The sequence below is a fragment of the Eucyclogobius newberryi genome, unplaced genomic scaffold, assembly GCF_026437365.1.
Source record: "Eucyclogobius newberryi isolate DKJ021-1_F unplaced genomic scaffold, fEucNew1.0.hap1 SCAF_4, whole genome shotgun sequence".
Classification (NCBI taxonomy): Eukaryota; Metazoa; Chordata; class Actinopteri; order Gobiiformes; family Gobiidae; genus Eucyclogobius; species Eucyclogobius newberryi.
In genome coordinates, this window is record NW_027316056.1 from 19,605,185 (window position 1) to 19,677,273 (window position 72,089).

General features: G+C 41.1%; 3 protein-coding genes across 3 annotated transcripts in view; all 3 read left to right on the plus strand.

Annotated features, from left to right (window-relative positions):
• The first annotated feature begins 4,602 nt into the window (after positions 1-4,602).
• Positions 4,603-26,488, plus strand: LOC140377007 (complement C3-like). The gene is made up of 42 exons (XM_072462256.1): positions 4,603-4,733; positions 7,478-7,676; positions 7,764-7,926; positions 8,018-8,112; positions 11,422-11,510; positions 11,607-11,689; positions 11,793-11,880; positions 11,996-12,098; positions 12,223-12,343; positions 12,429-12,544; positions 12,625-12,771; positions 12,860-12,959; positions 13,250-13,341; positions 13,451-13,642; positions 14,044-14,199; positions 14,265-14,394; positions 14,463-14,531; positions 14,605-14,802; positions 14,882-14,993; positions 15,056-15,135; positions 15,209-15,348; positions 15,423-15,635; positions 15,694-15,841; positions 16,577-16,783; positions 16,930-17,005; positions 17,078-17,237; positions 17,470-17,565; positions 17,637-17,787; positions 17,882-17,967; positions 18,186-18,263; positions 24,399-24,554; positions 24,640-24,702; positions 24,780-24,861; positions 24,942-24,993; positions 25,061-25,148; positions 25,227-25,316; positions 25,384-25,486; positions 25,550-25,639; positions 25,753-25,845; positions 25,911-25,994; positions 26,072-26,216; positions 26,317-26,488. Exons 1-42 carry the CDS (start codon positions 4,657-4,659, stop codon positions 26,459-26,461), a joined length of 4,956 nt encoding a protein of 1,651 aa, XP_072318357.1. The 5' UTR covers positions 4,603-4,656; the 3' UTR covers positions 26,462-26,488.
• Positions 26,489-28,554: 2,066 nt separating this feature from the next.
• Positions 28,555-31,608, plus strand: LOC140377005 (histone chaperone asf1b-B-like). Its single transcript, XM_072462254.1, has 4 exons — positions 28,555-28,792; positions 29,122-29,237; positions 30,245-30,421; positions 30,919-31,608. Exons 1-4 carry the CDS (start codon positions 28,684-28,686, stop codon positions 31,114-31,116), a joined length of 600 nt encoding a protein of 199 aa, XP_072318355.1. The 5' UTR covers positions 28,555-28,683; the 3' UTR covers positions 31,117-31,608.
• Positions 31,609-66,941: 35,333 nt separating this feature from the next.
• The window catches only part of LOC140377008 (complement C3-like), a 20,177-nt gene continuing 15,029 nt past the window's right edge, over positions 66,942-72,089 (plus strand). The window contains exons 1-4 of the mRNA XM_072462257.1: positions 66,942-67,083; positions 68,674-68,872; positions 68,960-69,122; positions 69,214-69,308. Coding sequence (XP_072318358.1) covers positions 67,007-67,083; positions 68,674-68,872; positions 68,960-69,122; positions 69,214-69,308 — 534 coding nt within the window. The 5' untranslated portion in view covers positions 66,942-67,006. The remainder of the gene's footprint in view (positions 67,084-68,673; positions 68,873-68,959; positions 69,123-69,213; positions 69,309-72,089) is intronic.

The window sequence follows — 72,089 nt, forward strand, 5'->3', positions numbered from 1 at the left end:
TAAGAAATAGAATGAAATAAATAGCGTAAAAAAATGGGGTAGTATTAGAATAAAGCTAGAACACAAATACAAAATAGAGAAGAGAATAGATTCAAATACTACATACTGTTCAAAATAAATTACATTAATTAAAATCTGAGCCAATAAAGTTGGTCTTGAGCCTGCTTAAATAAGTGATTCTGGTCTGTAATTGTGGAAATCAAACTAAGTGAAGTTGGAATTTGATTAAACTAAGTTGGGAGTTGCCAAGCATCTCAGCATTAACGAACACAAAACTGTCCAGTGCTTCTTCACTTCCACTTTGACCAGTGTCATTTCCACTGCAAGATATAACCAATGACTTGTTTGAGGTGTAATTAAATTAACACATTTATTTATTACTTGGAAGACCAAATCCATTACAGCCCATTCCTCCTCAACCTTACAGAAATATAACATATCTCCTGTGCAAAGAATGTGCATTTTTTTTTCCATATTCTATAAAAAAATGTGTTTCACAGTCTGAATCCTTCATATTGGCACACAGTGAAATACACATATACATATATAAATAAAAAACACTATTGTGAACAGACATTGATACGACAAAACATCAACCAGGGTGTAATCCATTCCAGTGAAACGATGGGGATTGAGTGTGTAATTAGTTTGAAGAGTCAAAACAGGACACTAAAGATTAAATGAGTCTTTCCTCTTTAGGTAATGGTAGAGGTAGGCCAGGTTTTTCGGGACAGTTAACCCGCGTCTGTTTCCGCTCCTCTGCACTGGGCCGGTACGTCCCCTCCATTTTCCTCTTCTTCCTGATCAGACACATGAGCAGCAGTAACGCCAGTGAGAGCAGGGACAGGGCAGTGGACAACAGAGCAGACACAGACGCTGGGGTCAACTCCTGCACCACCATGCTGAGAGGAGACTGGAAGAGACAGCATTGACAGAAGGTTAAATCATGTGTGCACTACATTCATGTATGGAGGGTCAGCCTTTTTTCTGCCTGGAATGTTCCACAAAATGGCATAAAACAAATGCATTTGTGTTGTTGTTTTCTCAATAAAACTACCTTCTATTGAATACATGCAAGAACCTGGCGTTTACATCGTACTGTGGCGCCAACACATCAGTGAGCCATGCAGTTGTGGGGAACTTTCCACCAGAAAGTTTACATTAGGCAAATTTAACTTACCTTCCTGATGAATGAATCACATGTAGGCCCCAGGCTTCACCACAAAGGGGCAGCTGCTCCTGTCATCAATGTTTCATGCCAGAATACAGCCTCGAGTTAATGAATGGGTTTAATGCACACAGAAGTCAGGCGTGAGAAAATCTGCAGAACAGACAAGCAAATGAAGACCAGAATAAACATTTCAGTAGTTGACAGTAAATGCAAAAGCACATACTTACTTTTACACAACATGGTGAAACAACAGGCCTACTACCCCTCCAGTTCTGACCTCGACCTTAAGAACAGTTTCAAACGATTTTAGCTACGTGTTTTTCTTCCAGCAGGCTCCCACCACTCTTGTGCCGATGGGCGGCTGCGTGGAGGAATGCCACAGGTCTTGTTACACCTGTTGAGCAGGTAGCTTCCTTGTTCGGTATAACGTGACTTTTCAAACGCAAACGTCTTTAAACGCAGGAGAATTCTGTTAAATGCTAGCTGAGCCCACAGTAAATACGTGTGTCTTACCTTTGTGATTCCGGGCCCACGTGCTCCCCTTAATCCACTGTAACGTGACAAACCCTCAAACAAACAGAGACGTCACCTCTCGCTCCCACGATCACCTGCGGCCCGTGCGTAAATTAAGTCACATGTCAACAAAGCACCAATCAGAGGCGTGCAGTCCTCCTCCCTCCCTCCTGCACTAAAGGCCCATGCATTTGCAGCAGAAAGCATGACATGTCAGGCTTGTTTGAGCAGCTCGGGAGACCGCGCGTGGATCTATTACAGGTGAAGGCGGAAAGATGGAACTTTCTCTGTTTTTGAATCTGAAGGTAGTAGTCGATATAACGTTAAAAAGAAGTCCCTAAAACTAATGTTTTGTGAATTTACGTTCAGCTTAAAAATAGAATTGTCAAAACTCAACAAATGCTCATTTTAGTGTCAATCAGACGATCTCTCCTGAAACCAGCTTTACTCATTCATATATTTTAAGAAAATCGAGGCAGGATTTAAAGCCTGAATTCCTCTGTGCAGTTTGTTTACTTCTAATTAGAGCAAAACAGACATCAGAGTTCCAAACTACAGTATCAGCTTCACAATTCCAGCCAATTGTTTGTACTCCAGAGGGTTCAGGAACAGCTTCAGTTTTAAATGAGGGTCATTTTTTCAGGCGTGTTCCCTATGGCTCTATGGACCATCTGGACCAGAACCTCCCGCCATCTGAACAGTTTCTTTCCCTCTGCCGTTGGACTCATGAACACCTCTTAACACAGGGGTGTCCAAACTTTTTTTCACCAAGGGCCGCATTTTGAAACTTATACGGGACAGAGGGGCAAACACAAACAACTTGACAATGTCAATTTGTTGAATGACTAAGTGAATCATTCAAAATGTTGCATTTGACGTAATTGCGATGAGCCTTCACACCTTTAATTAGACCTAGAACATTAATATTAGGTTGGTAAAACAACAATATGTTTGAATTTTTCCAATTTCACAGTAAAAAGTATTACTTTTTGTTGTTTGGGCCAACATAGCAGGAAGCTGGAGAGCCAACAAAAATTGGTCTTAGGGCCGCATTTGGCCCCCGGGCCCTAGTTTGGACATGCCTGTCTTAACACCTGTTAACCCTCTTGACTAAACTGTGAACAATTTACCGTTTAGTCTGAGTGCAAAAACTAGCAGTGCAAATTATTTAGTTTAAGTTTATTTTTATCTTATTTAGTTAACCCAATTTTTTGTCTTATTATTTTATATTTTGGTATTATATTTGTTGTTTCATGTTGCACCTTTTTATATCTGAAGAAAGTTCCTAGTTTGTGAATCTTTTATATACTGACTGGCAATAAACACTTTTCTGATTCTGATATTGTCTCTATTGTTCTCTCTCTGGTCTTGTTTTGTTTCACTGTGTCTGTTTTTCTTGTTCTATCAAATACTAAATTAATAATAAAAAGAAAACATGCCACACAAACAGTTTCTGTGAGTCACATTTTACTTTGCGTTATCAGTCAGCAAAGTTTTCGTAGCTTTGCCATGTTTGCTTTGCTTTGCAGCAAACACAAATAATTGATCTCAAGGAAAAGTTCCAGCTTGGGCTTAATTATTACCAGAGGTGTGTTACTTTAAAATAATATTACTACTATTATTCAGAGAAACTACTTTGAACAAAGAGTGATAGTTTGGAAAATCAGATTTATGATTTAATTGTAATTCAACAAACTAAACTTTAAATAATGCACAGGCTCTGGAATTGTCATTACTCCAAAATGAAAACAAACATATCTGAAGAGCCTGTATGTTGAGACTCACAAGATATTTGGTTTAAAATTGTTAATTACAATGGCAATGGTCCAATTTCTCAATTCTGAAACCCATGGATAGACTACAGAGAACTGCAAGCTGGTTTCCCTTTCAAGAATAGCTTATTGTAAAAACATTTACAACCCACAAAGAAACAATATTTGCAATGTCAACTATATATAACCATCCGATAATTATTGGGTCTCTGGTACAGGGCACAGGGCACCACCTGCAATCCATGATCTTCTTAGTCATCATCTTTAGTCAGCCCTGTCATGTATATATCAGTGCATCAATAAATAGGGACTGAATGAGGCTATTGGACTGCAGAGTGTAGCTCTCTGGCAGTTTGTGTCATTGACTAAATCAATAGTCCTAAATGTGCCAACAGGCAAAGGGAACAGGTCACTGAAAGTATAAAGTCTATTCCCGCAAAAGCACTAAATGTTTAACCGTATTTTAACTATATTTACATATTTTTTATATATCTGGTAGCTATTCATTGTCCCATTGTTTCGTATTCATTGTTCATTGTTCAATGTTTGTTGTTTGTGTTGCATTGAATCACCAGGACAAGTTCCTATGTTTGTGAATTTTGTTGACAAATGGTGATAAACCTGATTCTGATTCTGAAATAGCACCATGGGCTACTTTTCAGCTTAATGTCTTCTTGTTTTGGTACTGTACTGTCCCCAGCTTAAATAAACGGGTCACTGCAAGTCCAAAACTGGGGTTGGGTAAATGACGTCCTTGTGTGAGCGCCTCCAATGTGCTCTCATCGCAGAACCGCACCAAATTCATTCATTCCAATTCATACATTTAGTGAAAGCCGGGCATTGAATGCAGTTTAATGAACAGGGTCTAGGGAAAGCATCATGTGCAGACCCACTTCTTCTGTAAGAGGCGATTTTCCAGTCTACCGTGACATTTGTTAAGTGCAAGAAAGTTTCAAGGGGTCACAGCATACTTTCTCTGGATTTTTACCTCATCCCATTTACTTTTGCATGGCTCAGTATAGTCTGTATAATTGCTTTCTGTATTTGTCTTTGTAAAGACTGTTTTTTCCAACATTTCTCAATCGCTGTCGGGAAATGGTTTAATCGATTCATGTTTACTCATGGGACAAGGACCTTTGGGACAGTGGATAAAAATGTCTCCTGAGTTAGCACCGCACTAGAGCTGGTCTGAGCTGAAGGATGAGGAGGACTCTGCTGTGGCTCCTGGCCTCTCTGGGCCTGGCCTATATCACTGCTGGTACTGATGCTGCTCCACTGTAAGTTTGCATTTTCAAACTAATCACTAGCTTTAGGACATGAAAGAGAAATCTATTTGTTGGTTGATACAAATTAGGAAATTACAGCCTTTTCAGGATGTCCAATAATCAAATAATCAAAAGGCTAAATATGGCATACAAAACATAATAAAAGAAACTCTACAGGACATTTAAGAATTACTGTTTGCAAACATTTTCAAATACAATTATGCTGATCTTGATTTTTATTTAATCTCACTTCACTGGCTTTGAACTCAATGGAACTGTTTTTTAGACTAATTTACTGATTGTAAATTCAGGCAGTCGCCCCCACGGCTCTGGAACGCCCTTCCAGAGACCCTGAGGGCCCCACAGAGTGTGGAGGCATTTAAAAAGGCCTAAAGACATTTTTATTTAAAAAAGCCTTTTAAAATTCTCATGTTTTATCTGTGTGTGTATGCTTTATTGTTTTAACTCTGTAACTTGCTTGTTGTTTTTAGCCTCTGTTAGCACTTTGAGATTCCATTGGAATTTAAAGTGCATTACAAATAAAATGTATTATTAGGCTCGAGCGTCACAAGCTGGCGAGAGGCCTATTAATCTCGTAAGGCCGTGTAATCTCGTAAGACGAAATCAAGCGTGAAGCGCTCGCCCACTTCCAAACACTCACTAACGCACTCCTTCACTCACGCACGCCCCGTGCATACTAATTAGTAGTAGGAAAATGGAACATTACCGTTGTAAACGGGCGAAGCCCGTGCAAAAGTGCGCACTAAACGAGCACTTTACATTGCGGTCGTCATCCCCATATAAAGCACTCATTTGCCCTAAGTAGCTCACGAATACGTTCCCCATCTCTTGCATGTTCCTTGCATATAAGCATGTAATGCAAAAATTGAACATTATTACTGTATAGAGGGCCAAAAACACAAAGTGGGCGGAGCCCACTCAAAATTAACGAAAGTACCCGTCAGTGACCAGGGACCCACACCATGAGGTAGGAAAGCGCGAGCGCTTTCCGAAAATGTATAGTTTATGATATTTGAAAAATGGGAAACATTGTTTTCGCATCGGAATATTCTTCTTTCTTCTTTCTTCTTTCTTCTTTCTTCTTTCTTCTTTCTTCTTTCTTCTTTCTTCTTTCTTCTTTCTTTCTTTCTTCCCGGGACCAACCCCCCTATTTTTCACCCAGTGAACATTGACAAAAAGTCACAAAAATTTACACACCTCTAAAAATCGTGCCTCTCTACATTCTGGCTATTTCCCTTTTCTAAAATAAAAAAAATTGGCGCGTCAGCGCCCCCAAATGTACCAAAAATGCATTGAGATAGGAAATGACCCAAAAAAAATCTGATCGTAGAATCATGAAATTTGGCGCAGAGGTAGATGGTGACAAGAGAAGTAAAAAATATTATTATGGCAACGCTGTCCACCCAACCAAATGTCGGCCATATTGGTTCAAAAATGGCTAAGCATGACTTGGGAGTTTTTCCAAACGTCGTACTTTTACGAACTCCTCCCAGGGCGTTGGCTCTAAAAAGCTGAAATTTGGTGAAAATGGTACTGAGGAGTGGGACATCAAAAGTTATTCAAATTACATTGATACCTGTCACGGTCTCTGAGCGGCAAAGCCGCAAACTTTAGCTAGAATTTCAGAAATCTCCCAAATTTAACATTTCTGCCGTTTGCGCAGATAAAGTCCGAATTGCGTCAAATTACAATCAGTTGTTAAACTCTTTGCCCTAAACCTACTTGAAGTGAAATTAATTAATTTGGCGCCACAGCGCCCCCTACAGATTTTATATGGAGGTTAAATCCTGGACTTGTCGCAGTTGGCCACTGTCCAGGATGTACCCTGCCTAAGGCCCGAAGTCACTGGGACAGGCTCCAGTCACCCGCAACCCCGAAAGGGAATAAGCGGTAGAAAATGGATGGATGGGTTAAATGTTTAGTTTTGCGAAATTTTATGAAATTTGACACACAACTAAATTTTGGCATCCCCATCAAAAAAGTCAATGAGACCCATGTCATAATTGTTATGGTGTTGCCGTAACGATGACCAAAACCTCCCATGTTATTCCAATGGGGAAATCGCCAGAACATGTTTACACTTTAGACTTTCACAAACTCCTCCCAGGGCGTTAGCCCTATTAACCTGAAATTTGGTGAGACTCATCTTCAGGGGTGGACCATCAAAAGTTATTCACATTTTTATTCAAAGAGTCACGGTGTCTGTGCGGCAAAGCCGCACATTTTGCCAAGAATTCAAAATAAAATTGCTTTTTGATGGTAAAACAAAGGGGAGAAGATGTGACAGCGTCACAGATTCAGCAGTAGGTGTAATAAAAGGACAATTGGGGCGCGTTAGCGCCCCCTCCTCTTGTGGCGTGGCGGCGGTGTGGCGGCGGCGTAGCGAGGGCCGATCATTGCCCCTTGCGGCTATATTTATTATTATTATTGTGTCACACTCAAAACTAATGTGGATTTTGGCCACAAATATCAGAGTTCAGTGTTCTGGTGAAATGTTCATTGATCCCACCGGGGGTTAGTTTGTTAATTAATATTTCTGGCATAAATTCTTTCAGTGAAGGGTCAGCAGAGGGGTGCCATAGCTATAACGTATTATTGTTGCTACAAAACAATAATGTTCTGTTTAATAGAAAAAGTAAAGAAAAGCATTAAAGTAATTACAACATTGAAACTAAATATATTTCAGCAGACTTACTCCTTTTGTTGCAAACCTCTATGTCTTATTTTTGGAACAGAAAAGTGTTGTCTGCCCCCAACCTGCTGCGAGTGGGAACAGCAGAAAACATATTTGTGGAGTGTCAGGACTGCGTTGGACAGGGGCCCATGAATGTTGTAATCTCTGCCTGGAATTATCCAACAAAAAACCTTAAACTCAAGGATACAACTGTGACTCTCAATAATGACAACAAATACCAAGCCCTTGCAGAACTTGTGGTAAACAATTATTCAGTTTTCACCATCATTTCATAACTTTTATAAACCGTATGCCAGATACACATTTTTTGATTCATTGCCTGTCAGATCCCTCCGGACAGTTTCGATAAAAACCCTTCAGAAAAACAGTACGTGCACCTGCAAGCAGAATTCCCGGGATACACTTTGGACAAGATTGTCTTAGTCTCATTTCAGTCGGGATACTTGTTCATCCAAACTGACAAGACCCTGTACACCCCCGACAATAAAGGTCATTGTGATGTTTCTTTAAATTGCTCTATAATATTTACTCAGTATAATTTGTAAACTCTACATGACACAAACGTTTTCTTTTGTCACAGTTGATTTCAGAATCTTTGCTCTGACGCCGGGCATGAAGCCAATTAGAAACGATGAATCGAGTGGAAATCCTGCCACCGTTACAGTGGAGATTGTGGTGAGTGCTTAAATGTGCAGGGGGGGGGTTTTCTGGTGGTGCGTCCACCACCTGCTTTTTCTCATGGAGATGTTAAAGTGCACTTCTCCCTCGGCAACTCACACAGCAGTGCAGCAGAGCCCCGTGGGGGAGGAGCGGCCACCGGCGGCGTTGTGGGACACGTACTTTTAGCAATAAAAACGGTTACGGATGTAACTACGGTTCTATGAATTGATTTTTAAAAAAAAACTAAAATAACATTTTTTTTAATATACATTTTAAATGTTCGGCAGGCCGGATTAAAACGTCTGGCGGGCCGGATTTGGCCCGCGGGCCTTGTATTTGACACATGTGCTGTAGAGCTATAGTTGTTTAGGTGATTGATTTGTCAATGGTGTATTAGTCCAGTGGTTTGTACATTTTAGTGAAATTGGGTCAGATGACATAATAAACAAATACATTTCAGTGAGGAAAATAAGTATTTGAAAACCCTGCGATTTCACAAATTCATCGTAGGTGCATTTCCACTGTGAGAGACAGAATTAAAAAATAATTATAATAATCCGGAAATCACAATGATTTATTTGTTGCTGCAAATAAGTATTTGAACACCTGCCAATCAGCAAGAATTCTGGCTTTCAAAAACATGTTAGTCAGACTCCAACTACAACAATGGGCAATCTTTAGATTCTGTCTCTCACAGTGGAAATGCACCTGCGATGAACATTTCAGACCCTCCATAATTCCTCAGTGGGAATTCAAACATTTGTATTATACAAATACAGAATTAAAAAGATGTACAACTTTAAATAATTACAGATGTCTACAGTGGGGGTCCTGTGTTGGTCGTATGGTTATTTAAGGGGTTCCGGCCTACAAAGTTTGGTGACCCACAAATGATTTATTAGTCAACTAATTGTTTCATTGGGATTATAAGGCTTTATATGGACCACAGCAAAAAAAGAAAGGATTACATTTGAGATTTGGGAGTCTGCCTTTTTACAAACAAAACACTGTTTTGTAGTTTTCTCTATAAGTATGTCCTAGTAAGTATCCCCTTAACATGGAAAGCTACTGTTGTTCTCCCTTTACAAAAAGGAGGAAAGAAAAATTATTGGAATACTTTCCTTCTAATCTCAAAACTATACTGCCTAGCAAAACTCTAACGCTAATAAGTAACCAAGTGCGTGTTTTCCTAACCAAATATTCCATTTTAAATAGTTATCAGTCAGGATATAGACCTTGCCTGACCAGCCAGTCCCTCCTACATTCTGTTCAAATGCAGAAGGGTCTGGAGTCAGATCAACATAAAAAAAACGTTCCGAGCATGAACCGGTTCATCCACCGCCGCTAATTTGTGTCACGTGTCTCTCAAATGTGGAAGACTTTGTGTCACGTGTCTCTCAAATGTGGAAGACTTTGTGTCACGTGTCTCTCAAATATTTTCAGAACAAAATATTAATCTACCTCAGATTTACAGAGTTGAGTCCGTCGCTTGTTGACTCAACAACAGCAACGTTTTCTCAGTCTGTGTTATTTTATCGTAAGCCTCGAACGGACAATGCGTTTGTCTGATTGGTTAATCCGCCTGTCAATCACTCCCTTTAAAATTGGAGCGGCTGGGTTGGATTCCAGACCCTTCTGCATTTGAACAGACTGTAGGAGGGACTGGCTGGTCAGGCAAATATAGACCAGGGCGTAGTATTGTCATGGCTGCTACAATATATATATATATTATACATTATATTGCTATTGCATTGGACAGTCATGAAGAATGTGATGCTGTTTTTGTAGATTTTCAAAGGCTGTTGATTCAGTAGATCATTTTATTCTCTTGTGCATTTTGTTTTAAAAAGTGAGGGAGATTTCCTTACAAATAGAGCTCAGCATCTGCTGATGGCTTTCAATCTGAATTTTCTTATCTTAATAAAGGTTTTTCTCAAGGCTCTGTCCTAGGACCACTGTTATTTACAAGTTGTTGTTTTAATAAAATTATAAACTCATTTGGGCATAATTTTAAACACAGTAGCATCCACTTGTATGCAGATGATGCAATTATGTATGCTAAGGCACCTTCTTGTGCACAAATGCTTCAAAATATTATTGATTTTCACTCAAAATTGTGTTTAAAATTCTTGATGAATTCAAATAAAACTAAATGTATACTTCTCTCCAAAATACGAAAAAAGTTATCTGTTCTTACGCTTGATGGTAACAAGTACCCTATTACAAATACTTGGACATTTGGATCGATGATAAACTCTCCTTCAAGAGCTAACGAATAATCTTAAAGCCAGATTTTCATTCTTCTTTAGAAATAAAACGTGTTTTCCTCTTAATTGAAGAAAACTGTTAATCCAGGCTGCATTTCTTTCAGTTCTAGATTATGGTTATATTATATATATGCATTCTACCGCAGCATTGTTAATAACTCGATTTATCATTCAGCATTAAGGTTCATTACAGGAGAAGGATACAGAACTCACCACCGTGAATTATACTCGAAAGTAGAATGGCAATGAGTGCAAGACGAGATCAGCACTTTTGTTTGTGTATAAGAGTGTTTACTTTGCCACTATTAATATTATTATTATTATTATTTGTCTTATGCTATCTTATTTTTTCTTTTTCTTTTTTCCCTCTATTCCTTATTAAGAATATGAGAGGTTCTGTCTATAGGAGTTTTGTTGAGTGTTTTTTTTTTAAAGCATTCTATAAATGATCTGTTCTCCTACTTCTGTATCTAGTTGCGTTGCAACACCAAAATTTCCCCAGCCTTACCCTCTCGACCACCGGGCAGCTGTATTGGTTCATTTGAATTTTTTTTGTTTTAATTTGGGTTTTATTTTGATATCATCTGTTTGTTTATTGTTTATTCTGTGTTTAAAAGGGCTAGGGTTATAATTAAAATAATGAAATGGTGTGAACTATTGTCATAGAGGAACTTCATAGCTTTTGCCAGCACAACTTATCAATGCACAGGTTATGTTTTTAGTCAACCAGAATTACTTCGGTCGGTTTCAGCCCTAATTTCATGGAATGTTCCACAGTGTGACATTTAACTTGTTACATGTGTTTTTATTGCTCAAACATACTTTGAAAAACATGTTTTCACACTTTTATTCTTACTCTCCACAGATCTGATCTGTAATTTGGCCTGGTGGCATCACCTGCTTGTCTCCATTAAATTGGTTTAATGTGATAATGTGGAACTTTCCAGGCAGAACATTAACATCCCCATGGAGACACGCAGGTGGTGGTTCTCCACCAGAAAGGTTACCTAGTTCCTCTTTAGATACTTAACCATGTTCACGTGTTGCTTTCGTTCAGACACCTGAGGGCATTGTCATCCCGCTGGATCCTGTCTCACTCAATGCCGGCATGTATTCTGGATCATACCAACTTGGTGAAATCGTCAGGTTAGTCATTATTATGGATTATTTTAATTTCATTTCTTTGGCTACTTGTTGGATTGTACTGTGTTTCTTTTTCTAACTCTCTCTGTCCATCGACAGTATTGGCCAATGGAAAGTTGTGTCCCGGCTTCAAAGCAACCCACAGCAGACTTACTCTGCTGAGTTTGAGGTAAAAAAATATGGTACGTTTCTCTAGAGCTCAAAAGGGCATTGGTGGAAATTGAAGAGTAAGAACAGATTTATTTATATTTTAGATAATATCTATATTGTATATTATATTTTCAGTGCTGCCCAGTTATGAAGTGAAGCTGACGTCTGAAAGTAATTTCTACTATTATGACAGAGAGTCGTTCAGCGTCGACGTCAAAGCCACGTCAGTAGTTTATCAAATTGTTTTGTTGAAATGCAACAACAATTATTTTGGTATTAAAATAATGCTTGTTATGAGGTAATCATAGATCATATGTCATGTGTCTTTATGGTTTCAGTTATTTGTTCGGAAAAGAAGTTGATGGTACAGCCTATGTAGTGTTTGGAGTCATGAAAGATGGAAATAGAAAAGTTTTCCCGTCCTCACTGCAAAGAATATCGGTCAGTATTACATTTTTAGATATAGATATCCATCTGCTTAATACTGATATTCTTCCTCCATGTGCCTAATAAATAATCTTCTTTTACATGAAAATAATGCTCTTTAACTTGTCTGACCCGTTAGATTTCTGGGGGAAACGGTCAGGCCACACTGCAGAAGGCTCAGGTCCTCAAAACTTTCCCAAACATTGAAGATCTGGTTGGAGGATCTTTATTTGTAACAGCCATGGTGTACACTGAAAGCGGTGAGCCCAAGTGGAAAAGTAGAACCAAAAACACATATGCATTATTATGTTCCTATTTACTGTATATTTCTTTTCTTTTTTATAGGAAGTGAAATGGTTGAGGCAGAGTTAAGAAATGTACAAATTGTTAAATCACCTTACTTCATCAACTTTGATAAAACACCAAGATATTTCAAAGCCGGAATGTCATTTGACGTCACGGTAATAACTTACAATATACATCTCAACCATTTTTTGTCATTATTAGCAATAATATTTGTTGTTGTTGTTGTTAATGTCAGGTTACTGTTACTAACCCTGATGGGACTCCAGCAGAGAACGTCGCGATTGTGGTGGAGCCTGGTCAGATCCAAGGCACAACTGGAGCCAATGGCAGGACCAGTCGGACAGTCAACACCAAGGCGTCGGATAAAAGCCTGACCATTACTGTATGGAAACAGAGAAATATGGAAATGCATTAGAGTCTTGAACGTTTTTGCCTTTTCATCTCCAATTAAAATCATTATGTCAATTTAGGCAAGGACCAATGATGGCCGACTTCCCCCTGAAAGACAGACAACAGCCTCGATGGTGGCTACGCGTCATGAGACAAACACCAATAATTACATTCACATAAGTGAGTATTTTAGCTGCTTTTCTGAATGCCACTTTGGTAATTCAGGGAAAGAATCTTTACCACAACAGAATTGGTATTTAAGCGTTTATTTAAGAGTTTCACTATGATCTACTTTTAACATCTTGTTAGTTGGATGAAAGAGTGTTGTCAGTCACAGTAGCTCCTTCTACAACAGATGAGCTTGTTCATGCATTAGCTTGAATGAAAGTGTTTTCATATGGGCTTTATTATTTGGCTTGTGGGCAAATTTGTTTGATTTTGATGTAATTGAATTGTCTTTTCTGTTGTAGATGTAATGTCATCAGATTTGAAGTTAGGGTCTGATCTTAAGGTCCATCTAAGCCTGAACAGCCAAGTTAAAACATTTGAAATTACATATCTGGTCAGTATGTTTATTTATTAACAGTTTTCAGAGACAAATAGATTTCAGAATTGGGGTAAGATGAGCTCTTTTATTTATAAATGTAATGAATTCATGTTTGATCATTTAGATCCAGAGCAGGGGTCAATTGGTCGGCTTTGGGAGACAATCTTCAGAAGGTCAAATAACTGTTGCTGTGATTATCCCAGTTACCAAACAAATGTTACCATCATTTCGCCTCATTGTTTACTACCACCCCAGTCCCACTGAAGTGGTGTCTGACTCTGTTTGGGTGGATGTTGATGACTCTTGTATGGGCACGGTAAGATACAATCTACAAGACAATAATCTTATACTTAAAGATCAATACACATATTTACATACAAATACATTTTACAAATCATTGTAAATCTTAAATACCTTCTTTATATAATGTTGAGCTTTCTAAGGACTTTAAAATTAGGTATTATACCTAAGGAGTATAAGATGCCTGTCACATTACATTGAAAGGAATTGAGTCATCAAATGTAAGTGTACACTTAACAGTGGACCTCTCTATTCCCCATCTATCCACACCATATAATACATGGTCACTTCTCACCCACCGTGCAACAATTTCAGAGGCTATTTGTTGTCGTTCAAAGTACAGTATATTGGAGCTGAGCTATCCTTAAGGATTTAGTCTGAAAAAAAAAAGTGAATCAATTGTGGTTTTGTTTTTAGCTGACGCTAGAACCAAAGACTCCTGTCCTGTCATATGAGCCGAGGAGGACATTTAATCTGAAGGTCACTGGAGACCCGGGTGCCACTGTGGGACTGGTGGCCGTGGACAAAGGTGTTTATGTCCTGAACAATAAGCACCTCCTCACCCAGAAAAAGGCAAGTTTTTCATGAAAATTGTGGAGGTCATCAATCTTGTTCAAATGCTTTTGGTGTCTGTTCAGGTGTGGGAGATCGTGGAGAAGGCCGACACCGGCTGCACCCCAGGCGGAGGCAGAAACAGCATGGGGGTGTTTTATGATGCAGGGCTTATGTTTCATACTGATACAGCGGCTGGGACTCCTTACAGACATGGTAACGCATTCATATTTGTATAGGTACACAATAACAGCTCTCTTAAATAACTTTTGTTTTCTTTTTAGAGGCGAAATGCCATGTTCCTGCTAGAAAAAAGCGATCTGGCACTTTGTTTGATGCCATTACCACTCTGGGTAAGTAATTGTAGATTACATTATGTAACAAATGTAATACATGATTTATTCATAATTTGTTATAACACCAAAGCAAGTGTATATAAGGACCCCCTGGAGCGTGAGTGTTGTTTGGACGGCATGAAGCCCACACCTCTAACGTACAACTGTGCCACGCGTAAACTGTACATCACTGATGGTAAGGCCTGTGAGGACGCCTTCCTGCGCTGCTGTGAAGAGCTGGAAAAGCAGCGCAGCGATCTCAAGCAGGACAGCCTTGTTCTGGCCCGAAGTAAGAAGCACACCAACCTTTCTGTACATATGTCAAAGGTTTCTTTTATTTTAATGTTTACCAAATTCAACATCTATAGGTGAGGAGGACACCAGTTACATGGACAGCAGTGAAATTACTTCTCGATCAAAATTTCCAGAAAGCTGGCAGTGGGTTAACTTAAAAATCCCTCAGTGTGGGAAACCAATTTGGTAAGATCGGCATCCATAATGTTACTGTGTTTTGGGATTGAGATAATTTTCTTTGTTTTCAGTGAAAAGGAAATGGCCATTCCCTTAAAAGACTCCATCACAACCTGGGTGTTCACTGGCATTAGTCTATCAGAAAATACTGGTAAGAGAGGTTTATATCTACATATATTTCAAAACATTTCTAAAACAAATTTTCTTTTGATTTTTTTCTTCAGGCATCTGTGTTGGGAAACCTTTGGATGTTGTTGTATTTAAACCATTTTTTGTAGAGCTTAAACTTCCGTATTCTGCGGTGGTTGGAGAACAGATTGAAATTAGAGCAATTATTCACAACTACATTGATGATCCCATCACTGTAAAGTTATACTTCATTTACCAATATAACAGTTGAACCTATAATTGACTCACCCATTTATATTTCTTCCATAGGTGCGTATTGAACTCACAGAAAACCTAGATGTTTGCAGTTCAGCATCGAAGCGTGGCAAGTTTTCTCAGCAGGTGGAAGTGGGACGCTCTACCACTCGTGCTGTGCCGTTTATTATTATACCCATGGAAGAAGGTCAAAAAAACATTGAAGTTAAAGCCGCTGTAAAAGACTCGTGGTACTCCGATGGAGTTTTGAAGCCACTACGCGTTGTGGTAAGAACTAAAGCTTAACTGTGTTTAGTTTTAATGATCATTGTATGGTCTTTTTCAGCCAAGAGGCGTTCTGACTACAGTAAATAAGGTTGTCGACATAAACCCGCACGATGCAGGTGGCACACAAGAAGAGACCATCAACAATACAATTTCAAAAACTGAAATGGTTCCAAATACCCCATCAAGAACAAAAGTATTTTTGTCAGGTACTATTATAAATCAACTGCAGTTCAACTCAATTTTGGTCACAATCCTGGCTCTGCACAACTGTATTTACTGTATGTACTTTTCCCTAAGGGACAACACAGCATGGACACACTACTTGATAAATATATAATTTTACCTTCTCAATTTAAACATTCTAGGTTCAATTATTTTCTTAAAACCCTCAATTATTTTTGGAAAAGATGAAATTATGTATTTATTTTAAGTCAACATTCAACATTTCATGCTATTCAACAGTATAATGTTCAAGTAAATAAATGTTTAATTTTAAAATCAAATGAAATTAACTTTTTACCTAGTATAAAATACACAAAGAGTCAGAAAATTAAAGTCTGTTTTTGCTTATCTTGCACGTTGAGCAAAAATCTAAATTAAATTAGTTATTTAAATAATTATATGTTTTACTTGAACATTAAAACAGAACATGTTTGGTATTTCATTTCTGATTTTGGAATTTTGCAATTAAATTCAAATGACTAATTATTGATTTTCAATACTGAATTTGGAAAATAAAATCTATGGTAATGACCCATAATTACACTGACTGTATGGCCCTTCTTCAGCGTGACAGACAAAAAAATATGCTTAAAAAGTAATGGCATTCTCATCACTCTTATAATAATTTTGGGCCTAATTTTGTATTCAATCTTTCTTTGCTTTATTATTATTTTAATTATTATTTGTTTTTAGTTAGTAAAGTATTTGTGTGTCTCCAGGCAGGGAGCAGGTGAGCCCCCTGGTGGACAGTGTCATTGGTGCTTCCTCCATGGGCAGCCTAATCTACCAGCCCTCTGGATGTGGAGAGCAGAATATGGAACACATGACTAAGACTGTCATTGCCACGACATATTTGGACAAAACCAATCAATGGCAAGCAATCGGCATGGAGAAGCGCAGCGAGGCCCTCAGCCATATTAAAACTGGTGTGTATCAATTGTAACACCAAATATAGATCATTACATGGAAATTGTATTCCCATCTAAGGTTTATTGTAACCTGCGTTGCACCAATGAAATTTCCCCATGTGGGACAATAAAGGAATATCTTATCTTATCTTATCTGTTATCAGGCTATCGGAATGAAATGGAATATGCTAAATCTGATGGATCTTTTGCTGTTTGGAAGGATGCAAAAAGCAGTACTTGGTAAAATACAATTCTTTCAGAACTGAGAATCTGAAATTGTTCTCCCGACATTAACTGTATTCTCCCTGTAAGGTTGACTGCCTATGTAGTCAAAGTATTTTCCATGGCCCACAATCTGGTTGCAATAGAAAACAGTCATATCTGTAATGCAGTGAAGTTTCTGATCCTTAACTCACAGCAGCCTGACGGTATGTTCAAAGAGATTGGAAAAGTCCACTACGTACGGACTGTTGTAAGTATCACAAAACAGCCCCACTTCTTCTGTTTAGGTGCATTATGGTGAAAACCTTTTCTGACCCTCTTTCCTCATTCGTTATCTTGATAACAAATGTACTTTTGTTAAACTCCCTTTTATACTGAATGTAACAAAGAGGTATTACAATTCAGAGTCATTCGAATTTGAATTGTTAAGGATGAAAAGCCCAGTTACAGTCGTCTCTAGCCTGCTGTGAATATACTTTTAGGGCGATGTTCAGGGAAGAGACTCAGATGCCTCCATGACAGCCATCTGTCTCATTGCGATGCAGGAGTCCAAACGAATATGTGACGCCACAATAAACGTAAGTTTGGTTGTATATTCTCTGTTTTCTGGCTCATCTTTTAATTACTTGTTATTGCACATCTTTTTCAGAGTTTACCTGATGCTATAGACAAATCCGTGGCATACCTGGAGAAGCGCCTTCCCTCTCTCACCAACCCATATGCAGTCGCTGTTACGTCATATGCTCTGGCCAATGAAAATAAGCTTAACAAAAATATTCTGTACAATTTTGTTTCTCCAGGTTTGTTTGCAGCTTTTCATGTGTTTATTTTCTGTTATGCATACAGGTTCATATTAAGGAATAGCCCATAATTCATTACTTGTGCTTTTTGTAGAGCGGACCCATTGGAAATCACCTCAGGGACACGTGTCCTCACGGGAGGCAACAGCTTATGCTCTTCTGGCTCTCGTCAAGGGCGAGGTGAGTCTTATTCTTTTGTTGTTGAAATGTTGTCTGACTATAAAGCACTTTGAGTTAGGCTTTGTGTGAAAGGTGCTCTACAAATACATGTATTTGATTGATTATACCAATAGTAGATTAAAGTAAAATACAAGTAAGTAACTCCTTGATTTGTTGTATAACATTATTCTTGCAAGTTTTAAAATTGTCATATTCAATAAATCTTTGACAAATGACAGTTTCTGGAGGACGCCCGACCCATTGTGCGATGGTTCACACAGCAGCAGAAGCAGTACGGCGGATATGGATCTACACAGGTAGATGCACATACATACATACATACATACATAAATACATACATACATACATACATACACACACACACACACGCACGCACGCACGCACGCACGCACGCACGCATACATACATATATACATACAGACATACATACATACAAACACACATACATACATACATACATACACTCATGCATACACACACACATGCATGCACACACACACACACACACACACACACATATACATACATACGTGCATACATACATACATATGCACATACATACACGCATGCATATACACACACACACACATACATACATATGCACATGCATATATACATATACATACACACACACACACACACACACACACACACACACACACACATACATACATACATACATACATACATGTATGTATGTGCATATGTATGTACGTATGTATGTGTATATGTATGTATGTGCATATGTATGTATGTATGTATGTGCGTATGTATGTATGTATGTGTGTGTGTGTGTGTGTGTGTGTGTTTGTGCATATGTATGTGGGTATGTATGTATGTATGTATGTATGTGTGTGTGTATGAGTGTGTATGTATGTATGTATGTATGTGCATGTATGTGCATGTATGTGCATATGTATGTATGTATGTATGTATGTTTGTATGTATGTATGTATGTATGTATGTCATACATACATACATACATACATACATACATACATTCATACATTCATACATACATATACACATAATGCAGATAACAGTTTTCACACTTCTCACCCTCTGCATTCTTTCTCCATTTGTATTTTGTACAAAATGTGTTCTTTTAAACTTCTATACTTCAACATTTATATTTTCAAAGATGTTTTTATTGACTCTGATACCACAATGTATGAAACATTACCATACACAATTAACCATGTAAATGCCAGTTATTGTCACATACAGCTTTTTTAAATTAGATGTGATAATTTTATAATCATGTATATATTACATGTATAATAATATAATTTATATATATTTTTTATGATCACTGAAAGAGATCATCCAAACCATTTTTGGTGATTTACATTAGGTTACATCAGGAGCGTGCAGTGACTTTTCTGTGCAAGCAAACTCCAGGTGTTTAGTGGAAAACACAAAAGAAAATAATCTAATATGCAAAGCCTCTTACATGAAGGGCAAAGGCCTATCCTACTGAGCTAATGCTATAAGCAAAGCCCTATCCTACTGAGCTAATGCTATAGGCAAAGCCCTATCCTACTGAGCTAATGCTATAGGCAAAGCCCTATACTACTGAGCTAATAAGATAAGATAAGATAAGATATTCCTTTATTGTCCCACATGGGGAAATTTCATTGGTGCAACGCAGGTAGATCCAGAGGTAGATACAGAAGAACAGAACAGATCACTTATAGGAAGTCTGAAAACACTTTCAGTAGAAGATCTCCTATAAATAAATAAAAACTCCCATAGACAAATAAATAAATAAATAAATACATAAATACCATTGCATGTGATCACGACAGTAATTGCACATGAATATGTGTCACGACAGCACATAGATTGCACATGAATTCCAACAGCAATTGCACATATGACAGAATTGCACATCAGTATTAGGTTAGGTCAGTATTGCGGGTGTTCAGTACTAACAGTTTTTGTTATAAAGTCTGACAGCAGCAGGAAGGAAAGACCTACGGAACCTTTCCTTCACACATCGAGGGTGGATCAGTCTCTCACTGAAGCTGCTCTCCAGAGCGGAGAGAGTGTCCTGCAGGGGGTGACACTCATGGTCCAGCATAGATGTGAATCTAGCCAGGACCCTCCTGTCCCCCACCTCCTGCACCGAGTCCAGAGCACAGCCCAGGACGGAGCTGGACTTCTTGATGACTCTGTCCAGCCTCTTCCTCTCCCTCTCTGTGATGCTGCTGCTCCAGCAGGCCACACCGTACAGGAGGGCTGATGCCACCACAGAGTCGTAGAAGGTCTTCAGGAGTGGCCCTGTCACTCCAAAAGACCTGAGTCTCCTCAGGAGGTAGAGCCGACTCTGGCTCTTCCTGTACAGTGCGTCTGTGTTATGAGTCCAGTCCAGTTTGTGGTTCAGATGAACACCCAGGTACTTGTACGAGTCCACTCTCTCAATGTCCCGTCCCTGGATGTTCACTGGTGAGGGGGCAGTGGGGTGGCGTCTGCGGAAATCCACCACCATCTCCTTGGTCTTCCCCGCGTTGATGAGGAGGTGGTTCCGCTGAGACCAGTCCACAAAGTCCTGCGCCAGTCCTCTGTACTCCGCGTCATCGTCGTCCGTGATGAGTCCGATGATGGCAGAGTCGTCAGAGAACTTCTGCAGGACACAGCTGCCCGTGTCATGTCTGAAGTCTGCAGTGTAAAGGGTGAAGAGAAAGGGCGCGAGGACAGTGCCCTGGGGCGCCCCCACACTGCAGGTCCGAGTGTCAGACACACAGTTCCGGGCTCTCACAAACTGGGGTCGGTCTGTGAGGTAGTCCAGGATCCACTCTGCCAGGTCATACTCCACACCAGCCGTCTCCAGCTTGTCCCTCAGGAGCAGCGGCTGGATGGTGTTGAAGGCGCTGGAGAGATCGAAGAACAGGATCCTCACAGAGCTGCCAGGCTTTTCCAGGTGAGAGAGAGAGCGGTGCAGCAGGGAGATGACGGCGTCCTCCACTCCGATGCCAGACCGATATGCAAACTGCAGCGGGTCCATGGCTGAGCTCACGGTGGAGCGGAGGTGGTCCAGGACCAGCCGCTCCAGTGTCTTCATCAGGTGGGACGTGAGAGCCACTGGCCTGACGCTGTTGAGGTCTTTGGGGCGCGGTGTCTTAGGCACAGGTACCAGACAGGAGGTCTTCCAGACCTGTGGTACCACCCTCAGCTTCAGGCTCATGTTGAAGACATGCTCCATCACTCCACACAGTTCATCTGCACAGGACTTAAGGAGCCTGGGGCTGATGCCATCAGGTCCTGCTGCCTTTCTCACTTTAATCCTCTTCAGCTCACTCCTCACCTGTGCTGCTGTGACAGTCAGTGGTTGGCAGGGGGACCGTGTGCTGGGGGGATGGGTGAGTCCAGGCGAAGTGGGGAGCTGATGGTCCGGGGCAGATAAGCGAAGAGGAACAGATGCAGGGCATTGTCCAGCTGTGGAAGAGGGAGCATGCAGCTGTGCAGGGGGAGGGGCGGGTGACCGATCAAACCTCAAGAAGTGAGCATTTAAATCATTCACCCACTGTAGATCCCCCTCTGTCTGGGCAGGGGGGATTTTGAAGCCCGAGATGGTTTTCAGGCTCCTCCACACTCCCTGAATGTTCTTTTGCTGCAGCTGCTCCTCCATCCTCCTCCTGTAGCCGGCCTCAGCCTGCCTGATCTTCCTCCTCAGCTCCTTCTGCACAGTCCTCAGCTCCTCCTTGTTCCCTGACCTGAAGGCTCTCTTCTTCTCCTTCAGCAGAGCCTTCAGTTCACGGTTAATCCATGGCTTGTTGTTTGGAAAACACCGCACCGTCCGGGAGGGAACAATGTTCTCAAAACAGAAGTTGATGTAGAATAATGCTATAGGCAAAGCCCTATACTACTGAGCTAATGCTATAGGCAAAGTCCTATACTACTGAGCTAATACTATAGGCAAAGCCCTATACTACTGAGCTAATGCTATAGGCAAAGGCCTATCCTACTGAGCTAATGCTATAGGCAAAGCCCTATACTACTGAGCTAATGCTATAGGCAAAGCCCTATACTACTAAGCTAATGCTATAAGCAAAGCCCTATACTACTGAGCTATTGATATAGGCAAAGGCCTATCCTACTGAGCTAATGCTATGGGCAAAGGCCTATACTACTGAGCTAATGCTATAGGCAAAGGCCTATCCTACTGAGCTAATGCTATAGGCAAAGCCCTATCCTACTGAGCTATTGCTATAGGCAAAGGCCTATACTACTGAGCTAATGCTATAGGCAAAGCCCTATCCTACTGAGCTAATGCTATAGGCAAAGGCCTATACTACTGAGCTAATGCTATAGGCAAAGGCCTATCCTACTGAGCTAATGCTATAGGCAAAGGCCTATCCCACTGAGCTAACGCTATAGGCAAAGCCCTATCCTACTGAGCTAACGCTATAGGCAAAGCCCTATCCTACTGAGCTAATGCTATAGGCAAAGGCCTATCCTACTAAGCTAACGCTATAGGCAAAGCCCTATCCTACTGAGCTAATGCTATAGGCAAAGGCCTATCCTACTGAGCTAATGCTAAAGGAAAAGGTCTACCCTACTGAGCTAATGCTATAGGCAAAGCCCTATACTACTGAGCTAATGCTATAAGAAAAGGTCTTTACTACTGAGCTAATGCTATAGGCAAGGCCCTATACTACTGAGCTATACTACTGAGCTAATACTATAGGAAAAGGTCTATACTACTGAGCTAATGTCATTAGACAAATAGCATTTTATGTTGTTAAATGACTGCCTGTATTTCTAACTATCGTCTAATAATTCGAAACGTGAACAGAGCCTTAGCTACAAACAAAAGACTTGTCACTAAAAGATAGATTGTAAGTCAGTTTTTGGAGCTGTTGCTTTTCCTTAGTTAGGGCAAAACCTGCAAACATCCAAGATTCTCACACAAGCTTTTTCAGCGTGGCTTGAGGCTGTTTGGTCCTCAAAATGCATGTGCTAAAACAAACTGCTGTCTGCTCTTGTTCTAAAAGCTCAAAGAGTAGCGACCCGTGGTGACCTTTAGCAGCCTGTAGCCGCCTGTAGTTCCTTTAGCCGCCTGTAGCGGCCTGTAGCCACCTGTAGCCGCCTGTAATTCCTTTAGCGGCCTGTAGCCGCCTGTAGCGGCCTGTAGTGACCTTTAGTGGCCTGTAGTTCCTTTAGTGGCCTATAGCGGCATGTAGTGACCTTTAGCGGCCTATAGCGGCCTGTAGCGGCCTGTAGTGACCTTTAGCGGCCTATAGCGGCCTATAGCGGCCTATAGCGGCCTGTAGCGGTTTGTAGTGGCCTGTAGTGACCTTTAGCGGCCTATAACTGCCTGTAGCGGCCTGTAGTAGCCATTAGCAGCCTGTAGTGACCTTTAGCGGCCTATAGCGGCCTGTAGCGGCCTGTAGTGACCTTTAGCGGCCTATAGCGGCCTATAGCGGCCTGTAGCGGTTTGTAGTGGCCTGTAGTGACCTTTAGCGGCCTATAACTGCCTGTAGCGGCCTGTAGTAGCCATTAGCAGCCTGTAGTGACCTTTAGCGGCCTATAGCGGCCTATAGCGGCCTGTAGCAGGCTATAGCGGCCTATAGCGGCCTGTAGTGGCCTATAGCGGCCAAATTTCGGCAGAAGAAGTGAGGGGAAAATGGGCCTATTTGGATATATTTTAGAACAAATCATATGTAGTTGTGACACACAGTAATTTTAGATTTTATTGGTCAATCACTGATTGTTTTGATTGTCGTGAGCGCTCGCCATTGGGTCACATAGAGGTCAAAGGGGAATGGCTAAAAAGGGGCACACTTTTGAAAACAAACATTATTTTTGCACTCCCCTTGAATTGCCACTTTACCCTGGTGGGGGAGTTTGTGCCCAAATGACCCTGGAAGTGTCCTGGTGCTATGTTGTCTGGGTTAGGCCCCTGGTGGTGTCTCCCATGGCAAACAGGTCATAGGGGACGGGTCAGACAAAGTACCTCTATGATGATCTTTTATGCAGTATTGTAATTACAATCATTTCATGGTGTCTTCTGAGGTGTGGTAACCCAGCTCACGTTCCCCACTAATAGGGAATCTGATCTGGGTTTAGACCGTTGTGAGACAGGTTAGTTTTACCCTACTGATGATGTTTTGTTGTAATAGTAATCATTTTATGCAGCTAAAATCTGGAACAGTCTTCCTGAAGATGTGAGATAGGCTTCTACTCTGACAATGTTCAAATCTAAACTAAAACAGTTTTGTTTAGCTGTGCATAAGACTGAAAGTATTTTTCTTTGCACTCTTCTCTTTTATTTCTTCAACTGTTTTGTGATTTCTGTCATTTCATTGTGATGTTAATGCATTTTTCCTGTTGTGTGAAGCACTTTGAATTGCATTGTGTATGAAATGTGCTCAACAAATAAATTTGCCATGATCTATAAAATGTTAAAACATGTCGTTTTATTTTAGGCCACAATAATGGTGTACCAAGCAGTGTCTGAGTACTGGACTGTGGCTAAAGAGCCAGACTATGACTTGGACGTGGAGTTGACGGTCCCAGGCCGCACTTCTCCTTACAATTTCAAATTCAACCAAGGAAACCACCACACCACAAGGACGTCTAAGGTCGGATTATCAGTGCAGACAGACCAAGCAGTCGCATCGTCATGATTGTGTCTGACCTTTGTTCTTTGTTTTGACCTCAAAACAGAACTTTGAAGTAGATGAAAGTGTGAAAATGATCGCGAAAGGCACAGGAGAGGCAACTCTGACTGTAAAACACTTTAACTTCTTAAAATCACCTCCTTTTGTCTCAATGTTTGTCTAATAGTAAACTTGTATTATTTACAGCTGGTCACAGAGTATTATGCTGTGCCGAAAGAAACTGTGAGCGACTGTACAAACTTCAATCTTTCACTGGATTTCAATCTTGGTAAATTCTTCTTTCTTCAGTACATTTTTCTGTACATTTTCCACGGATTATTAATAATCACATGTGTTTTGTTTCATCAGAAAAGGTTGATAAGAACGATGGAGACATTTACAAGCTGCGAATTGAGTTTTTGTAAGTAAAAGTTTAAAACCAATAGTTCAAGCATATGGTGTTTTAAAGAATGTTTTTGGTTTTATAGTTTCAAGAACACGGAACCTGCCTCTATGTCGATATTGGATATTTCCTTACCCACTGGCTTCATGCCTATAAATGAAGACTTGGATGCAGTAAGATTTCAGTTGTGTCCACTCTTTCTTTTAACTGCATTAATGTGGTTTGGAATCTTGTCTCTTGTCTAATTGTAGTTAGCTGAAAACCGCGCCCGCGTCATCTCCCACTGGGAGTTCAACAAGGCTCTGTCAGAGAAAGGCTCCCTCATTCTCTATATGGACAAGGTCTGGTAATATTGTTGGAATTCAAGCCTTTAACCTTTAACCCTGACGGGACATTTGGTCTTTACAGGTCGCTCACGATCGAACTGAGGTGCTGCCTATTAGATTGAGACAGACTAACAAAGTGGGCATTTTACAGCCAGCCTCTGTGTCCATATATGAATACTATGAAAGTAATTATGCACAATTAAAGAAAGTATGAGACGTTTTTTTTTGACATTATTAATGTTTTACAGAAACAAAATGTGTAAAATATTATCACCCACAAAAGAAAGATGGTCAGATATTGAGACGCTGCCAAAATGATGAATGCCTGTGTGCTGAAGGTAATACAATTCAGAGTTTTAAAACACCATTGGTCATATCAATAATGCAATATGAACATTGAGTGGTTAAAATAGTATTAATCTATCTATGCATTTATTTGATACACTTGAAGAAAACTGTAGCATGCAAAAGAAAGGCCAAATCAAAGACAAGGATCGCATTGCCAAAGCCTGTGAATCTACACTGACCAGCAGGATTGATTATGGTAAACGAACATTCTGCTATTCCACTGTGAGGAGAAAAGTACAGAAACATTATCTTTTTGTATAGTATACAATGTCGTTCTGGAAGAAGTAGCTTATGACGTGTCTTTTGACATCTACACCATGCGAATCGAGCTGATCATCAAGGAAGGTTGGTCTTTTGAAAGTTGATACTTTATTATTCATATTTATTTGCTTAACAATCTGTAAATAATTTGTAACTTGCAGGAACATATGATAAAAACGCTGAAGGCCAACTGCGCCATTTTATTAGTTTCTCCCACTGCAGAGAGAGTTTAAATTTACAGAAAAATAAAGGATACCTTATAATGGGCGCATCGGAGGACACTCTGAAAAATGCACATACTCAGTCGTAAGTGTATTTTAATATGTTTTTGTCCAATTAAACACAGTAGACTGTTTTTCAAAGTAAACTACTTTTACCAAATGGATTAACTAAAACTTTATTTTAGGTATGATTATTTGCTCGGTGAAAGGACATGGATTGAGTTCCGGCCCAGAGGGGAAGAGTGCCAAATGGATGAATACATACCTACCTGTTTAGGTATGGAAGCCTTGATCGACAAGTATGGATCAGGTGGCTGTAGGGCAAAATAAAATAAATGCCTGATGTGTTTGAATAAATTAATAAATGTTTTCATCTTTTGTTATATAAAAAAAAAAAGACAAAAAATAATAATAATTCTATTACAATGTTATACAATGGTATTTTTTGCGTGAAACCTTTTTAAAAATTAAAATAAGGTAAATCAAATCAAACACCAACAATCTGAAATGAATGTAGTAGGGCTTTTATAATAAAGACCAGCTCACATTACCACCCAAGAAAGTACTTATCCTTACAAGGACAGCCAGATCTACAAAAGGACAACACCAGGTCTAAATCCGTATTAACTAGAGCTAAAAATTTAACACGTAGCCCACCCATAGAGTAATTAAATATTGTGCCATTAAATATATATGAACCTATATTCTCTTTGAATGAAGTCTCCCAACCAATAATAAGGTCAACTCAAAATCAAGGGATGCATATGGGCTGGACTCAATATTGTTAGACACACAAAGAGACACTTACAGGTCCAATAACTATAATGATAAATGCATTTTTAAGACAATCCTTATGCCCTCAAATGTGGAGACCAGTGAATGCGAACAAGGTCACAAACTAAAGACCTATCAGCATTTGCCGATGATGCCAAAAATTGGGATGTGTAGTAGACCAGAGGCCCATCTTAACAACTCACCACACAAACTACACCTCATGCAGTTTGGATTTAGAGCCAATCATTCCACCAACACTGCAACTTGTTTCTTTATTGAATGTGTTGAATCCAAACTAAACAAAGGGGGTGTAGTTGGTGCTGTTTTGCTGTTTTCTTGTACTTAAAAAGGCCTTCAACGCCATCAGTCATAATGTTATAATCTCAAAATTGTCACTGTTCAACTTCTCACACAATAGTGTAAACTGATTAAGTCATTTTTAAAACACAGAAAACAAGCAGTCAGTCATCCCATCTGGCATATAATGTTGGTGTGCCCCAGGGGTCAATCCTGGGGCCTCTCTTATTCAGCTTTTACATCAATGTTTTGCCGTCTGTGTGTTCTGGATGTGATACGTACAAATGTACCAAGAAGCTGCCAAACTATTTTTCAATGCAACGATAATGTCACATCTAACCTATTGTGTTGCCAGCTGGTCACAGAGCTGTAAGACACACAAAAGCCAATCCATTCTGACAAACAAGCTTATGAAACCTTCTTCTTTTCGTCATAATCGTTGTAGTAATTTGATAAAAACTGTTAAATTGGGAAAACCTGGAAATGTCCATGATGCCAACCTGGTTTTTAAAATCCTGCATGGGCTTGTCCCACCACCACTTTCAAATTTCTTTAGTCGAAGTAGCAGACACACCAGATCTGCTACTTCAAATAATCAAATAATCTAGTCACTTTGACCAAAAAAGTGCTTTCTGTTCAAGTGATTTTTCAGTACAAGCAGTACAGTTTTGGAACACAATACCATTGCAAATGAGCTATACTAATACACACAAAACTCATAAATAATGTTGAAATCAAACCTGTGACCATAGTTTTAAAAATGTAATTTTCCTTTGCGGCTCATGTACGCAGACTCACTCTGGTCTAGTGTCAGGCTTGTCCCATGGCATGATTGTCCCATGTTATTGTTGTCCCGTGTTATATGTTTCACCCAGTAATCAGTTTTTATATGGACACCTAATCATCTTACATTTCTCTACTAATCCTAATTGAACTGTATATAATGTAAATGTATGTTTTGTAAATTGCTGCACTTTTACACCTTGCCTGGGACTACAGTTGGAAAGGAGCTAAACTACAGCTAATGCTGGTACAGTTACAATAATGATAAAAAAAATAAACAAGAGCTACACCATCACTACAGAAGGACCAACCCAAAAGAGAGAAAAATATGAATCAACAATGTAAATGCAGTCAGTAAAATTTAATGTTAAATATCTATAAAAAACGTGTGCTATGTCATAACCATAATCAAACCCGAACATTAGAAGTAGGTCTTTACAACATATAGCCACTAGGTGGCAGAGGTGAGCTCGAAGTCGCGGAAGTCTGCCCTTGAAGAGTCCCTTATGATGACGTGTTTCCGGTTTAAATAAACCGCGAATGTTCGTATTGTGTCACTGGCCACTGTAGAGGACACGCGAAAAGTGTACGATTTAGACGGACTTTTGAAGTTTTTTTCCTAGATGCCATTGTGCTTAACATAACGCTGGTTTAACAACTTGTTTACAAACTGGTTTAACTGTGAAGCGCGTCGAGAAATGGCTAAAGTACAAGTGCTGAACGTGGCGGTGCTGGACAACCCAAGCCCATTTGGAAATCCCTTTCAGTTTGAGATCACGTTTGAGTGCATGGAGGATCTACCTGAAGGTGGGTTTTATGCATGGATCTGGTATTATGTGAAGTTATCTCTAACTATGAGCGCTAACTACCTAACTCTAACTACCTGTGCTGTTCACGGGGCCAAGTGTGACTCTCTAAACTAAGCTTGAGACAAATTAACTTAAATGGGACAGTATGTCCTTCAAGTTTGCTGCTGTTTTTATTAACATTTAAAAATGCGCTTGTGAGGCTGACACGCCTCTAACGCAGACTGCGCTTCTGACTGGTTTGAACCACTGGATGTTGACGCCTTCAGATTAACCTGATATTTTCAAACTTTTGTGACCGACACTAACATTTCGTGCCTGTGTTGACAGATCTGGAGTGGAAGATCATCTATGTTGGATCAGCGGAGAGTGAGGAGTACGACCAAGTGCTGGACTCTGTCCTGGTGGGCCCAGTGCCCGCAGGGCGACACATGTTTGTGTTTCAGGTATGCCACTGACGTGAGCATGGGTGAGGATCATCCCACACAGTGTGACGTTTTGGAGTAGGTCAAGTGACTAATTTTGCTTAGCAACGCCAGGCGCTGTTTTTATGAAGAGTAAAGTTGAATTAATTTCTCAAAGTGCAAGGCAAGTTTTATTTGTAGAGCACAATTTGGACACAAGACAATTCAAAGTGCTTCACACAGGAAACAACTAAACAGTTTAAGACATGAAAGAGAAGAGTGCAAATAAAATCCTTTCAGTCACATTCACAGCTAAGCAAAACTGTTTCTATCTTAGATTTGAACATTGTCAAATGCACAACAACAGATTAAACACTTGGAACTGTTATGAGGCAAGAGATGACCAAACTGCCTTTGTACTGATGCATATTCTATTCTCCTGAAGTCTTTTGGATGCGTCTTATTTCAATTGCTCACACTTGTAGGAGGTGAAAAGCCCCATCGTGGGAATCATCATCCGGATTCAGGTTGTTGACTGCAGAAACCGTGGCTAAATTGGCTCAGTTTAGTTTGCGTACAAATACAGCTGAAATAAACCGTGCAAAAGTGGAGACTAGTGATTATGTTTCTACTGCTGATATTCAAATTAAAGTCTGTAGTGTAGTCTGAATACCTGCAGGAATGTAATGCACTGTGGCAGTCCTACTTTGGTGGGCTTTTCTCAACAGTGTCTGTTGTCACACATTGGCGATAAGTATTACTTCAGATGAGGTTACCTTGCATTTATATTAACATTCCACCACTCAGCGCATGTTTTCAGTATTTTGGCATTTACTCCAGTTGTGCAATACTTTCCTATGTGCTGTTGTCTAGTGTTTTTCCCTTTGCCGTCGTTGCTGAACGTTGCAAAGTGTGATGCGAATATTGAATATCTGAATGACCAATCATGAGACATTTCTTTTGTTGAATGTCTGATCATCATCATGATTAGCTTTAGCTCTGCCACTGCCTTGTGTTGCTCTGATCTCTTTTGTGTGTGTGTGTTCTAGGCTGATGCACCCAACACTGGGCTCATCCCAGAGTCTGACGCTGTTGGAGTTACTGTTGCTCTTATTACATGCACATACTGTGGACAAGAATTTATTCGTATTGGTTACTATGTGAATAATGAATACACTGACATCGAACTGAGAGAAAATCCACCTCTTAAACCAGATTACACCCAGGTAAAACGTTTGGAACACACTTAAAATCTATATGACTGGAATCCACATTTTACTTTTAAGCAACAAATTGTTTTTTCCTAGTCTGTATTTTGAGGAAGGGTTAAACTAAATAATATTCTTAGTCCTTTTAAAAAATAATAATACAATTTTGCTGGATTCTGCATTAATTCACTCCACGCCTCCCTAGTGATGGTAAGCTACTATTTTAATGTGACTGCATTGAGTAATTGACCAATCATGACTAGATTGCTGTAAAAAAAAGTCTTCTTACAATCATTGTTATGTGGACTATACAGTCTCAAATACAAAAAGAGCCTTTACAGCAAGTTTTTAATGGAAAATCTGAAAAAATAAAATTGAATTACAAAGAAATGGTCAATTCTGATTAGTATAGGTCATATTTTTATTTCAGCCTAACTTTATCGGTGCATTGATGTGACCAAGAGTGTGGGGGATGGGTGGGTTTTGTATTTTGATGAACTCTTTTCTGTCTCCAGCTCCAGCGGAATATTTTGGCCTCAAATCCTCGTGTGACTCGCTTCCACATCAACTGGGACGGTTCGGCAGACAAGATGGAGGACAGCGAAAACGTGGACCCGTCTCCAAACACAAACTGCATGCTCCCACCGTCGTGTGCACCAGGAAAGATGCCCACATTGGGACTGATGCCAGACAACTCTATGGACTGCATGTAACATCCCAGAATCTGAAAACGGACTCAACCGCTTGCTATTCTTTGCCTGAACGCCAAACATGCATTTAAACCTAAATTTAAACGGGCTACAACTTGAAAATATGCTTTCATTTCACTCCAGGCAGTAGATTTAAAATGGCTTAAAGTCTAATAATGAAGTGGACCAACAGTCAAACGAAAGCATTTGGAACTGAATTGCCTAAAGATTTTGGAAACGGTTGACTTGGAAACTTCCTCCAGTCACAAATCCCCGAGCACTCTACTGTAAACCACCTCATCGGCACTAATGACGTATGTTTTCAAATCTTGTACAAGGAATACCATTATATCCATCAAGCAAGTAGATGCAGAGTGTGGGGTGTGTACAATTACTGTAAATATATTTTCTTTTAATAGTGCTTTTGTGTATCTTCAAGGTTTAAAGCCTACTTTGTTTTGTATCTACCCCAACTCTTTATCTGTGCATGATTTAATAAAAGCTGTTATCTGTGCATCTTTGTGTTTCCTCTTCTGCAGTAGCACAGTAGCACATGTGCGTGCCCAGGCCCACTCGTCTTTCTCCCTCCTCTGGCTTTGCCCCCAGTTTCATTCATAAAACGCTGCAGCATCACTCCTCCATTTTCACTCAGCCTCACGTTGCTAGGTAACTGCAGTACAATGGTCTGTTGTTACCATTTTATCTGAGCGCAGCTAACTCATACTCGCACGCTTGTTTTTACAATAAGGGAATAACCTAAAATGGGAATAACCTGTGCTTAAGTATAATTGATGCAAATGAGCAATGCATAAGGTTTGTGTAATTTTTACACCTCGAAGCAATAAGTGTTCATGATTCAAATATACCAGAATGAGAAAGGTTTAATGCCATTGTCAATGAACAGGATTCAAAATCTAGGAACTATACACTTAATTCAATATATCCTTGCATGTAATGAATAGAATTTGTAGTTATTTTGAACTCATAAACTAGCCTGTGTGACCATGGAAGATTCACCTTCTCTTATTTATGGGACTGTAGCTTCCATTTTCTCAGGGATGATCCAAACCCTGTTGGTAACAAAGATGTTTTACATTCTGGTCACCTTAAAATCCACAGATTAAAATAGTTTCTACTTTCAAAACTCGCAGGTCTTCATCTACTTCTACTCTTAAATGTATTAACTTTGTATTTAAGATGCTTATTTTCTAGAAAACTTGAGCAAAATGTATTAGAGCCTAGTATATGTCAATAATTCATGGTGACAAAATGGTGCTAAAAGTCTGTGTTGTGAATGGGAGGTTCACGTATAAAACACTGCATATCTCTATTGACTTCCATTATAGACACATGTTTTAACTAAAACAATTGATTCCAAAATAAATATGACCAAACATTGTTTTGTGTTGGTATGACTGAAAAGATCGTCTTGACAACATTTATCTTCGTATTGGCCATGGCAAAGGTGGCTGACATTGAAGTGACTGAAGTGTAAATAAAGACAAATGACTGCCTTGGTCATTTTCATATCTGCCATTTATGGTTAGAAAATGAGTCGTGGCTTTATACAATAAATGAATATACTAGAGAGAATGAATCCACTAAATTCATCATTGATAATATCATTTCAAATGTTGCTTTGATTCAAGTGTTTTTCTGTCAGATATTACAGATCACTTCCCCATAGTATTCTTTACGGTTCATGCAAAACAATCAAATGAATTACGGTAGCCCTTCAAATGAAAACAAAAGTATTAACTGAAAAACACTTAAGTCTATTATATGAAAACCTTTCAGCAAAAACATGAAATTGCGTGTTATTGCCAGATGAGCAATCCAGATGATGCTCACAATGCATTTATCAATTCACTTACTGACATTAATAAGATAAAATAACCTTTGTTGGTCCCACAATGGGGAAATTCCCATGTTGCAACATAGATTAGGCTCAGAAGTAAATAATAAAAAAACATAACTTAAAAAAAAAGTAGTTGTACTTGTAGAAAAACTCTTATATAAAAAACCTCTTATACTCTTAATGAAAATAATAATAACTCTTATTTACAGTTGTTAAATGGACAGAAAATATTGCACCAGGATTATTGATATTATGTCAAAGTACTGCACATGAATATAACAGTATTGCACATGAGTATAACAGTATTGCACATGAGTATGAATATAACAGTATTGCACATGAGTATAACAGTATTGCACATGAGTATGAATATAACAGTATTGCACATGAGTATAACAGTATTGCACATGAGTATAACAGTATTGCACATGAGTATAACAGTATTGCACATGAGTATGAGTATAACAGTATTGCACATGATTATGAAGATGAATGACACATGTTCAGGACTAGCAGTGTTTGTTATAAAGTGTTTGTTATAAAGTCTGACAGCAGCAGAAGCAAAGACCTGTGAAACGTCTCCTTCACACATCGAGGGTGGATCAGTCTCTCACTGAAGCTGCTCTCCAGAGTGGACAGAGTGTCCTGCAGGGGGCGACACTCATGGTCCAGCATAGATGTGAATCTAGCCAGGACCCTTCTGTCCCCCACCTCCTGCACCGAGTCCAGAGCACAGCCCAGGATGGAGCTGGACTTCTTGAAGACTTTGTCCAGCTTCTTCCTCTCCCTCTCTGTCACACAGCAGCATGACAATATCTGAAAAAGCAAACAAAAGAACTTCATGCCAACAGGAAAAAATAGTAGAAAAAGCTTCAGTTGTAGTCATCTGGACTCAGTTTTTCAAACTGAGTCCAGATGACTACAACTGAAGCTTTTTCTACTATGGAACACGCCTGGACGAATGAGGGATTACACCGACATATTAACAGGAAAAAATGGTTCACAAAATGTATACTGATATCCAATAAAAAGATCAGACATAGTAAGCTTTACTTTGATAAAGCAACTGCTGAAAAGAATGACAGATACACCATATATAAAAACAAATTGATGCGAATAAGCTGGAGATCAACATACACAGGATAGAAAGGCTTCTTGTGGTGATCAAAAGCAATGTTGGAAAGTAGTGAATAATGTTCTTGGCTGGGGTAATAAAACAACTGTCCTTCCTGACACCAAATACCAACAAAATGATTACGATCTTGTCAACGGCTTTAACAATTATTTCAATTCCATACACCCACCAGAGAGAGCCACATGTCACCAATATCTTAAAGCTCACTCTTTCTCACACCTGCTGATATAGCCGAAGAGAAATCCTTATGCGCATGAAAAGCTCTTGTACAGAAGGTGTGGCTGGTATATGTTGTAAAATTGTAGAATTTATTGCTCACAAAATAGCCCCAGTGCATATTGTATCAATCTCTCCCTACAAAATCAAGACATTTACCACATTTTAAATCTGTGGACAAAAATATATTGCAAAACTACAGAAAATAAGCACTTGAACTGCCAGTGATTCTGAAAGTTTTCCCACTTAGAAATTATGGTCGGGTCTGAAAGTTTCATCATTGGTGCATTTCCACTATTAGAGAAATAATCTTCAAAAAAAAATCAGAAAATCACAAATAGTTTATTTGTTGGTTATTGCAGCAATAACTATTTGAACTTACAAACTTACACCTTCTACCATTTGAGGTACTCTTAATGTTGTATCAATTTCTATTCAAACCACATTATTAACCTTAATTATTCTCATATCATATGGTGCAACATGTATCCAAGGTACTTCGAAAGACTATTGATACTCCAATAGAAAGTTATTCGTGCCATATCATGGTCTGAGCGTAACGCTCTCTGATCCTTTTACAGGTTCAAGCTTCTGAAGCTCACTGAGTGTAACAACTTTCAAAATGCATGCATGATATATAATGTAGTAAATTAACTTAATTATACACTCATAACAGTTATGGGAATGAGTTATGGTATAACTATTCCTAACCATGAACATAATACTAGAAGAAAACAACTGCTGAGGGGGATAAAAACTTAAACTGGAATGCACCAGTTTTAGGGTCAGTGTTGGGAAAGTTCACTTTCTACATGAACTAGTTCAGTTCATAGTTCATACATTTTAAAATTAACTAGTGTAACCGTGCGGGAAAAGTACTATTTAAAATATACTTTTAAAACCAATAGATAGTGTTGCAGGTGGTCAAAGGAGAGACAGAGACAGTGCTTAAACTTAACAATTTAATGGAATTATAAAACAAAACAATTTAATAAATCTACAAGGCTAAAATAACATTTAAAACACTAAAACTCTGCTTAAAGCGACAGTGGCCGGCCGGCCGAGGGCGCGCGCGGTGCGGGGAAACAATGGGAGAGGAGTCGGAGATCTCACCTGGCTCCGTGCAATTCACACACACACAAACTAAATAAACGTCAAGGATAACTAAAACATGCAAAAAGTGAGGACCTGCACAAAATACCACGGCATACGGGAGTGATGGGGCCGAAGTGAGACAATCCGAACACCAGTCCCCACACCGGACGCGACCACGCTCAGGCCAGACACCGCACTGCAGCAGAGGAAACACAATCAATGAAATAAAAGACAAACAGTAAACCCCGATATGATTAGAATACGTTTAAACCCAAACAAAACACCAAAAATAAAACAGCAGCCTGCCAACGGGCGCGCACGCAGCCGAGCTATGGACCCAAACACTGGGGAGGAGCGGTCCCGGCAACGTCGCACCCAGCTGTGGCAAGGGAGAGAGAGAGGAACAGGTCACACAGCGCGTTAAAAACAGACAAAAGTCTGGCCTGCACTTACCCAATTCCTCAGGAGCAGCAGCTTACCTGCACGCGCCATCCCCCGCCTGAAATAATGCGTGAGCTACGGCACGCCGGTGTGGTGGCTGGATCAATGCTCGTTTGGGTCGTAGGGTGTAGACAAAGGATTCACGCTGACAAAGCTCTGCAAACTTTTCAAGGTAGTTTATTTACAGAGAAAGCAGTGTCAAATACAGGACAGCAGAAAACAGCGCCCTGGGTCCGCTGGTGATCAGGAAGACGAACCTCATCTCTGGGCGTATCTCGCCTTTATATACTGAAAACGCACAAAGACCGATAAACAATATCTGACAGGTATGACCCTATCCATGTACCAACAGATTAGCCAATGAGAGAGCAAGATGTAAAGGTATCCTTATTTGGGTAGCACCAGGGGAGAAGTTACAGAAATGAGATCATGCGCTTACACAGATGTACACAAGGCATCTCAAGGCCTCGCAGCCAATGGAGACATCTCCCATTCGGTAGTTAATCAGATGTGGGCCCCTTACATTCCGTGGAATAGACATTTTGGTAGAAACACACATATTCCTAAAAGCCAGTCTCAGAATGAGGCCTAACTTTGCATGGGCCTAGTTTTAATACACTTCATATTCCTCCCTTCTGAGTGATTAAGCTCAGATAAATTAATTAATTAGACACAATCAGCGACAACGAGAGCAAAAACCTGCTTGTCGATGCTTACTTTTGTTTAGCAGGAAAAATTCTCTCATGGCACCAACCGTCAGTTGTTCTGACCGATCTTGGCTACCACCCCTTCTGGCTGTCCTTGATCGTGTTATCTAACGACCTAAACAGCCTCACTTCTTTGATTATCATTAAATTTAAGAGTAAATTTGTATTTAGTCTTAAGTTATTATCCAATTGAATCAATCCTTAATCGCTCCTGTGTGAGGATATTCGTGTCGCCGCACAACCTAAACATCAGCACTGGATTATCAACAACACCTCAACACATCAACACAGGAGTATAATTTATTTCATCAACCCTTTACTTATTTAACCAAATCATTTATTTAACCCTTTTAACATTCTATTATAACTCTTTTCACCACTCCTCTCAGCGATGATTATGTTGTCTTCAAAGGTGTTGGTATGGTGTGATGTTTGGCTCCAGCGTTCTCCTCTGATATTCTCAATGTCCACTCCAGTTATTGTTATTGTCCATGTCCATTGTCCTTTTAACAGCATTTCAGCATCGTCCTGGGAACAAAAATAACTGAACAGTATCTTGTAGCTTGCAATCTTTTCATGTAAAAACATCCTCTAAAAAGTTTTTTTTTTTTTATGTGAACAGAATATAGATATATATATATATAAGTGTGATAATATAATGGTTAACCAAATTTAATAAGTAAACAATCCATGGAATGTATGCAACAAAAACAATAGAAAATAAATGTAAAAATGTATGTAATGTAATGTAATGTACTGTAATGTACTCCTCCCTTAAACCAGAACACTCCTTCTATGTGAGTGATAGGCTAACCATCATTCATGATCATGTGCATGCATCTCCTTTAAGGAACTATCACCATGAATGATAACTCCTGTTGAGTTAAGATAATTTACTATTAACTAATTCTAAACCCCATTTCCATTTTAGCTGTTGATGTAATAGTCAATGTTCTTGCTGTTTTAACAGACAACTTCATCTTTGCTGTTGTCCTAGTTAATGTTGATGTCAACGTTGACTCAGTCATCTTGTACTTAATCATTAATGTAATCATTAATGCGAATATTTCTAAACAGCACCAACAACAATCTATAATTTTGTCTTCCCTATAATTTTCTTATGCAAAACGCCATTCCTAATTTCTTCTAATCTAAATATTTCTCCCATTATTATAAAGAATATATCTTCTCTGATTATTTCCTCTTCCGTATTTTCCCTTAATTCAAGATTTCCCCTTTTTAGTCACTACTAAATTTAGCTTCCTATTTGGTTTTGACCCCAGTTATCAAATCAACTTCGTCAGTGGAAGTTGCTTAAACCCTTAGTTTAGAGATTTATTTCTGTTCCAATTGTCACCACTGTTTTCCCCATTTCAGACCGATTTGTCTGCAACGTCTGTAGATAATTTCTCGTCAAATGTTCCCTCATATATTAACATCTGTTTGCATCTCGTTCTCTAATAGCTTTAAACTATGGTTCTTACCTCTTGTGCAAACACTGCGTTAACATATATGTGCACCCGTCACCACTCATGTGGTTTCATTTGAAATTGTAAACTCACTTGAATGTTGTCAATGTTTAAACCTCTATTTTGCGAGATGATTTTCCAAAACGCTATTTCTAATTGATTTCCTACATTAATCTAGTCTTTAATCTAGTTTAATCCCCTTGAATCCAATCAACTTTGATCTAATTTTATTACATTTCTAAACTTATTCAGTTTTTTATTATTCACAAATTCTGTCTTTCACCAGAAAGATTCTGTTTGACAGGCTCCACCTCCTTATGATTGTCTACACAAAACTTCACTACACACAAACTTGGCAACAGATTATGCATCTCTTCTGTTCAAGTTTTGAAAGTAGTTCAAAGCAAATATTGTCTCTGGTTGGTGTCTAATTGTCTCTTAACCTCCTCCCTTGCACCATGCGCTAAGCCATGTGCTTCAAGAATAATTAGAACCAACAGTCTAAAATCAAATATTTAACATCTTTAAATCAAAATCATCTTTAATGTAATATTTTCTTTCAAATTCACCTAATATGTGACTTAAAGAACTTCTCCTCACTGCATTTTCACCGGTCACAAGGTTTGCAGCTTCTTCGGCTGTTCTGTTTACTTTGTGAGACTTTTAACTCTTAATTTACGTAGTACATTTAGCTATTGCTATTTATCTATTATTTATTATTATATTTTCCAATTCTTCTTGCAGTATGGTAACTTCTTTTGATACTTTGTCTCCCTTTTTTCCCCATAGTTTCTGTAACATTTGATAGAGTCTTTATGGTACATTTCTTGATTCAGTGAATAATTATCATGTCATCCATGTCTTTGAATGATCGTCCTTTTCAGATTCTTGTTCAATTTCAGCCAAATTTTCTTCAAAAATTTCAGACTCTGTTTTAGTCCCATGGGAAGTTTTTTCCTCAATCATAATCTTCATGAACCATTGTTCTTCCACCAACTTTTACTTGATTCAGTTTTCGAAGCACTTCTTGATCTTGCTCTCTTTGATCTTCTTTCTTTTTCCGATATAGCTCCACTTGGTGAGCTATGTGGTCTGAATAAACACTAATTGTCATGCTTCCAAGGCCAACAACTTCTGCCAGTTTATTTTTTACTGGTATCGGCAAGCCTTTCTGAATTTTAGCTCGCAGAATTGATTTCTCCATTTGATTCAACTCTGGATTGTTGCCAGTGACATTTCTCCACACTTGATGAGCTTTTGATACGTATGCTCTTGGATTCTCCTCTTGTCCGAGCGGTTGTAGAATGATGTTGTCGGGATGAACGTTTGTTGGAAACATCTCACACATCGCTCTCCATATTGACCCTTTTCGAGCGACGAACAGCTCTGCGCCGTGCACTGCTGTCTTCGCATATTGGTTCAGTCCTGCTTTTGTCAAGACTTCTTGCATCCCTGCCATGCCAAGAATAGTTGCTAGTAGTCTCTTCATATCTCCCATTGCTGCTTGTGTCCCCACTAACATCTCCTCCAGTTTAGCTATCCAGGGGTGTGCACCATCTTGGAGTATGGGCAACTTTTCCCTCAAATCCGACATATCGACATTTTGCCATGGTTTGTATTCCAAACGTTGTCCTTTTATTATTATTGGGCACATCTTCTGGTTTATTCCCTTTGTCACTGTTCTGTCACGCAGTTCATAATGCGAAAGCTCTGAGAATGAAAATCGATGTTTACTAGATGCTTTCGGTCTGTTCTCCGCATTTCTCCAGGATGTTGAATCAGAATCATCACTCTGATCTTGAGTCTCTTCATTTGAATCCGATCCATCTTCTGACTCTTCATCGCTGTCCTCTGTTTCAGTGTCATTGTTCTCCTTTTGTGTTTTGCATGTCACCTTTAATGACTTCTTTCCTTTCTTCTCCGCGGCAGCCAAAACTCTCTTCACAGCTGGATCGTATCCATTCGCTGCTCCTTCTTCTTCGTCACTTTTGTCATTTTTGGTGGACAATCTTCTGAGTCTTTGTCCCACGGTTTTTGAGCTTGACTTTTTCTTCTTCTTGTTTTTGAGTTTTTGATACATTGTTAGAGTTGTTGTAGCTTTACCAGTCTCTATTACTTGTTCATTTTCATCTTCAATTATGTATTTTCCATCTTGAGTCATCACTTGGAGCTGTGGATATTCTTTTGCAATATCCTGTAATTTCTCGTAAGGTGGAGGCATCTTCACTGTTGCCTGCGTATATGAGGATGATCTATTGATCTCTTCCCTCACTTTGTCCACTATTGGCATGTTCTTTTCACTCTCCGTCTTCATTTTATCTCTTCGTTCTTTGTTTTTGAACCATTTTACAACTTCGTTTTCGAACAGTTGCATCACTTCCAATTCAATTCTTCTCTTCTCTTTGCGTTTCCGTCCAATTCTTCTTCTCTTTTGGTTGGCTTTGTATGTTTCGATCAACACCTGTAGTATTTTAATTACGTCCTTCACAAGATGATTGTTTATCTGCACCAAATCCACTGTAGTATTTAGTCTTGATGTCGCCATCATGCTATATTTTCTTTCTTCAGATTTATTTTATTTTATTTTGTTAAATTCATTTACCTCACTTCCCAAGTTATTTAGCTTCTTGGTAAAAACTTCAAAGACCGTTTGCCAATCTCAGCAGATGTGAAAGAAATTGGTGTTCAATGTCAATCAAAAATCTGAATTATAACTAAAGAGTAAAAATAAATCCAATGTCTATCAAAAAACAAAGATATTTTTATCTAACTAAAGAGTAACAATAAACAAATTCAAAATTATACCTTATCCAATTAACCTTAAGATATGAGAAAATCAAAGCTATATTTTTATTCAATTGAAGTTAAGAGACATTGACATTAAGAGTACCTCAAATGGTCCACGCAGTGGACCAACTAAAAATGTAAAATTCTTAATTGTAGTACTATGTCTTATCGCATGGACAACCTCAACAATCTGAAATTGGTGACCAATGTAAATCAGGTCAAAGTTATTTTCTATCTGACTTAACAATACACAATTCCAAAATGTACCTTATTCGACTCAAATTAGGATATTGTATCACTGGTTATTCAAATTAGGATATGATAGGACCAACTTAATCTTTATCCGATTAAGTAGCATAAAAACAATCCTCTTAACTCACAATGGACCACACCAATGCAACAGTTCTCGATTGTAAAGATACGCCTTATCTTATGTAATTATGTGTACCCCCCAACAATCAGTCATTGCCAAGTTTTTGCATAACAGAAGTATGTGATTATAAATGTGTAATTACACAGTGTTTTTTAATGCAAGAGTTTGTGAATAGAAACAAACTGGCCTTTTTCCAAGGTCTTCTCCTCCAGTTGACTGCTTGGTTTCGTCAAACTGTTCCACTCCGTTTCCTGTCTCCTTCTGTCACTCCGATCTCGTATGTTGTCGCAATAACAGAAAAGAGAAAACAGTGATTAGTTCACGTAATCCTTTGCCAATTCAGGTTATTTCAAACAATTATCATAACATAATTTTCATCATGAATAATTTTCTTAATCATCCAATAAGGTATCTTATTTTTGTAATACCATCATTCGTTCTTCACTTATCTATTTATTTATTTATTTATTAATTAATTCATTTCTTTCTATTTTCTCGTTAATTAACCTCTTTTCATCTCCAACTTCCTCCCTTTTATTATTAATCTTATAATAATAAATCGAGTACAGCCTGTGATAACAAACGGTCGAGATTGCCTCTTAGTCCGATGTATCTAACAATCTGCTTTTTTCTCTCTCTCTTTTCCTGCTACTTCTTCGCACCCTGCTCTGCCTCACACACACGTAGGAGGAACCAATAGCTCCGCCCCCAATAGCGTTAACCTGCTCAGTCTTTCTTCCTGTCCTCTGTCTGGGCACTTCCGCCGTGCCTTCACTCTTTCTCTGTCTTTCTTCACACCCTGTAGGAGGAGCTAAACTCCGCCCCCGACTTCTAAAAACTATCTCAAACGCGGTCCAGTTGTCCCCCTTGAAACATCTCTTAACCGACTCCACAGAGCGAAGAAATTGATATAAAAATGACCGACAAAAACGACTTCACACTCCGGATCAGCACTCACACAAAGACAACATCTGCTGCTCAACTTAAAGTAAATTTCTTTTTACTTAAAGTTAAACTTCACGTTTCTTCAAACTTAGAAAGACTATCTGTGTCCTCTCTCAGACCGCACCCTGAAAACACAATTTTACTCTGCAAACAACTAAAAAACGCACAAAGACAAAATAACCTTCGAGTTCCAGCCTCAAAGATAACTAACCAAAAAAACAAAATCCCACATAAAAACCAACAAACAAACAACAAACTCGAGTAACGTAAAACTTATTTGCATGCTTTTTAATCTCAACTTCAAACTGTAACAGCGCTAAAAACTAAATCTTCTCTCTTCGGTTAAGCAATTTGCTCCCTTCCCCTTTCTCCTTCTCTCTCTCAGACACTCACTGACACACCAAAACGCAGCAGCAGAAAGGAAAACGAAAAAGGTGGGGGCTTAGCGCCTGGAGCTCTCTTTAACCTTTAAACTTCAACAGTAACGTTACTTCTCAAAACACAAAGACCCATTCTGAGGGTCAAACTGTCCCCGGGGCACTACTTTATTATCTTCTTTTTCTTTCAACTTAAAACTTCGGCGTTTCTTCGAACTTGAAGAAACTATTCCCAGGTACTTTTATTCTCTTTTCAACACAACCACCTTAGGAACCATAATGCATTTATTTTTTCTCTCTCCTGGCCAGGGTTAACATCTACTACCGTAACGACTTTACGTCACGTCTTCCTCTCTCTCTTCCCCTCTCTTCTTTCCTTCTCTCTCTGCTCGGCGCACGGACACACAGAACTTCAGGACGCACACACGGAGCAGAAACGAGAAATGAGCAAAGGTGGGGGCTAGATCTCACCTCTCTGCCGTTTTATTTCTGACAGGTTCTTTCCGTTAACCGTCTATATTTTCAGTTTTAGTTCAAAATACATTTTTGGACACGTATATCATCACTTAGATACTAGTCTGACTCTTCACCGAGGCCTACGGTAAATGATGCTAAATCTAGGGTCTTTGATCACTACGTCTCCTCAGTATTTAGACAAAAACAATTTATCTTTCCAAATTCAACTAACACATTTTTAGACGTGTCCCCCTTTCCCACACACGCGCCTCACCGAGCATCACCCGCACCAGTGTTTTTTACGGAAACAGGCATTTAAGAACCCCCAGCACAATTTACCTCCCTGGATAGGGGAATTGCTGGACACCCACATCTGTGCTGTAGCCCTTTCTTAGCGTGCGGCTGTTGGAAAGCGGTATGGATTTGAGTGTTGACCAGCTGTTTGCCTCACCGACCTCCTTGGTGCCAAAGGATCCGGGTGGTGATCGCTGGCCCCTGCGGGAGTTCCAGAGACTGGCTTGGCAGCTGAGTCCGTCCTGCTTACGGTGTTGTTGCGACGGCAGGGGTGACTTAGCCAGTGACCACTATCCCCTGAACTTTGGCTCCAGGCTGGTGACACCGGGCGGTTCCTATATGGTGGTGGAGATTTGTGGGGGATTGGTTTGAGCATTGTGCGGTGAACACGGCGGACCTCTGTGGGCCAATCTTTGGGGGCGACAGTGTACACTGGGTCTCCTGGGTTAGGGGATTTAATCACCACAAAGACTTTAGGTGCCCAGGCGTCTTGAATCTTGTTCCGGCCCCGGTGCGAATAGTCACGGAGGTAAACCAACTGCCTGCTGGCAAAACCTCAGCCTGGTGTGTTCGGTCAGCTCTTTCCTTCCTTCGCCCCGCTGCCAGCCTCATTCGCTCCCGTGCTCCGTCGGCTGCCACCTGCAGCCAGTGTTGGTGCTCTGCGACCCAGTGGCAGACCTCACCTGCGACAGTCCACTGGGAGCTGGGGGTCTCGTCCAAACATGAGAAAGAAGGGAGAGTGGCCGGTAGTATGGTGGTGTGTAGTATTGTAGTTGAAGAGGACCTGCTGAAGGTAGTCAGGCCAGCAGTGCTTCTGTTCCGCAGTCAGCGTGCGCAGCAGGTTATGCAGAGTTCTATTAAAGCGTTCACATTGTCCATTTCCCTGTGGATGGTATGGCGTGGTTCTGGATTTGCAAACCCCATAAAGGTCGCACAGCTGGTGTATTAGGGCGCTTTCAAAATTACGACCTTGATCTGAATGAAGCCTGGCCGGGACACCGTACTTGTAGAACCACTCCTTAAGTAGTACCCCGGCCACTGTAGATGCTCGCTGGTCTCTGGTCGGTACCGCCTGAGTAAACTTTGAAAAGACATCAGTTAACACAAGAACTTGCTCTCTACCATCTCTGGCAGGATCTAATGGTGAAAAGTCAATAGCTAGGATTTCATTAGGCTTTGACGCAAGTAAATGACCCATAGGGGCACGTACCTGAGGCTGCGTGAGTTTAGAGAGGCTACAGCGGTCACACTGACGGCACCACTCCTTGATGGTCGCTCCCATACCAGGCCAATAACACCTCTGGCGAATAAGCTCAGTCGTCCGTTCAACCCCTTGGTGTCCGTGATAACTGTGCAATTGTAGAAACACCTCCCGCCACAGGCTTTCTAGTAGTACCAATTGATGGAAGTGCTCTCCGCCATCCGGTCGCTGACAGGAGCGATGTAAGAGGCCGTTATTTATAGAAAGTCTTTCCAACTGCCGAAGTAAACTTTGAGCCGCCGGGGGAAGAGCCTCCCTTTCAATACGTCCTGGGTGCCTCCGCTGCTCCACAAAGGACATAATGGGGGCAATCACCACATCAGCCTGCTGTAGCACCTGTAGGTTCGATGTTGACCTCTCTGGCAGGGCTGAAATTTGGAATTGGCTCAATGCGGCATGCGGCTTGGCGGCTTCCTGCACTGCATCTGGTAGAGGAGTCCATGGGCGGGGTGGTTGCCTGGATAAGGCATCCGCATTTTGGTTAGTGCGCCCCGGGCGGTACCTTACAGTGTAGTCAAATACTGCCAACTCTGCAATCCAGCGTTGTTCAGTGGCCCCCAGCTTTGCTGTGCTCAAGTGGCGTAAAGGGTTGTTGTCAGTCCATACAACACATTGGTGGCCAAGGAGGTACTCCCTGAACTTTTCAGACATTGCCCATTTCATAGCTAGGAAGTCCAATTTCATTGAGCTGTAGTTTTTCTCTGCCTGTTGGAGACTGCGGCTGGCAAAAGCAATAGGACGCACCTGTTCCTCCTGTTCCTGGGATAGGACCGCTCCGAGGCCGTCATGGCTGGCATCGACCTCTAAAATAAAGGGGAGTGTAAAATTAGCATATGCCAGAACAGGTGTGGACACTAACCTGGACTTGAGTTCTTGAAAGCTGGTGTTACACAACAGAGTCCACGAATTTTCCAGCTTCTCCTTTTTAGCCCCACGGCCAGTCTTTCCTGCGACCATTGCCACCAGCTTGTGGAGCGGCGACGCGAGTTTAGCAAAGTTCTTTACAAAGCGTCTGTAGTAACTGGCAAATCCCAGGAATGACCTCAATGCTGCCACTGTGGTTGGTGTTGGCCAATCTTTTACTGCAGCAATTTTCTTTGGATCTGTGGCCATGCCTGCAGCCGATACCACATGGCCCAAATAATTCACCTGTTGTTGAAAGAACTGACACTTTTCCATTTTTATTTTTAGTGACTCCTCCTTGAACCGATCCAGGACAAGGTCAAGTCTGCTCAGGTGTTTGTCAACTGTTGATGAAAACACAATTACGTCAAGATACAGCAATAATGAATGGCAGTTTTGGTCACCGAACATGCGTTCCATCAATCACTGAAAAGTGCTTGGTGCGTTGCAAAGGCCGAAGGGCATACGTTCAAATTCAAACAGGCCAAAGGGGGTGCAAAAGGCAGTTTTCATTTTGTCTGGTTCAGATACCGCGACCTGATGGTAGCCACTAGCCAGGTCTAGGGTAGAGAACCATTTAGCTCCACACAAGGCATCCAGTGACTCCTCGATTCTTGGTAAAGGGAAAGCGTCTTTCCTTGTTTTTCCATTTAACAGCCTATAATCAACGCACAACCTAAGACTGCCATCCCTTTTTCTGACAATCACAATAGGAGAGCCGAAAGGGCTACAGCTCTCTCTTATGACCTGGGTGTCCAGCAATTTACGGATATGAGCCCTTACCTCGTCATAATCCGAGGGAGTGATCCGCCTGTATCTTTGCCTAACCGGGGCATCGTCAGTCAACGGAATTGTGATAAAATGTGAATATATGATTATATTTCTGTGATGTATTTTATCTGCATAATAGTGATATTTTATCTGCATCATTAGTCTAAGAGAAGAACGGGTGTGTGACAAACTGCATTTGTGAAGGGGTCGTAAAGATGGGCCAAAGGATGTTTACCCGAGGGGGGGTGACAGCCCAGAGGAGTTTGGGTAATGTTTACCCAAGGCTGATCTCTACGGAAAAATACCAAGTGCCTTGATGTGAGGCTGACCAATGAGAAATGTGACCCGCCTATTCCAGAATATCTAATAAAACCAACCAGCATGGGAAAAACGGGGTGAGACGCAGGAGGATCACGCAGGCTGCTTACAACAGCTTGCGTGATCAGTCCCCACGTTTTCTACCAAGCTTGCCATAGAAATGTCTGATATTTCTGTGTTGTTTCATATTCTAAGTTGAATTGTGTTCTCTATGTGTTAAGGAATAGCATCTGGTGTATGTCTAATTCCATGACATTTTCTGGTCCTATCGAGCCGGACAAGCAGCCCCTTCGCGGAGATTGACGGGTGAATCGGTGAAGTCTGTGCACAGCGAAAGAAGTCCACTTTTCCCGTGGCCGCCCATCGCACCTCATTCTCCGCGAGGAGAGCGCGTCGTTTCGAAGCAGCAGGAGAACACAGGCGACGAAGAAGGTCAGACAAAACATTGTGTGTGAAAAAGAGTTAGCCATGAAACGTTTTATGCATTAGTTTGATATTTACTGGAAAAATATTGAAGGCTCTTATGCCCAGTTAGGCATTACTGAGGAAATGCCCAGTTTGATATTACTGAGGAAATATTATAGGCTTTTATGCCCAGTTAGGTATTACTGAGGAAATGCCCAGTTAGGTATTACTGAGGAAATGCCCAGTTAGGTATTACTGAGGAAATGCCCAGTTTGATATTACTGAGGAAATATTTTGGGGGTGGCTTTGTGTAGATAAGTTTCTCACATAAAGGAGTTAAATTGCTCACCATGAGTTAAGTTTCTCACTGAAAGAAAGTAATGATGCCTTATGCCGAGTTGTTACTGACATAAAGATGAGTGAATGTAAGCGCTGTGCACGAGCGAAGTAAGTAAGAGAAAAGTGTGAATGTGTGAATGAGGATCAATAAGTGATTAACTAACAAGTGTGAATCACAATTAATCATACAAGGGTCACAAGGCGTTATTCTGAGAGATCTAAAATTTGCAGTCACGGGTGAATCTTTAAACACCTAGCATTATCTCCGGTGGAAAATCAATAAGAAATTCTTGAGATATGACGTGACTGTAAAGCAAGTAGCATTTCTCTCAGACGACCGAGACCACATAATGCCAAAATTATCACCCCAAACTGTAAAAAGACAAAGGAAAAGTCATAGAGGATTTTGGAGGGAGACTTGTCCAGCGTGCTCAGATGACGTGGCAGAGAGAGGGAGATAAGGGGGGTCAACAAGGCAGGAGAGGAGAAAGCAGTTCAGAGGACGCTCTGAAGGAAGGTTAATGAATTAGGAACTAAACCCAGATGGTTTTAAATTTTAGTATTTGAGAGCTCTGTAGAACAAATTTTAAGGGTTTTGTTTTGATTGACAACAATCAATTATAAAGATTGTATTAAACTTGATAAGAGATGAAGATTAATTCAGATTTTTATAGATGGCCAATTTTTTGGGGAATGTGATCACAGACAGGACACTTCCTGTCCCGACATAGAATACAAAAGTTGTGTTTTTACGGTATCGTGTTTTTTGTGTGCACAGAACAAAGCTACGTTTTGTTTTGTTTTGTTTAATTTTGGACTTGACGAAAATTATCTTTTGGACTTAATGCATGACTAGATGAAAGTACAGGACGAAAAGACAGAAGTGTTTTTAAATTTAGGATCAAATGCAGGCACAGGCCTGGGAGGAATGATATGGGTAAATGAGTGACTACTGAAGTTTTTGGACATAGGAGTAGAACAGGCAGTAAGTAAAGTGATAGTAAAAGTTATATCAGTAACTTATTTATTTGTATTATTATGAGAAAACCTGGTATTGCATGTAGACGTAAGTGAGGGAATAAGTTAAATAGTGACGTCCAATGCCCTCCCAGGAAAGACATGAATGGGTCATTAACTAGGGCAATTGACGCAGAAGTGGGGGGACATGGGACATACATGTGTTTATTAACTAACAGGGTGACAACAGGACACCAAGTCATAAAAGATAGTCAGAGATAAGGGGCTATTGACTGGCAAAGAATCTGGAGGACTCAGGATCGAGCAGATGTCGTTATCTTTATGGATCACAGTGACACCAAGAGGTTACACCTCAGGGGGGGTTGACTGATGAGTAAAAGGAAAAGTTAACATTAACAGGGAAAGAATTTGACATTCTAAAGTAAATGCCTGAAGGATTGTTGAGATTCAATCAATAATTGAATAGATTTAAATTAGACAATATCATCTAAATTTAGACGCTATAGAAGTTATGAAAACCAGTGATAACAGGACTTAAACATTATAGGACTCAGGACGGAGGCAAGAGATGGTTAGACTACAAGAAAGAGAGAAAGTAAAAGCAGGTTACAAGTGAGGGTAAAGAGTAAGTGAAAGGTAGAAAGAAAAAGCAGGTTTAGAAATTTGGAAATGGGTGTTTCCGCCATTACGAGAGAAACAGAGAGGAAGACAGAGAGAGAAACAGAGGGGAAGACAGAGAGGAAGATGTGATGAGAGACAAAGGAAAGACAAAGAAAGTAGGCAACAAGGGGAAAACAGGTTGATACAAGATATGTGCCTTATGGACAAGGGGAAGGTTTAGAATCATTTTGATTTTCAATACACATATAGACTTGCTAGAACAAACTAATACACAATGTTTGTAAAGCACCACATGAGCAGGTGTGAGAGATTGAGTTTGGAACTCACCTGAAGCACATATAGAAGATTAGCACATATTACATTAGATGGGTGACTTTATTTAGGCCACACCCACAGAGGAGATGTGAAATTTGATGTGAAAAACTCTAAGTTGTGAACTGACCCTTATGGCCAGCTCAATGGGGGAATTATTGAGATAATTATTATTGTTTGATGTATTTGCGCACACACACACACACACTTACATGCGCGCGCGCACACACACACACACACACACTTACATGCACGCGCGCACACACACACGCACACACACACACTTACATGCGCGCACACACACACACACACACACACACACATTGAGACATTCAGAGTTTGAAACATTTGGAGTTTGAAATAAATGGTGGTAAAACAGATAGGTTTGGCGGTGTCGGATTACAGACACATAGACTGATTGACCCACACAGGGTGGGAGCCCAGCGCCGTGGAAGGGGGGGCTCAGCCAGGGATGTGAGCACTGATGTGTGACTGAACTGTGAAAGGTCAAGAGGTGACATTGCGGAGTTGGAGTGACAGACGCAATTCCATCTCTTCCTTGATTACATCCTGGATTAGTGAATGTTGTAAACTATCTGGATTATTGAATTTTGTTTAAATGTAGAATTGTGTAGAAGTTTGAGAAATGGGCAAAGCCATTTCTCAAAAAGGAGGGATGTGTACGAGTAAACAAATATTCCGAATCAATAATTACAAAAAAAAAAATTGTAAACAAGAAAACTGTTTGAAATACACTGAACCGTCGAAAAGACTTTGTTTATCACCGCAGCAGATCGTGTTGGAGATGTGGTGTTTACAGAGACGAGCCAAGTGGACGAGCAAAGTGGACGGAGCCACACCGTGTCGTCCTCACACCGACCATTGGAGGGACGAGAACATGGGTGCTCTCATGGGAAAGTGAGAGAAATGTCTGGACAACACAGCGGCAGATCCATAACATCGCAGACGCAGGACTTCGTTTGTATGAGTTTTGTCCAGAGTCTACGGTAGAGTACGATACTTTGCTACAATGGATGAGGAGACGGATTCTACAGTACGCAAAGTACTATACTCTGCTACGATGAACGAGAGTCAGAGGCTACGGTGCGCAGAGTACCATACTCTGTGGAAAAGAATCAACAGTTATCATCATCACAGCAATGACGATAATATGGGTGCTGAACACCTGTATTATGCACCGGACAATCGGGACAATCGATCAACATACACAGACATGGAATATAGAGGGAAGAAAATAAGTGATCAACATGAAAGGTTATGAAATGTGTAATGTATAATGTACAATTGACATGACAGTAGCTGAAGAAACACAATGGCATATTATACAGCCACAGTTGTTTACACTAACTAAGAGAGTTTTTTATCTGCTACAACATAACTACATGCAATGTTAATGAGATTATGAATTGAGATGGGAAATGTACCAGTTCATATGTGTCATAGGTGTGACCGAAGTGAGCAGCTGAAGAAGGTCTCTTAAGAACCCAAGCGAGGACGTATGGTGGTGTGGGGATACAGTGCTGAGAGGGCACTTGGAAGCCATGGTCAGAACAAAGATCAGCATCACCCAGAACCATACCGCAGGGTCAAGGTCGAGAGGTTAGTGGACAATCTGGTTCCAGTAGCGCCTGATACTACGTATTTGATTCTATTGGGGTGTCCAGAGAGGTCCCTGACGAGTCAAACTGACTGACCAGAGAGCAGCGGGTTTAAGGGCTTTCCGCTTGTTTCTGCGATATTTCCCATCACACCGCACAAAATTATAGACAAGATAAATTGTCTGTTTGTCAAATTACAGAGATTGACCAATCTGACTCAAAATTTAGGACAGTAATGCTGTAGACATGTTGTGGGCCGAGAGAAAAGGAGTGTGTTCAATGTTGAGAACTGTGCATTACTTTTTGTGTGTAAAAGTGTCATTTTAACAACAATATGAAAGATATGTTGAAAACTGAAAAGAGTAATGTGTTTGGCATATGATACAGTAGACTAATGCTTTGATAAACAGGAGGGAAATGTGATAAAATGTGAATATATGATTATAATGTTTACCCAAGGCTGATCTCTATGGAAAAATACCAAGTGCCTTGATGTGAGGCTGACCAATGAGAAATGTGACCCGCCTATTCCAGAATATCTAATAAAACCAACCAGCATGGGAAAAAACGGGGTGAGACGCAGGAGGATCACGCAGGCTGCTTACAACAGCTTGCGTGATCAGTCCCCGCGTTTTCTCCCATGCATGCCATACAAATGTCTGATATTTCTGTGTCGTTTCATATTCTAAGTTGAATTGTGTTCTCGATGTGTTACGGAATAGCATCGGTGTTTGTCTGATTCCATGACAGGAATGTCATGTGTGAGAAGATTAGTACAACCTAAATCCAAGTCAGATGATGCAAATGCACACTCATGTTTCAATAAAAGTGACCGAGCGTTTTGCTGGTCCAACTGTGTTAGTGTAGCCAAGTTAAGAGATTCAACGTGTTGTCTGACTGAGGAAAGTGAAGCTGTGTGGGAGGAAATTGTGGCTGAGCCACCCTGCTGTTCACTTAAGGATACACCATCGGGTAAGCTAAGCACTTCAGCTTGAGTTAAAACTGCGATAGGCTGGCGAGGGTGTAAAACTACCTCAGTTTCCCCCACATTAACCACTGGGACATATACGGTACCTTGGTGTACATTAACCATGGCCGGGGAAACCAGGAGACCCTCAGGGAGCGGGAGGCCAGCCTCCAGTGGTTCAATCAGTGCTGCACCTGTAGACTCACTGAAATGAGAGGAGCATGTTGCAGCTACCCACTTCACTGAACCCCCCGGTATGATTATTTTGCGCCTACCTCTCACTTTGGCTTTTCCCTTCTCTGGTACGGGAGCTTGCGTAGCTTTAAGATGGCATTGCTGTAACGCCTGTTGCCATAACTTTGATGCTTGTGATACTTCGGGTAGAGTGAAAAAATTAGGGCCACGTTTATTAAATAGCTGAACATAACATTCTTTAATGACCTTCATGCCCAGTACTCCTTGAACACCCGCTGGGGCGTGCTGCCTTAAGGGGTCTTTAACCACTAAAACGCCTCGTTGGGGGACCATTACACCAAAGATTTCCACATCCCAATTCAACATAACCAACATACGGTATATCAGAGCCATTTGTTGCAGTCAGTTGTAACCAATTACAGGGCCTAGGAACAGTACAAAAGTTCTGTTTAAAAAAACTTTCATAAACTGTAGACACCATAGACCCTGTATCTAACAGGAGATTTGCAGTAACATCACCTAAAGTAACCATTACCTCAGGGCATGGTGCGATGAGGCTCGGCACAGCGTGTGGTGTCTTGCGGAAAACGAGCCGATGTTTTCCCCACCTGACGTTTGACTCCTCACATCAGGGGGAAGGAGTTTCCCGCCTCCTGAGCAGACAAGGTTACAGCTATGGGTGGTGCAGGTCTGGTCTGTGGAAAAACCCGGTCATTATCACTGTCTTTCGCAAAATGCCCTGGTTGCTGGTAACGGCGGCAGATAAGTGGGGTAAATCTACCCGGTCTTGCTGGGCGTTGAGAGGCTGACTGTAGCGCTAGCAAACCCTGTGTGAGCGTATTAAGTTGTTCTTGTTGTTTTTCTAACAGTTGTCGTAATTCTATCAATTCTGAATTGGTAGTGTTAGGTCCTTGGCTACCAGAGTAATGCATAGCACTGATTGAAGGGACAGAGTAACTTCTACCTTGCGTTTCCTCAGGTCTTCCTTCCCGCTCCCACCTAATTGCGTCTGTTCGGATATCTAATAAGGTACAAGCCGTCTTCTCTCGTACAATTTTCTTAATTTCCCGGCGCACATTGGGATCGAATACATGTTCCAAAAACTGGTCTCTAAGTAGGAGCGACGCATCAGATATTGCGCGAGGAGCGCTACGCTGTACTTTTTCCATCAAACAATACAATGCATGTGAAAACTCTTGTAGAGATTCGCCCTCTTGCTGTTGCCTAGCAAAAAATGTCTGCTGCATTGAAACATAAGACTTGTCACACCCATACATATCCTGCAACACTGTAAAAAAATTCTCAGGGTCCTCACGATCTGCCCTAGGCCTGTATCGGATTTCATCCTTAGCTTCTCCCTCGAGGTGGTCATAAATGAAATATGCCTGTTCAACCGTCTGCAACCGCCGCGTCCTAAGTGTACCTTTCATTTCTTCTATCCAGTCTTCCACTGGTATTCCTACCAATCCCCTAAACGTAGGGCATTTCCTTTACCTAGGGATATAGAGCAATCTGTCAATAGACACAGTGGGAGCCTTCAAATGTGAGGTTCCAGGTTGGCCATTGTCATTTTGTACTGCAGCGTTCTGCTTCCGTAGCTGTTCATTTTCAGCCCTTAACTGCTGGACCAGCTGTTGCAGCGCGGGCGTGTCGTCCGTCATAGTGGGGCGAAGGACCAGGGATCAGACGGGAGACGCAGAAGAGCAGTGTGCTGGGCTCGGAAAAGGTCCCTTGACGGGCAAACTGCTGTTTTATTTTGGTCAGACCACACTAAAGAAATATTAAAAAAATAAAAACTACTTATACCACCCCTTGACCACTCTTGCAACGCTTTCCTGTCAGCAACGCCAATTTGTAACCGAGCGGGAAAAGTACTATTTAAAATATACTTTTAAAACCAATAGATAGTGTTGCAGGTGGTCAAAGGAGAGACAGAGACAGTGCTTAAACTTAACAATTTAATGGAATTATAAAACAAAACAATTTAATAAATCTACAAGGCTAAAATAACTTATATTATATAATATATTAATTTAAAACACTAAAACTCTGCTTAAAGCGACAGTGGCCGGCCGGCCGAGGGCGCGCGCGGTGCGGGGAAACAATGGGAGAGGAGTCGGAGATCTCACCTGGCTCCATGCAATTCACACACACACAAACTAAATAAACGTCAAGGATAACTAAAACATGCAAAAAGTGAGGACCTGCACAAAATACCACGGCATACGGGAGTGATGGGGCCGAAGTGAGACAATCCGAACACCAGTCCCCACACCGGACGCGACCACGCTCAGGCCACCAGACACCGCACTGCAGCAGAGGAAACACAATCAATGAAATAAAAGACAAACAGTAAACCCCGATATGATTAGAATACGTTTAAACCCAAACAAAACACCAAAAATAAAACAGCAGCCTGCCAACGGGCGCGCACGCAGCCGAGCTATGGAGGGGAGCTGCGCGCTGGGAGCTGCGCGGGGAGCTGCGTGCTGAAGTGCCGCTTGTTACGCCAGTTAGGGACCGACTCTAAAGTACCGTTTGTTTAAAAATGTAATCTTAAAAAATATCAAACGTATTTATATTTAAAAAAAACTACAATATTGAGCATGAATCCAAGTTGCTAATATTAGATGCAATAGTCCTTTTGGGCTGAAAAATTAACCCTTTGTAGAGTTTTAAAGAATATTTTTCGTCAAAAATCAAGGATTCTTATCAATAGCTCCTAAGTCAGCTAGCCTAGATAGTAAACGCTAAGTGATTATAATAGTTTGAGTCTCCAGGTATCACGCACACCTTTTACTTTTTCAAATGAACCCTTTATAGATTTTTAAAGATTTTTTTTTCCGTCAAAAATCAAGGATTCTTTTCAATAGCTCCTAAGTCAGCTGACCTAGAAAGTCAAACCCAAGTTATTATAGTAGTTGTGGTCTCCAGGTATCACGCACACCTTTTACTTTTTCAAATTAACCCTTTGTAGATTTTTAAGGAATATTTTTCGTCAAAAAACAAGGATTCTTTTCAATAGCTCCTAAATCAGCTGACCTAGAAAGTCAAACCCAAGTTATTATAATAGTAGGTGAAATAAGAACAAAAGAGGGACAAAACAGGAACAAAACAGGAACAAAACGGGACGGCAAAATAGGCACAATACAGGATCAGAACAGAGCAGGAACAAAACAAAAAGAAGCCAAGAAGGAACTAAACAGCTGAGGGGGGCGTGCCCAAGCCGCTGTGGACCACCACAGGAGACCTGCAATATTACCAGTGGAATTACTACATTCAATCGAAACTGATCTGAATAAATTCTCGGCACATATCGGGCATGGTTGACGGAGTAGCACACAAGACTTCCTTAGCTGCTCAATGGGATCGCTCCACACCACAGGCTGCATCCAAACTGAGTGGACCAGCGCACGCAACATTGGCCAGCTGTTGCCGCACAACAGCGCCTTCGCCGCAATCTGCGGCGCGTGGTCATGGACAAGGCGTTAAAAGCCAAACGGGTGTACTTGACCCGTGTATCTGGGGCAAACCGGGATTTAGGAGCGTTGAAACTGAATGACTGAGGAGAATTGGGAGTTCATTACCTGCTAGGTGATTTGCCAGAGCCCCGAACTGGATAATGGGTGCCTGTGGCACTGCAGCGGCACTACCGGAAGAATTTTATTCATGAATTTGTGAAATGAATGAATCGAAGCCGCGGGATTGTCATTACCTGGAATGGAGGACAGAGTGGCCAACAACCAAGGCCCGGAAGAGCGTGTGGGCGAAACGAGAGGCGGATGAGGAGGGCGCGCTTAAATTGTCTGCCAGCTGAGCGCCACGGAGCGGCACCCTCAGCACAGGCCTCTACAGCCCATATTGCCACATTCCACCCCCCCCGAAATGCATCGTCGCCCCGACGATGAAACACAACTTAACACCAAGGCCTAAAAACTGCTTGTGTCAGCCTGGAGGATGACACAGAAGCACCTTGGCCGGATGGTTGTTCAACTAGGGACCTTGGAATACGGTGGGGATTTAAGTATTGGCCAGCGGTCGTGCGAGTGGACCGGCGTACAGATGCCTCGCTGAAGCCAGGATTGGCCACAGGGTCAATTGCTGGTGGAGCCTGGTCAGTGACCACGGTGGGGAGAGCAACTAATGGTTCTTGAGCACTCGGCACGTGTAATGGGACGTGGGAGGAGTTTTGGGGCACAACTGTTGGCTGCCGCACCGGCGGCTGTAAAAACAAATCATCCTCAAATGACTGTTCATCTTCTACGATTGGTGCTACAGGTGCATCCGGAGGATTCACACCAGGGACAGTGGCAGGGGAGTCACTGCAAAGCAGGGCCTTCAACACGGATCGGTGGACCCTTTTTACCTTGGTTTGTTGATCCACAGGAGCCACCGTGTACACCACACCATCTTTCCTTGGGGCTTGCAGGACAACATAGGTTGAGGACCCCACAGGTCTTGGGTCTTCCGACAACCCCTAGCACTGTAATCGTGAAGTAGCACCTGCTGGTCTTCCTTAAACGGCACATCTCTGACCCGTTGGTCATGATTTGCCTTTCTGCGTGAGGCCGCCAGACGCAATCTTTCTCTTGCCCCGTTGAAAGCCACCTGAAGACGCGTCTGGTGCTCTTTTCACCCACTGTTACGAACCTAGGGATTCTGTAGGGGTGTCAGCGCCCTGGGCAGTGGGAGTCAGCACCCTCTCCTGGTTGACAGGTGATTCTCTCCACTGCAGGTCCCTCCTAACACACCTTAGGATCGTTTGGCTTGAGTGGAGCCAGCCTGGATATAAGGGAGGCTGGTGGGAGCAGTCTCTCTCTCTCTCGCCACGCCCCAAGACTGGTTGCTGTACTGTGTGGCAGCACAGTTTAATTCTGTTTATTTTTGCACATTTTCATTACAACGATACATATCACACTACACTTAGTTAGTTGCCATCTACACAGATACATTAGTTTCTTTTGTAGGGCCTGATTATTTATAATAAAAATATACTATTAATTATTGTGAGCGCCGTGTGGACTCCCCTCTTTGTTTGGCTGCCGTTGAGCCAGGTGGTCGTAACACCCACTCATGCACACTTCCCCCCCCCCCACGGGGTCTTGCACCCTACCCAACAAGAAATCAATAGGCAGATGTGGTTCTTGCCCAAACATCAGGAAGAATGGAGACTCACCAGTGGACTGGTGGAGAGTGGCGTTATATGCGTAGAGCACCTGGGGTAAGCAACCACTCCAGTCCCTCTTACGGGATGCAGGAAGAGCACGCAACATATTGTGAAGTGTTCGATTGAACCGCTCACACTGCCCATTTCCTGCTGGGTGGTACGGAGTAAGATAAGACAAGATAAGATATTCCTTTATTGTCCCACATGGGGAAATTTCATTGATGCAACGCAGGTAGATACAGCGGTAGATACAGAAGAAAAGAACAGATCACTTATAGGAAGTTTGAAAAACACTTTCAGTAGAAGATCTCTTATAAACAAAAACTCCCATTACCCAACAAGGGATGGAGGGGAAAAATAATAAAGATAAAAATAAATAAATAAATACATAAATACATAAATACCATTGCATGTGATCACGACAGTAATTGCACATGAATATGTGTCACGACGGCACATATTGCACATATGACGGAATTGCACATTGTTAAGTCAGTATTGCGAGTGTTCAGGACTAACAGTGTTTGTTATAAAGTCTGATAGCAGCAGGAAGGAAAGACCTGCGAAACCTTCCCTTCACACAGCGAGGGTGGATCAGTCTCTCACTGAAGCTGCTCTCCAGAGCGGACTGCAGGGGGTGGCACTCATGGTCAAGCATAGATGTGAATCCAGCCAGGACCCTTCTGTCCCCCACCTCCTGCACCGAGTCCAGAGCGCAGCCCAGGACGGAGCTGGACTTCTTGATGACTTTGTCCAGCCTCCTCCTCTCCCTCTCTGCGATGCTGCTGCTCCAGCAGGCCACACCGTACAGGAGGGCTGATGCCACCAAAGAGTCATAGAAGGTCTTCAGGAGTGGCCCTGTCACTCCAAAAGACCTGAGTCTCCTCAGGAGGTAGAGCCGACTCTGGCTCTTCCTGTACAGTGCGTCTGTGTTATGAGTCCAGTCCAGTTTGTGGTTCAGATGAACACCCAGGTACTTGTATGAGTCCACTCTCTCAATGTCCCTTCCCTGGATGTTCACTGGTAAGGGGGCAGTGGGGTGGCGTCTGCGGAAATCCACCACCATCTCCTTGGTCTTCCCCGCGTTGATGAGGAGGTGGTTCCGCTGACACCAGTCCACAAAGTACTGCGCCAGTCCCCTGTACTCTGCATCATCGTCGTCCGTGATGAGTCCGATGATGGCAGAGTCATCAGAGAACTTCTGCAGGACACAGCTGTCCGTGTCATGTCTGAAGTCTGCAGTGTAAAGGGTGAAGAGGAAGGGCGCGAGGACAGTGCCCTGGGGCGCCCCCACACTGCAGGTCCGAGTGTCAGACACACAGTCCCGTGCTCTCACAAACTGGGGTTGGTCCGTGAGGTAGTCCAGGATCCACTCTGCCAGGTCATACTTCACACCAGCAGTCTCCAGCTTGTCCCTCAGGAGCTGATGGTGTTGAAGGGGCTGGAAAGATCGAAGAACAGGATCCTCACAGAGCTGCCAGGCTTTTCCAGGTGAGAGAGAAGGCGGTGCAGCAGGGAGATGATGGCGTCCTCCACTCCAATGCCAGGCCGGTATGCAAACTGCAGCGGGTCCATGACTGAGCTCACAGTGGAGCGGAGGTGGTCCAGGACCAGCCGCTCCAGTGTCTTCATCAGATGGGACGTGAGAGCCACCGGCCTGAAGCTGTTGAGGTCTTTGGCGCGCGGTGTCTTGGGCACAGGTACCAGACAGGAGGTCTTCCAGACCTGTGTTACCACCCTCAGCTTCAGGCTCATGTTGAAGACATGCTCCATAACTCCACACAGTTCATCTGCGCAGGACTTAAGGAGCCTGGGGCTGATGCCGTCAGGTCCTGCTGCCTTCCTCACTTTAATCCTCTTCAGCTCACTCCTCACCTGTGCTGCTGTGACAGTCAGTGGTTGGCAGGGGGACTGTGTGCTGGGGGGATGGGTGAGTCCAGGCGAAGTGGGGAGCTGATGGTCCGGGGCGGAGAAATGAAGAGGAACGGATGCAGGGCATTGTCCAGCTGTGGAAGAGGGAGCATGCAGCTGTGCAGGGGGAGGGGCGGGTGACCAATCAAATCTCAAGAAGTGAGCATTTAAATCATTCACCCACTGTAGATCCCCCTCTGTCTGGGCAGGGGGGATTTTGAAGCCCAAAATGGTTTTCAGGCTTCTCGACACTCCCTGAATGTTCTTCTGCTGCAGCTGCTCCTCCATCCTCCTCTTGTAGCCGGCTTCAGCCTGCCTGATCTTCCTCCTCAGCTTTTTCTGCACAGTCCTCAGCTCCTCCTTGTTCCCTGACCTGAAGGCTCTCTTCTTCTCCTTCAGCAGAGCCTTCAGTTCACGGGTAATCGATGGCTTGTTGTTTGGAAAACACCGCACCGTCCGGGAGGGAACAATGTTCTCAAAACAGAAGTTGATGTAGTCCGTGATGCACTCTCTGATGGTGTTGATGTCTTCCCCATGGCCGTAAAAGCTCAGTCCAGACAGTGGTGCTGAAGCAGTCCCTCAGAGCCTCCTCGCTCTCAGCAGACCACATCCTCACCACACGGGACACCACAGGCTGCCTGCGCATGATGGGTTCATACACAGGCCTCAGATGTACAAGGTTGTGGTCCGAGCTTCCCAGGGGAGGGAGGGGGGAAGAAGAATAAGCCTCTTTGGTGTTGGCAAAAAACAAGTCCAATGTTCTATTGTTTCTGGTGGGGCAGGTGACATACTGGGTGTATGTTGGTAGAACAGAAGAGGGAGAAGCATGGTTAAAGTCACCAGAGATGAGGAAGAGAGCCTGTGGATGCTGTGTTTGCAGCCTACAAGTGCAGGAGAGCAGTGCCTCACAAGCATATTCAGCATTGGCAGACGGGGCCACATAGACTACGATCAAAATCACATGCGAGAACTCCCGGGGCAGATAATATGGCCTCATGCCAATAGCCAATAGTTCAATATCCGAGACTTTGTAATCTCATACAGCTTACACAACTGCTGGATGAGAGTGCTCTCAAAGTTTCGTCCCTGGTCCGAGTGTATGCGTGCCGGCACACCAAACTTTGCAAACCACTCTGTGACCAGGACTTGCGCCACAGTGGAAGCGTGCTTGTTGCGGGTTGGAACTACAAGTGTGTATTTGCTAAAAACGTCAGTCATGACCAGCACGTTTTCCAGACCAGTGGAGGTCTGCTCTAACAGGGTAAAGTCGATAGCAAGGATCTCGTTTGGCTGTGAAGCCAGTAAGTGGCCCATAAAGGCGTGAGGAACTGTGGTTGTCCTTTGCATGCTGACATCTCTCGCAAGCCTGGCACCATTGGGCTACCTCCCGTGACATACCTGGCCAATAGCACCGGGAACACAGCAAGGCCAGAGTCCTCTCTATTCCTTGGTGTCCATGCTCCTGATGGACCTGGGTGAGGACATTCTGGACCAAGGCTTTAGGCAAAAGGAGTTGATACACAGCCCCACCACCGTGAGGACGAAACACCTGCCGATGCAGCAGCCCCTCTAACTCTACCAGGCGGTCCCACTGGGCCAGCACTAAGAGGGCAGTCGAAGAGAGGGCTCGTCGCTCTTCACGAGTGGGCTGTCGATTTTGTTGCCAAAAGGTCAGGATCTCCTGTATGGCGGGGTCAGACTGCTGAAGCTTGCGGAGGTCAGCAGGGGCAACTTGCGGTAGAAAAGTCACAAGGGACTGTGTTGCCTGTGTAACCATTCCTTGTAGGGCTTGTTTTAACTGCCCAGGCAGACATGTGCCCCAAGTTCCCGGTGCCACTTCCTGTAAGGATGGCTGGCGAGACAGTGTCAGCATTTTGGTTACACTTACCTGAACAATATTTTAATTCAAAATCAAAAGAGGCCAACTGGGCGGCCCAGCGCTGCTCAACAGCTCCCAGTGTGTCTGAGGAGGGATGACTCAGGGGATTGTTGTCCATATAGATCATGCATTTGTGTCCTAGCAGTTACTCCCTGAATTTCTCAGTCAGGGCCCACTTAAGGGCCAACAACTCTAGCTTCATGGAGCTGTAGTTGGACATGTTGCGCTCAGTCGGGCGCAGGCCTCGACTGGCGTACGCAAGAGGTCGCACCTTCCCTTCCTGGTCCTGGGAGAGCACTGCCCCCAATCCAGCATGACTTGCACCAACCTCCAGAATGAATGGGAGGGAGAAGTCAGCGTAGGCAAAGTACCGGGGGCCGTGGTGAGCTTGGCTTTTAAGGCCTCAAAGCTCTGCTGACATTCTGTGGTCCAGGGTCCAGTAGCACAGGCCGTTTCCTTGACCGTTTATCAGTCAGTTCAGCAACTCTACGGTGTTTGCTAACTGCTAAAATAATCCTTGATTTTTGGCGGAAAACATTCCTTAAAATTCAAAAAGGGTTAAATTGAAAAAGTAAAAGGTGTGCGTGTTACCTGGAGACTTTATCTACTATAATAACTTGGGTTTGACTTTCTAGGTCAGCTGACTTAGGAGCTATTGAAAAGAATCCTTTTCTTTTGACATAAAATATTCCTTAAAAATCTACAAAGGGTTAATATGAAAAAGTAAAAGGTGTGCGTGATACCTGGAGACCACAACTACTATAATCACTTAGCATTTACTATCTAGGTTTGCTAACTTAGGAGCTATTGAAGAGAATCCTTGATTTTTGAAAAAAAATATTCCTTAAAAATCAACAAAGGATCAATTTGAAAAAGTAAAAGGTGTGCGTGATACCTGGACACTCAATCTACTATAATAACTTGGGGTTGACTTTCTAGGTTACCCGATTTAGGAGCTATTGAAAAAAATCCTTGATTTTTGACGAAAAATATTCCTTAAAAAGCTAGAAAGGGTTAAATTGAAAAAGTAAAAGGTGTGCGTGATACCTGGAGACCACAACTACTATAATCACTTGGGTTTGACTTTCTAGGTCAGCTGACTTAGGAGCTATTGAAAAGAATCCTTGTTTTTTGACGAAAAATATTCCTTAAAATTCTATAAAGGGTTAAATTGAAAAAGTAAAAGGTGTGCGTGATACCTGGAGACCACAACTACTATAATCACTTAGCTTTTACTATCTAGGTTTGCTAGCTTAGGAGCTATTGAAAAAAATCCTTGTTTTTTGACGAAAAATATTCCTTAAAAATCTATAAAAGGTTTAATTGAAAAAGTAAAAGGTGTGCGTGATACCTGGAGACCACAACTACTATAATCACTTAGCTTTTACTATCTAGGTTTGCTAACTTAGGAGCTATTGAAAAGAATCCTTGATTTTTGACAAAAAATATTCCTTAAAAATCTACAAAGGGTTAATTTGAAAAAGTAAAAGGTGTGCGTGATACCTGGAGACCACACCTACTATAATCACTTGGGTTTGACTTTCTAGGTCAGCTGACTTAGGAGCTATTGAAGAGAATCCTTGATTTTTGACGAAAAATATTCCTTAAAAATCTATAAAGGGTTGAAAACGTAAAAAGTGTGCGTGATACCTGGAGACCACAACTACTATAATCACTTAGCATTTACTATTTAGGTTTGCTAACTTAGGAGCTATTGAAAAGAATCCTTGTTTTTTGACGAAAAATATTCCTTAAAAATCTACAAAGGGTTAATTTTTTAGCCCAAAAGGACTATGACATCTAGGATTAGCAACTTGGATTGATGCTCAGTGTTGTTGTTTTTTTGTTTTTTTTATAAATATGTTTATATTTTTTAAGATACCAAACGGTACTTTAGAGACGGTCCCTAACTGGCGTACTAAGCGGCACTTCAGCGCGCAGCTCCCTGTGTCGAGCTACTGCAGGCGGGGCACACTCAGAGGAAGCTCCCGCTCTAGTTGCGGAGGCGAATATCCAACGTCCAACGTGAAACTAACTTCACCGCGGTGTCGCCTCCGCGCTCCCGTTTCACCCCGTTTCACCCCGAGGATGTGGAATTCAAAGGGGTCAAACTCACTCATGTCCAGGACAAAACCAAAACGTGTTGTGTGTGTAAGAAAAGTAATTCTGATACAAACAGCTCATCGTCATGACGACTCTGGTGGTGATATGTAACTTGTGAGTGTAAAGACAATTAATATGTAATAATAAATGTATAATATAATGAGACTCATGCAAATAGTCATCTAATGATGATGATATGGAAGAAAGTTGTAAATAAGACTATCTGACTTGGTGTTAATTAATTTGTTCAACAAATATTTTTTTTTAAAAATAGAATATTTACAAATACATTTGAAATAAATAATCTTGTTATATCAATGGAAAATATTGATTGTTAGTCACTTTTGTGTTTTGCTATGCAATTATCAAATTGCTATACAAATTTGAAAAAAATTGCGGATTGTGTAGCAGCACAAGTGAAAATCCTTAATCTGAACCCTGAGACACCAGAATGAATGCGTTCACATTATCGTTCGTCAGCAGTAATACCGTTCGTTCAGTTCACGTTCACCAAAATTATGAACGCGTTCATGAACTTTCTTTCAATGAACGCGTTCAGGCACAACACTGTTTAGGGTAACATGAAAAGGTCCACAGATTTGGAACAGTATGGACAGTAATATAAAACTGAATTTGGACTATTTGGCCTTCAGAGTGGCGTATAAACAAAAGAGTTTTTTTCCAAATGACATGACATTTTGCACAACATTCTAATTTGGCACCCCCATCATAAAAGTATCGGAGCCAACGTCATATTTTGTACGGCGTAGTCCTATGGGAAAATCGCAACATTTCTAAAATTACCACATTTTTACGCTTCACACTTTAACAAACTTCTCCGCGGGCGTTAGCAAAATCAAGCTTAACTTTGGGGGGCATCATCTTCTGTGTTATGGCATTTTAGCTGCTGCTCTCTTAAAGTATTTGTCTGGCAGAAACCTTCCTTTTTGTGCCTTTATCTGCACAAATCCGTGTGTGCTCTGAATCCGCTACAAATCTGTTAATAGTATGCTGATCGCACTTACGTTTTCAGAAAACATCTTAGGTTTTCACACCTTGTCCAAAGCATTATTTATATAAAGATATTTAACATGTATTTGTAGGCTTCATTCAACAGCAGAAGACAGTGTGAATTGGGGGATGAGAGAGAGGTAAATTGTCACAACACTGCGGCGGTTGCACTTGGAGCCTGGCATATGTGTGCTGTGCCTTAACCATCTGACTACCAGCACTGCATTAAACTATTTCATGAGTTTTGACAATAGTGAGATCCTTTTTCTTTCCCACGTTGCTTGAAAATGGTGGTTTGCTTATTAATGTGTTGTGGAATTTCTCTTATAACGATCATCATGAAATAAAGTAAAACAATGGAACAGAGTTCTTTTTTCTCAAAAGTGAATGTTTAATCCTGTTGTACAATCAGAATTAAACTCTCCCTCATGTAGACTCGTCAGTCACTCTCAGAGCCGATTTGTCCACACGTCTGTCTGATCCTACACTGCTCTGGACCCCACCAAGGGATTCACATTCATTAAAGATTACAGGTCAAACCGGTGGTCACATGACCTACATCACATGGAAAGTTAATGGCTCTGAGACAAATGCTAGGGTCAAGAACAAAGAACAGAGGTAGTTGATTACATTTGCATCCCAACCGTCTGACACAGAAAGCCTCAGAAGGCCTCAGGAGTCCTCAGGAGTGAGAGAAAGAAAAAGAAGGCCGTGAACAGTTTGCAAGTGGAATTAAAAAATAAATATTGTTTGATAGCATAAGTAGTCAGAAGAAGAGGATAGTGCTCAAGCTGTCATACTTCCCCCAGCATAGTTACTCCTAGGGCAGCGTAGCTAAAGCTGTGGGTTTATGTTTCTGTTCCTAACTAGTCTGACCATAAGCGATTTCGAAGAGGAACGTTTTAAGCCTGGACTTAAATGAAGAGACTGTGTCAGCATATTTAACATGGGTCGGGAGCTGATTCCATAACACAGGAGCTTGGTAGCTAAACGCTCTACCTCCTACAGTACTTTTAGAGACTCTTGGCACCACCAGAAGGCCGGCATTCTGAGAGCAAAGAGCTCTGTTTGGATGATATGGTTCTATAGCATCTTTGAGGTAGGATGGGGCCATGTCATGTATGGCTTTGTAGGTCAAGAGTAGAATTTTAAATTTGATTCTAAACTCGACGGGGAGCCAGTGAAGAGACTTCAGCACTGGCCTAATGTGCTCTCTTCTTTTTGTTCCTGTTAGTAATCTTGCTACTGCATTTTGAACCAGTTGAAAGCTTTTTATAGAGCTTTTAGGACACGCTGCAAGCAGGGAGTTACAGTAGTCTAATTTAGTCGTTACAAATTGGCATCACTTTTAGGCAGGATTCTTCTGATTTTGGCTATGATGCGCAAATGGAAATAGGCTGTTTTACAAGCTTGATTTATATGAGCTTTAAATGAGAGCTCCTGGTCAAATAAGACTCCAAGGTTGTTTACAGTAGAACTGGAGGCTACACTGACATTGTCCAGTGTTACTATCTGCTCAGATAGAGTGTCTCGTAGATGCTTAGGGCCAAGTACAATGACCTCGGTTTTTTCAGGGTTAAGAAGCAGGTAGTTAAGTGTCATCCAGGTTTTTATCTCCTTTAAACTAATTGGCACAGATGTCTGAGATAGATTTCACCAAGAGCCCTGAGACACAATACCATCCATAAGTTTCACTGGATAACAAACAAAAATTTGCAAAATTATTTTGTGTTGTCACTTTTAAACCAAATGGGAAATATCAAAATGTACTAGAAAACTGTCTATGATGTTACAACATTTTCTAGCCTATTTGTTGTGGCTATAGATGTTCTCAGCTTCTATAACTGCCTTTCCGCTTCACTTGATGTGAATCCGTCAATCGTCCATGAGTGTCCCATTGAGAATGACTCCTGGGTGAGAGTTGAAATGTCAAAAAATCAGATGACTACAGCTGAATCTTTTGATTCGCTGTGAGTATTGCCTAATCAATATTTGAACCTGGATGGCACTGAAGTGACAAGGACCCCGAGGCCAAATATTGCTAAGGATAAATCTGACTCTAAAAAAAATACTTTTAATTAAATTGGAAAATCTAAGAATGATCAGTACAACATTTCCCCCTTCTGAATAACCAAATTGGTTCCCTTTTATGTAAAATGCCTTAATATGCAGGAACATGAGTCTGATTTGTGAAGGATTTCACACACCTTAATTATTATGCAAACATGCCTTTGGGCTTTTATTACACCCTGAAGTTTACCTATGGGATGTTATAAATCAGTTCTTGAATAATAAACAATGTTTAGTCTGGAATTTGACCCTGAATTATTGCCACTTTCTAAAATGCTATAAAATACAGGAAAGTACTTACTGCATTACTTCTGAATTGCACAACATTTCCAAGAAAGCACACTTCACCCAGTCCATTTATCAAGTGCATATTGGGAAGGAAACATATTACATCACTATATTGTTAATGTTTGTTCGTGCCCTGAATTCCAAGAACAAAAAAAACAAAAACTGCGGAGTGTTGGGGCAGAGTTAAGTAAAAGTGCTGAAAATCTTTAACTTGAAACTTGCTTTTGGAAAAGGCACATGACCCCTGTAGTCAAGCTCAACAGAAAAAATAATGTAGCAGTGTACAGAGACATCCTTGATGAAAACCTTCAAATAACCTTCTTTCACATTCTCATTAAGAAGTATCTGTGCAGTATTTTGAGGCATATAATGAATTTTAATGATTTTTGGAATAAGGCTGTAACATATGGTAACAAAATCACACATGTCCCATCTATTGGTCTGCATAATTATTGCGCAAAAAACCCCAGAACATTAATTTTCTGCATTTGTCTTTGTACAGACTGTTTTTTCCAACATTTCTCAATCGCTGTCGGGAAATGGTTTATCGATTCATGTTTACTCATGGGACAAGGACCTTTGGGACAGTGGATAAAAGTGTCTCCTGAGTTAGCACCGCACTAGAGCTGGTCTGAGCTGAAGGATGAGGAGGACTCTGCTGTGGCTCCTGGCCTCTCTGGGCCTGGCCTATATCACTGCTGGTACTGATGCTGCTCCACTGTAAGTTTGCATTTTCAAACTAATCACTAGCTTTAGGACATGAAAGAGAAATCTATTTGTTGGTTAATACAAATTAGGAAATTACATTCCAGCCTTTTCAGGATGTTCAATAATCAAATAAGCAAAAGGCTATACATGGCATACAAAAACATAATATAAGAAACTCTACAGGACATTTAGAATTACTGTTTGCAAACATTTTCAAATATATGCTGATCTTGATTTTTAATTGCGCGGCTGACTATAGCTACTTTCCCACTTGCGTTTTAATCCGGGGCCGCCCTGAATCAGTTTAATCCAACTTGTTCCCACTAGTGAAATTGCCGGATTAGAGCCGCTCCACTCGCCCCGGCCGAGAAGCGAGATCGCCCTCGGTTTCGCTCAGGAGCGAGTGGGACCAGCCAGGAGCGAGACCGGCAATTGAGTGTCCATGTTGAGTCTACTGCTGCGGGTTACTCTGCATGTGCACGGGAACTCTCACCCGTGCCTTCTGCTTGTGTAGACATCTTTACAGAATATTACAAGTAGTCCACCAAGTTAGCAATACAGACAGGAGACATGAGTGTCTTTCATGTTCGGTAGCCACGCTGCTCAGCCGCTCTGTTTCGGGGAGATAGGAGAGTAACAGAAGGCTCCGCCTTTATTATTTAAACAGCACGTAACTTTGGCCACAACAATTTAGTGCAAACATATGCAGTGGTAAACATCGCTCTCTAACAGCCCGTTAGGCGGCGGAGTACAATTGCCGAATCGGCCCCAGTCTCGCTCCTGAGTGGGAATGCAGTCAATTGATCCGGTCTAAAGATGGCCGCCGATTGAGCCGGATCAGTTTAGTCCGGACTAAACTGGTCAAGTGGGAGCGCAACTATTTAACTTTTTTTGAATTTAAATTGTGTATAATTTACTGCTACATACGTCACAGTCCAAAGTGATGTGGATTTTGGCCCCATTTCTATTTGGCAATAAATACCTGTCAGCAAATATCAGAGTTCAGTGTTCTCGTGAAATGTCATTGAACCCACTGGGGGTTAGTTTGTTAGTTAATCAATATTTCTGGCATACATTCTTTCAGTGAAGGGTCAGCAGAGGGGAATTTAGTTGTCAAAATGTCTTCTGTACCATAGATATAAGGTATTATTGTTGCTACAAAATAATAATTCTCTATTAAATACAAAAATAAAGCCTTTAGAGCGTATTTCTGGTAGCCGGGAAGAAGGCAATCACAAAAATATATTGATTACACAAAGTGCTCCGACAATTAAGGACTGGAAGGACATCATAACCAACATACGTACCATTGAAAAAATAACCGCTGGACTCAATTAGAAATTGGGCAAATACAATAAACAATGGACAAAATGTACATTAACGTAAACATAGTATGCCTTAATCCCTCATTGCTTTGGATGATACCACCTTTAACGTCTAATTTTATCACTTATTCTTCTCCGCCAAGCTATGTTTATTTTATTTTTTATTTTTTCCAAAAATATGTAATCTCAACATTACAACAGTGCAACAAAAGATAAAATATATTTCAGCAGACTTACTCCTTTTGTTGCAAACCTCTATGTCTTATTTTTGGAACAGAAAAGTGTTGTCTGCCCCCAACCTGCTGCGAGTGGGAACAGCAGAAAACATATTTGTGGAGTGTCAGGACTGCGTTGGACAGGGGCCCATGAATGTTGTAATCTCTGCCTGGAATTATCCAACAAAAAACCTTAAACTCAAGGATACAACTGTGACTCTCAATAATGACAACAAATACCAAGCCCTTGCAGAACTTGTGGTAAACAATTATTCAGTTTTCACCATCATTTCATAACTTTTATAAACCGTATGCCAGATACACATTTTTTGATTCATTGCCTGTCAGATCCCTCCGGACAGTTTCGATAAAAACCCTTCAGAAAAACAGTACGTGCACCTGCAAGCAGAATTCCCGGGATACACTTTGGACAAGATTGTCTTAGTCTCATTTCAGTCGGGATACTTGTTCATCCAAACTGACAAGACCCTGTACACCCCCGACAATAAAGGTCATTGTGATGTTTCTTTAAATTGCTCTATAATATTTACTCAGTATAATTTGTGAACTCTACATGACACAAACATTTTCTTTTGTCACAGTTGATTTCAGAATCTTTGCTCTGACGCCGGGCATGAAGCCAATTAGAAACGATGAATCGAGTGGAAATCCTGCCACCGTTACAGTGGAGATTGTGGTGAGTGCTTAAATGTGCAGGGGGGGGGTTTCTGGTGGTGCGTCCACCACCTGCTTGTTCTCATGGAGATGTTAAAGTGCACTTCTCCCTCGGCAACTCACACAGCAGTGCAGCAGAGCCCCGTGGGGGAGGAGCGGCCACCGGCGGCGTTGTGGGACACGTACTTTTAGCAATAACAACGGTTACGAATGTAACTACGGTTCTATGAATTGATTTAAAAAAAAAAAAAACTAAAAAAAACATTTTTTTTAATATACATTTTAAATGTTCGGCAGGCCGGATTAAAACGTCTGGTGGGCCGGATTTGGCCCGCGGGCCTTGTATTTGACACATGTGCTGTAGAGCTATAGTTGTTTAGGTGATTGATTTGTCGATGGTGTATTAGTCCAGTGGTTTGTACATTTTAGTGAAATTGGGTCAGATGACATAATAAACAAATACATTTCAGTGAGGAAAATAAGTATTTGAAAACCCTGCGATTTCACAAATTCTGTCACTTAGAGATTATGGAGGGGTCTGAAATTTTCATCGTAGGTGCATTTCCACTGTGAGAGACAGAATTAAAAAATAATTATAATAATCCGGAAATCACAATGATTTATTTGTTGCTGCAAATAAGTATTTGAACACCTGCCAATCAGCAAGAATTCTGGCTTTCAAAAACATGTTAGTCAGACTCCAACTACAACAATGGGCAATCTTTAGATTCTGTCTCTCACAGTGGAAATGCACCTGCGATGAACATTTCAGACCCTCCATAATTCCTCAGTGGGAATTCAAACATTTGTATTATACAAATACAGAATTAAAAAGATGTACAACTTTAAATAATTACAGATGTCTACAGTGGGGGTCCTGTGTTGGTCGTATGGTTATTTAAGGGGTTCCGGCCTACAAAGTTTGGTGACCCACAAATGATTTATTAGTCAGCTAATTGTTTCATTGTGATTATAAGGATTTAGATGGACCACAGCAAAAAAAGAAAGGATTACATTTGAGATTTGGGAGTCTGCCTTTTTACAAACAAAACACTGTTTTGTAGTTTTCTCTATAAGTATGTCCTAGTAAGTATCCCCTTAACATGGAAAGCTACTTTTGTTCTCCCTTTACAAAAAGGAGGAAAGAAAAATTATTGGAATACTTTCCTTCTAATCTCAAAACTATACTGCCTAGCAAAACTCTAACGCTAATAAGTAACCAAGTGCGTGTTTTCCTAACCAAATATTCCATTTTAAATAGTTATCAGTCAGGATATAGACCTTGCCTGACCAGCCAGTCCCTCCTACATTCTGTTCAAATGCAGAAGGGTCTGGAGTCAGATCAACATAAAAAAAACGTTCCGAGCATGAACCGGTTCATCCACCGCCGCTAATTTGTGTCACGTGTCTCTCAAATGTGGAAGACTTTGTGTCACGTGTCTCTCAAATGTGGAAGACTTTGTGTCACGCGTCTCTCAAATATTTTCAGAACAAAATATTAATCTACCTCAGATTTACAGAGTTGAGTCCGTCGCTTGTTGACTCAACAACAGCAACGTTTTCTCAGTCTGTGTTATTTTATCGTAAGCCTCGAACGGACAATGCGTTTGTCTGATTGGTTAATCCGCCTGTCAATCACTCCCTTTAAAATTGGAGCGGCTGGGTTGGATTCCAGACCCTTCTGCATTTGAACAGACTGTAGGAGGGACTGGCTGGTCAGGCAAATATAGACCAGGGCGTAGTATTGTCATGGCTGCTACAATATATATATATATTATACATTATATTGCTATTGCATTGGACAGTCATGAAGAATGTGATGCTGTTTTTGTAGATTTTCAAAGGCTGTTGATTCAGTAGATCATTTTATTCTCTTGTGCATTTTGTTTTAAAAAGTGAGGGAGATTTCCTTACAAATAGAGCTCAGCATCTGCTGATGGCTTTCAATCTGAATTTTCTTATCTTAATAAAGGTTTTTCTCAAGGCTCTGTCCTAGGACCACTGTTATTTACAAGTTGTTGTTTTAATAAAATTATAAACTCATTTGGGCATAATTTTAAACACAGTAGCATCCACTTGTATGCAGATGATGCAATTATGTATGCTAAGGCACCTTCTTGTGCACAAATGCTTCAAAATATTATTGATTTTCACTCAAAATTGTGTTTAAAATTCTTGATGAATTCAAATAAAACTAAATGTATACTTCTCTCCAAAATACGAAAAAAGTTATCTGTTCTTACGCTTGATGGTAACAAGTACCCTATTACAAATACTTGGACATTTGGATCGATGATAAACTCTCCTTCAAGAGCTGACGAATAATCTTAAAGCCAGATTTTCATTCTTCTTTAGAAATAAAACGTGTTTTCCTCTTAATTGAAGAAAACTGTTAATCCAGGCTGCATTTCTTTCAGTTCTAGATTATGGTTATATTATATATATGCATTCTACCGCAGCATTGTTAATAACTCGATTTATCATTCAGCATTAAGGTTCATTACAGGAGAAGGATACAGAACTCACCACCGTGAATTATACTCGAAAGTAGAATGGCAATGAGTGCAAGACGAGATCAGCACTTTTGTTTGTGTATAAGAGTGTTTACTTTGCCACTATTAATATTATTATTATTATTATTTGTCTTATGCTATCTTATTTTTTCTTTTTTCCCTCTATTCCTTATTAAGAATATGAGAGGTTCTGTCTATAGGAGTTTTGTTGAGTGTTTTTTTTTTTAAAGCATTCTATAAATGATCTGTTCTCCTACTTCTGTATCTAGTTGCGTTGCAACACCAAAATT

Excerpts from the sequence above, each read along its gene's own strand:
- LOC140377007 (XM_072462256.1), top strand. The coding sequence starts at position 4,657 with ATGAGGAGGACTCTGCTGTGGCTCCTGGCCTCTCTGGGCCTGGCCTAT. Across the intron at positions 13,342-13,450 it reads CATTTGAAATTACATATCTG|ATCCAGAGCAGGGGTCAATT; the intron begins GTCAGTATGTTT and ends TTGATCATTTAG. Across the intron at positions 17,238-17,469 it reads TCCACTACGTACGGACTGTT|GGCGATGTTCAGGGAAGAGA; the intron begins GTAAGTATCACA and ends ATATACTTTTAG.
- LOC140377005 (XM_072462254.1), top strand. The coding sequence starts at position 28,684 with ATGGCTAAAGTACAAGTGCTGAACGTGGCGGTGCTGGACAACCCAAGC. Across the intron at positions 28,793-29,121 it reads CATGGAGGATCTACCTGAAG|ATCTGGAGTGGAAGATCATC; the intron begins GTGGGTTTTATG and ends CTGTGTTGACAG. Across the intron at positions 29,238-30,244 it reads GACACATGTTTGTGTTTCAG|GCTGATGCACCCAACACTGG; the intron begins GTATGCCACTGA and ends TGTGTGTTCTAG.